The sequence below is a fragment of the Zea mays genome, chromosome 1, assembly GCF_902167145.1.
Source record: "Zea mays cultivar B73 chromosome 1, Zm-B73-REFERENCE-NAM-5.0, whole genome shotgun sequence".
NCBI classification, from domain to species: domain Eukaryota; kingdom Viridiplantae; phylum Streptophyta; class Magnoliopsida; order Poales; family Poaceae; genus Zea; species Zea mays.
The window spans coordinates 250,805,631-250,876,400 of NC_050096.1; the positions used below are offsets into that span (position 1 = coordinate 250,805,631).

Here is a 70,770-nt window from a genome sequence, read left to right on the forward strand (position 1 = left end):
GTGTGAACCTTTTACACCTGTATAACTTATACACTAGAGCAAACTAGTTAGTCCAATTATTTGTGTTGGGCAATTCAACCACCAAAATTATTTAGGAACTAGGTGTAAGCCTAATTCCCTTTCAGATCTCTACTCCCCGACGGGGTCCCTCCCGGGAGCGAGATCCAGGCACCGCCGGCGATCTTCCGCCGCCCCTACGCACGCGCGGACCGTCTGGCCCCAGGGCGCGGACCGTCCAGCCGTCAGGCAGGAAACCTTAGCCCCTGCGCCAGGTCGCGGACCGTCCGGCCCCAGGCCGCGGACCGTCCGCGCCTGACCAGAGAGCACCGCCGCCGGTTCTTCTTGAGTATTTGGCGCTCCGAAAAAGCGTCAACATACTTTTTGGCGACTCCGCTGGGGAAGACAAATACAGAGTCATCAAATCGGCCCTCAATGGCCGGTTCAAGGGATAGCTCTGATATTTCCCCAAGCAACATCATAGAGCCGACTTGGGACACATTGTCGGCTGACGAACAGCTCCAGTTTGAGGAGCACAAGGAGCAGATGATCCAGGAGGCAAAAGCGAGGTTCTTGGCCAACTTCAAAGTGGACAGGAATAACAAAGTCGTATGACATCGGGCGACGGATCCGGCTTCACTGCGACCCACGCCAGACATCCCCAATGTAAGTAATACAAATGAGCTGCAATCTCTTAAGAATTATGTAGATGAACAGCGTGAGCAAATGCAAAATATCATAGGGGATATGCAAAACGACTATAGGAGATTAGCGCGTGCATTTGACAAATCTAGCATTGCAAATTTTCCATCACACGAAGTAGAATTAGGGGGTAATACACGTAATACATCGGCTGTAGGTTGTCACGACCAGTCACAACCCCTTTATGGGATGCCGATGGAAACGTACCCTGAGCAACCGCAAATCGGCAGCAAAACAGCCGATCTGCACATGTCTGGACCGTCCGCGCGTGATCGCGGACCGTCCGGGCCAGTCATGGCCGGGCCCATTTTTAATGAGGTACCCAGACACGCACCCGAGCCACCACATATGACACAGAACCCAAACTACCCAGTCGGACGGTCCGCATACAACGACGGACGGTCCGCATATAATCACGGACGGTCCGGGTACATAGCCGGACAGTCCACGCATGAGTCTTTTGAGGAGGATTATTACCTGAATCCTCGCCCGTCCCAACAACACTTCCCATCACACTATGCAATGCACCAGCCCATTAATTCAGGGTCCAGAGCCAAGGAAAGCTTTCCGGCCCCACCTAGAAGGCCGGAAAGAAACGATCAAACTTATGAGCCATATAGGGCAAATGGAAATGCACCACGTAGCTCAAACCAATGGGGGAGCGACAACATACTAACATGCAACCAAACTCGCCTATGTTTGACCAGAGAGCCGGTGGTCTTGCACCGGCTGCCATTGATATAGTGAGGGAAGAAATAGCCGGGGCGTTCCGAGATAAGCTCGGAGTAAGCATGATCCCTGGGGGACAATCATATCAGAAACCTTATGACAGCCGATTTGATCACCACCCGTACCCACAGGGAACTAGAATACCCGAATTCGCAAAATTTTCGGGTGATCAAGGGAAAAACACACGCGAACATATAGGCCAGTTCTTAGCACAATTGGGAGAATTGGCCGACACAGAGGCATTTCGTGTACGTTTATTTTCATTATCGCTAACAGGAACCGCGTTTGCATGGTATACCACTTTACCTCCTAATTCCATTTCATCATGGGGGGATCTAGAACAAAAATTTCATGATCATTTTTTCTCCGGTGACTATGAGTTGGATTTGGTAGATTTAGTGTCGTTGCGACAGACAAAAGATGAATCGGTTAATGATTACATCCGGAGATTCCGAGATACAAGAAACCGATGCTTTCAAATTCATTTAGCAGAAAAACAGCTAGTAGGATTAGCCTTTAATGGTCTACGATATTATTTAAAAGAAAGATTAGAAGGCATCCAATTTTTTACACTAGCACAGTTACACCAGAGAGCTTTGGCTTGCGAAAGCCGGAGCAAAGAAACTGCTAAAACAATGCGTCACAACGTACACATAGTAGAATGCGACCAAAGTAGCTCAGATGACGAATCAGCAGAAGTGTACGCTGCTGAAATGGTTTGGCCAAAACAGGCCAAATCTTCGGCTTGTTCCTCCTTACAGCCGGTTCAAAAGAAACGGCAAGAGGAGGTTAAGTTTACATTTAATGTTGGTAAGTGTGATAGAATATTTGACGAATTACTCAAAAATGGCAATATTAAAATAAATCACACTGTTCCATCCGCCGACGAGCTAAAACGTCGTGCGTACTGCAAGTGACATAACTCATTTTATCATGCCACTAATGATTGTAATGTATTTCGGCGACAGATTCAATCGGCCATTAATGAAGGACGATTGAAATTTCAGGAAATGCAAGTGGATACAGAGCCCTTTCCGATGAACATGATTGACTTCGAGGACAAGAAAGTCCTGGTTCGGCCAAATACAGCCGATAAAGGCAAATGCAAGGAAACAATCATCGGCAATGCTAAAAAGGCCGATGGGGATTGTAAAGTTCCTTGCAGGAAAGTGGTGGCCGAGAAGACTCCCGATGGAGGGGAGACCTTAAAGGTGACCATCACAGCCTCTAGCACTGGGGGGCAAGCGCAGACAGGGAGACAATTGCGGGAACCCGTGCTACGCATCACGGATAGTCCGCCATCCAGGCGCGGACGGTCCGACACTTCTCCGGACGGTCCGGAGGACTCCAGCGGACGGTCCGGAGGACTCCAGCGGACGGTCCGGCCATGCTCAGGACTCGCAGCGGCCACGTACCTTCAAACCACGACGACCAGAGATAGGTACGTGGAAAACAAATACCTTTAAAGCAGTTGGTCGGCTGATCAAGCCTGGCACGACTTTCGATCAATTATTGTCTAAATACGTGAAAAAGAAGGCCGCCCCAGTGACCGGCCACCAAAGCGACCCCGCTCACCCATTCATGAGCAACGTCAGGTTAGGCCGATTGGACCACCTCATCAATCGGAAGAAATGAAAGGTCCTATTGTACAATTGAGACCTAACATGCCGACATGGGCGCCTCCACCTCCTTATCCATCTATGCCATATCCATACACATACTTACCTCCACCATATGTCCCAAATCAAATGTGGGGCATGCCACCATATCCATTTGGGATGCCACAGTACCCCGCCTGGGGGGCACCCCAAACATCCGTTTTTGATAGGTTGGCGCCGCCAGTGCAAGACCGATTGAGCGCTGCTGAATCCGGTCACCAGGCACAGGCCTGACAAGATTGCCGGACTACTTGGCCTCCTAGGCCGACCAATCCGGCAGGGGGGCATATGCCTATAGCAACTCAAAGGACAACAAAAAAGGACATCATCAAAATAGGCACTGCAGATGTTGTCATACAGGGAGACAATAAAAGGCCGATGATTTTCGGCGAATCGGCCAACACAACCGAAAAGGATACGGCTACCATCAAAACAGCCGATCCAAAATACTCCATGCCTCGATGGTGCCCAGCGGGATTGACACGATCCCAAAAGAGAAAATTACAGCGCCTAAGAGTAAAGGAGAGCCAGGAGAAGGAGGCGGAAAAGACATTTAATGACACACATCCACTATACCCGCCATCGCAAAAGAAATGGAGACCGAAGGCCGTTGAGAAAAAACAAACGGCCACAGAAATAGAAAGTCAACCTGCACCAGGCGCGGACCGTCCGGCCCCCGCGCACGGACCGTCCGGCCCCCGCGCACGGACCGTCCGCCGTTCACCAGGAAGCCTCTGGACAACCTGCACCAGGCGCGGACCGTCCGGCCCCCGCGCGCGGACCATCCGCCGCTCACCAGGAAACCTCCAACGACACGACAACATCAATGGAAGAGGACGACCTGCTGGGAGAAGACCTGGTCGACTACGAGGCTTCTTCAGAACGCCCAGGTATGGATGTAAATATTATTACATTTTCTGTCGATTGTACTATTATCGGCGACGATGAACCTGTTGTTGCCCAGTTTGATTTTGGTCCTAAAGAAGCCGCCTTTACTAAACCAAAAGAATCGGTAAATCATTTAAAGCCGCTCTTCGTGCGCGGCCACATTGATGGGATACCGATTGCTAAGATGTTGGTAGATGGAGGGGCGGCTGTAAATCTAATGCCTTATTCATTATACAGAAAATTAGGTAAACAAGATGACGAACTTGTCAAGACCAACATGATCCTCAGCGGTGTTGGAACTGATAGTTCGATCAAAGCCAGGGGAGTCACGTCCGTTGAATTAACCATCGGGACTAAGACCCTTGCTGCTGCATTCTTCGTCGCTGATGTAGAAGGAAATTACAGTTTAATCCTAGGCAGAGATTGGATTCACGCTAATCAATGTATACCTTCTACATTACATCAAATGCTGATACAATGGGTAGGCGATGACATAGAACAAGTACATGCTGATGTATCGGCCTGCATCGCTGTGGCCGATGCCCCTGTACTCTGGACTTATGAGACTACTACATGTCTCACAGGAGTAGACTTTTCTGATTATCAATTCATAAGTATAGATAAGAAAGGTTTCGTTCCTGTAATGTTAGAGCCGATGGAGAATCGGCTAAACCCTAAATAAAGTTAAATGATGAATACACACAAAGTTCATGAGTCTTTGGTCACGGACAGTTCGGTCGCCAAGGCCGGATGGTCTGGTCTTTCACAAAAGGGTTCGGACTTTAAGACCGAACATCTATCGCAGCAAAAAGACAGTATTACGGATGATCCGGTCCCTGAGACCGAAAAGTCCACCGTCACACAAAGATCATCTAATTCCTCTGTGGGGAGCATGATAGAGGAATTCAGAGATCTTGATAAACTAGGACAGGGGTTTACATCGGCCGATCCTTTGGAGGAGATTGACATAGGAGATGGTAAAACTCCAAGGCCGACTTTTGTAAACAAGACCCTGGAGACTGATCCTAGAGATGAGATGATTGGTCTATTGAAGGAGTATTCAGATTGCTTTGCTTGGAATTACACTGAGATACCTGGATTAAGCCGAGAGATCGTGGAGCATCGGCTGCCTATTAAATCGGGTTTCAGACCTTTCAAGCAGAGAGCTAGAACATTTCGTCTAGATCTTCTCCCACGCATCAAGGACGAAATCCACCGGCTGCTAGAAGCTGATTTTATCAGACCTTGCAGATACGCAGAGTGGGTCTCCAATATTGTGTTAGTGGAGAAGAAGGAGTCAGGTAAGCTTAGAGTATGCATTGATTTTCGCAATTTAAATAGGGCGACTCCTAAAGATGTGTAAGGAAAATGGACCCCGAGCCATTTGGCTAATTGAGTTTTGGTGTTTGATGAACAACACAATCCGTGAACTAATAAGTTTTCTAGTGTTTGTGTTTGTAGTTCATAGGATGCGAAGAGAATTGGACCAAGGCAATGAGGATGCAACACCTCAAAAGAAGACATAAAAAGATACATAGGAGTCCAATACTCAAGAACAAAGAAGCCCGAAGAAATCAGCGAAGAAATCCAAGATGAGGGCTGTCAGCCAGCGCCTGGTGGCGCACCGGACATTGGTGTCCGGTGTGCACCGGACTGTCCGGTGTGGCACCGGACAGTCTGCGCAGAGATGCCGCAGACAGGCGTTCTCTGGCTGTAGCACCGGACTGTCCGGTGTGCCACAGGCAGACGGCAACGGTCGGATCCAACGGTCGACTGCTACAGGCGCCAACGGTCGGCTGACGTGGCGTGCACCGGACATCCACTGTGCAGTGTCCGGTGGTGCACCGGACTGTCCGGTGCACCCGACGACAGAAAGCTGCTGCTTTCTGTCCAACGGCTAGTTTGGGGTGTGGAGGCTATAAATACCACCCCAACCGACCATTCTCATGTGTGGGAGCCCAAGCAACATACCAAGACACATAGTGCATATTTCCAAGAGCTCAAACACCCAAGTGCTTAATAGAATCACTCGGTGATTAGTGTAGGTGCTTTGCGAAGTGCTTAGGCTAGTTAGACCGCTCTAGCGCTTGCTCTAGGTGAACCCTAGATTGTTAAGTGAGTTTAGATAAACCTCACAACCCCTCGGCTCTTGCGTGAGTCGTTGTAATTGTACCGAGTGGGGCGAGAGTCTTGCGAGACCGTGACAACCGCGTTTGTGTCACGGCCGCCACCGTGTACCGGAGGGAACGAGGCCCGCGGCGTTTCGGCCGGAAGCTCGATAGTGGAGACGGCGGGGAGCGTCCGAGAGGAGCCGGAAGCGGAGCACCACTTGCGTGTGGAGAAGGCCCGCGGCTCTCTACGGAGTTACTCGACCGAGGTGCTTGGCCCTCACGTGGGCTTCCCTTTGCGTAGGGGCACCAACGAGGATTAGTCGGAACCTTGCGTGGTTCCGGATACCTCGGTAAAAATACCGGCGTCATCCACGAGAGTTTGCTTCTCTACTTTGCTCTTTAAGTTTCCGCATTTATATTAAGCATTTAAGTTTCAATCTTGTATTCATACATATCTAGTGTAGATTGAAACTTAGCCTTTGCGGTAGAGATAGCAACACTTAGACAAAACCTAGTTTGCACATTCTAGTTTGACTATTTGCATAGGTTTTTCTCTAGGGATTTAATTGTGGCCTAGTTTAGCGAAAGTTTTAGAAGTCCTAATTCACCGCCCCCCCCTCTTAGGCGTCACCCGTTTCCTACAAGTGGTATCAGAGCTTGGTTTGGCTCATTTGAAACGTTTTAGCTTCACCGCTAAAAGAGCCGACGCTTTTTAGAGGAAGGGATGGATACCCATAGGCCACCACACTTTGACGGCACTAACTTCCCATATTATAGTGCTAGAATGGCTTGTTACCTAGAGGCCGTTGATCTAGGTGTTTGGAGAGTCACTCGTGACGGGATGAAACCCCTCAAGAATCCCGAGAAACCCACCACGAGTGAGGAAAAAGAAATCCATTTAAATGCTAGAGCCAAAAATTGCTTGTATGAATCTCTTAGCATGGATATTTTCAATCAAGTATTTACCCTGAAAACTGCTAATGAGATTTGGCTAAAATTGCATGAGCTCCATGACGGCACATCCAATGTCCGTGAGCAAAAACATTGCCTAGTCTTAAATGAATATAATTCTTTTGCTATGAAAGATGATGAGCTTGTTAGAGACATGTATTCTCGATTGAATCTAATTATCAATGAGCTCAATTCCATTGGCATTAATAAGCTAGGTGATGCGGACATTGTGAGGAAGATTATCTCCCTACTACCTCAACAAAGATATGGGAGCATCATCACCATCCTTCACAACATGGAGGACTTGAGCAACATGACCCCGACCATCGTGATTGGGAAAATCGCGGCTTTTGAGATGTCGCGAAAAATGAGTCGGGGAGAGGAGCCAACTTCCTCAAGACCATATGCTTTTGCATGTGATGAAAGGAAGGGCAAAAAGAAGGCTCCCACTTCAAGTTCCTCAAGTGAAGAAGAGGAAGAAGAAGAAAGTGATGATGATGAAGATAATCAACCATGCACATCATCCTCCGAGGACGAAGAAACAATCCGACGCGTCGGAAAGGTAATGAGGATGATCCGCAAGATTAATCTAATGGGTGTGCCCCTGCAGGTCGAGGATCTTCTCTTTAACATTGACAGGAAAAAGCAAAGGAAGAGAGGATGCTTCGCATGTGGGGAGAAGGGCCACTTCAGGGACAACTGTCCAAATATGGCCAAGCCCAAAAAGGAGAGAAGCAAAGGCAAGGCGCTAACAAGTGTTAGAACTTGGGATGATTCTTCAAGTGAAGATGAACCTCCAAGGATGCGCAGCCACCGGTCCTCGTCACGATCATCACGGTCATCACACAAATGCCTTATGGCAAGAGGTAACAAAAGCATTCCATCCTCTAGTGATGAAAGTAGTAGTGATGATGAAGGTGAGGGAAAGCCCTCTCTAGATGAGCTTGCGGAAGCCGTAGAATTTTTCCAGGATGTTTGCACTAAGCAAAAAGCTCAACTTAAAACTTTGAAAAATAAGTTGGTTAGGTCTCAAAATGATTACAAAGGTTTGCTAGAAAAATTTGAAACTTTTGCAAACTTAAATAGTGAGCTATCAACTAAAATTGAGCTATTAGAATCTAGTGCTCCATCCACTGCTACCGATGATAGCCTTATTAAAAAGAATGAAAAACTTAAGGCTAAGTTAGCTAGCTCCCAAGAAGCTATTGAAAATTTGCTAGAGAAAATGGAAATTCTTAGCATACACAACAATGAGCTAACTACTAAGCTAGAAAACATTGGTAGCACCCCAGTAGCATCTTTAGTTGAAATACCTGAAATAATTAAGAAAGATGCTTCTACTTCCTGCTTTGATTTAATTGATGATTCTAACCCCTGCAACCAAGTCGTTGTTGAGAATATTGTTGTAGAGACATGTACGGATGAGGTTGCAAAGGAAAATGAACAATTAAAGCAAGAAGTGGCTCGCCTTGGCAAGGCTTTGTATGACAAGAAAGGCAAAGCCAAACAAATCCAACCTCCACAGGATAACACCACTGCGGGAGTGAACAAGCCTACGGAGGGAGAAACTGTGATTTGTAGGCTATGCCACAAGGAAGGCCACAAGTCTTTCCAATGCAAGGCGATGACCGGGGATAAACAAAGGCAAAAGCTCAAGCAAAAGCCATCAAGCAAAATCTCCAACACCTACATCAAAAAGGTGGACAAAAAGGCTGCTACACCATATTTGATCAAAAAGAAAAAGAATGGAAAGGTGATAGCAATCAAGGCCAACAAGCAAGCCAACAAAGGAAAGGGGGCCAAACGCATCTGGGTGCCAAAGGAAATAATTACAACCATGAAAAGCACCAAGAAGGTTTGGATCCCGAAAGGGAAGTGAGTAGATCAAAGGAGATCCGGGAAATTTGGAGACTTGGCAATATTGGGATGTATATCATGGGATACATCATATTGGATCAAGTTTATTGTCAAGTGGGTTAGTGAAAATTTTGGACCCAAATTTCCCACCCATGACTAAGGTAACTAGTTTTATTGTATTCTTTGTTTTTAGATATGCGTATCTATTTCCTTTTTATCTAGTTTACCTTTCTTGCCTAGTATTACATTTGTCATGTACTTTTGTTTAAAATCATGCATACTAGGTAAATCATATGGTAGGATTGCTTGCTTTTAATTCATATACTTAAGCAAACCTACATGGCTTAAAATGTTTATTTAAGCACGTCACATAGCTTCTATATCATTCCATAATAAATGATGCATCAATTGAAAATTTTGATTTCTACAAGTTGTATCATTTAACTTATATGTGCCAAAGTTAGGATTATGGATAATTTGCCCCTCTTGATATCAAATCAAAGTGCATGTCTCCTACAAGTATTCAAAAACTTGTATGCACACCTTTAGGGGGAGGTTACTCTATAATCTAACACTTTGAGACTAACACCTTTTCAAGTCTATTTCATGTGATAGTCTCATTGTAAGGAAAATGAAGTCCTCGGAGAAAGATAACAATCTTCCACTGCAAAATCTCCAAGAACTCTCATGTCTCTCAAGCTCGCCATTGATCTTCAATTGGTATCTTTTGAGACTACATTTAGTATCATTTACATGTCTTCTCCAATATTTGATTAGACTATATTTCATATCATATGCTTCCATGTTGCTAAAAATGCATAAGTAGTTAACTCATATTCTGTTACCTATGCATAAGGGAAGTTAGTCTTTTCAAATCATGACTTGTACCTCTAATTTTTCACATGCTTTTTCCTAAGTAGAGGATCTCTGTCAGGGGGAGTATTTCTTCATCTCTAAAGGGGGAGAAAAACTCTTTCTAAAGGAGAATACTCATTTAGGGGGAGTAATCTTTTAAGGACTCCGACAACTGGTATCATTCATGGCTTAATTTAATATCCTTCTAGTGATATCATTTGTACAATCCTTGTTGAGGGCAAGCTTTTATTTACTTCCTACATGCTTTTAATGTCTTCCTTTTCGGTGGTTGATGCAAAAGGGGGAGAAGTTTAAGGACCAAAGCAATGAAAACTTTATCAAACACCAAACACCACCAATTTAAAATTTATATCTCCAAATGATTTTTCAAGTGGTTTTGGTTATTTGGTCCAAAAATAGGAAGTAAGTGAATTATGGAGTTAGGGGGAGGCTTAAGTCCATAATATCACATTGTGGGGACAATCATGCATCTTAGCAAGTAAAATGCATATTTTCATTCAAATACTTGTATTATTTGCTTGCTTTGGTTGTGTTGTCATCAATCACCAAAAAGGGGGAGATTGTAAGGAAAATGGACCCCGGGCCATTTGGCTAATTGAGTTTTGGTGTTTGATGAACAACACAATCCGTGAACTAATAAGTTTTCTAGTGTTTGTGTTTGTAGTTCATAGGATGCGAAGAGAATTGGACCAAGGCAATGAGGATGCAACACCTCAAAAGAAGACATAAAAAGATACATAGGAGTCCAATACTCAAGAACAAAGAAGCCCGAAGAAATCAGCGAAGAAATCCAAGATGAGGGCTGTCAGCCAGCGCCTGGTGGCGCACCGGACATTGGTGTCCGGTGTGCACCGGACTGTCCGGTGTGGCACCGGACAGTCTGCGCAGAGAGGCCGCAGACAGGCGTTCTCTGGCTGTAGCACCGGACTGTCCGGTGTGCCACAGGCAGACGGCAACGGTCGGATCCAACGGTCGACTGCTACAGGCGCCAACGGTCGGCTGACGTGGCGTGCACCGGACATCCACTGTGCAGTGTCCGGTGGTGCACCGGACTGTCCGGTGCACCCGACGACAGAAAGCTGCTGCTTTCTGTCCAACGGCTAGTTTGGGGTGTGGAGGCTATAAATACCACCCCAACCGACCATTCTCATGTGTGGGAGCCCAAGCAACATACCAAGACACATAGTGCATATTTCCAAGAGCTCAAACACCCAAGTGCTTAATAGAATCACTCGGTGATTAGTGTAGGTGCTTTGCGAAGTGCTTAGGCTAGTTAGACCGCTCTAGCGCTTGCTCTAGGTGAACCCTAGATTGTTAAGTGAGTTTAGATAAACCTCACAACCCCTCGGCTCTTGCGTGAGTCGTTGTAATTGTACCGAGTGGGGCGAGAGTCTTGCGAGACCGTGACAACCGCGTTTGTGTCACGGCCGCCACCGTGTACCGGAGGGAACGAGGCCCGCGGCGTTTCGGCCGGAAGCTCGATAGTGGAGACGGCGGGGAGCGTCCGAGAGGAGCCGGAAGCGGAGCACCACTTGCGCGTGGAGAAGGCCCGCGGCTCTCTACGGAGTTACTCGACCGAGGTGCTTGGCCCTCACGTGGGCTTCCCTTTGCGTAGGGGCACCAACGAGGATTAATCGGAACCTTGCGTGGTTCCGGATACCTCGGTAAAAATACCGGCGTCATCCACGAGAGTTTGCTTCTCTACTTTGCTCTTTAAGTTTCCGCATTTATATTAAGCATTTAAGTTTCAATCTTGTATTCATACATATCTAGTGTAGATTGAAACTTAGCCTTTGCGGTAGAGATAGCAACACTTAGACAAAACCTAGTTTGCACATTCTAGTTTGACTATTTGCATAGGTTTTTCTCTAGGGATTTAATTGTGGCCTAGTTTAGCGAAAGTTTTAGAAGTCCTAATTCACCCCCCCTCTTAGGCGTCACCCGTTTCCTACAAGATGAATATCCCATGCCCATAGCCGACGCATTAATCAATAATGCATCAGGAAATAGAATTATTAGCTTCCTTGATGGTAATGCCGGATATAATCAGATTTTCATGGCCGAAGAAGATGCGTCTAAAACGACCTTTATATGTCCAGGCTTCATTGGTTTATTTGAGTGGGTTGTCATGACATTTGGTCTGAAAAATGCTGGTGCTACTTATCAGAGGGCTATGAATTTGATCTTCCATGAATTATTAGGAAACACTGTGGAAGTTTACATTGATGATATTGTAGTCAAATCGACTGAGTTTAGTTCTCATATAGCTGATTTGCGCAAAGCCTTTGATAAAATGCGTCGGTATGGTTTGAAAATGAACCCACGTAAATGTGCTTTTGGAGTGTCGGCTGGTAAGTTTTTAGGATTTGTCATACATGAACATGGTATAGAGATAGACCCTGACCGAATCAAGTCTATTCGGAATGTGGGACCTCCGACCTGTAAGGTCGAGGTACAAAAGTTTCTCGGTAAGGTGAATTATTTACGAAGGTTTATTTCTAACCTAGCCGGGAAGATTGATGCGTTCACCCCTATTCTTCGGCTTAAGAATGATGCCGAATTCGCTTGGGGGGCAGAACAACAAGAAGCATTTGATCTCATCAAAAAATACTTATCTTCGGCTCCCGTATTAAAAGCACCACGAGCAGGAGTACCATTCCGATTATACATTGCAGCTGAAGATAAGGTCATTGGAGCTGTTCTAACACAAGAAACTGAAAGGAAGGAGCATGTGGTGACATATCTAAGCCGAAGGTTGGTGGATGCTGAAACAAGGTACACTTTTATTGAGAAGTTATGCTTATGCTTGTTTTATGCATGCACCAAATGTAGATGTTATTTACTGTCTAGTCATTGCACTGTTTCTGGTCAAGCCGATGTGATCAAATACATGTTGCATAACCCAATTATGAGTGGTAGAATTGGTAAGTGGGCTTATGCACTCATAGAATATGACTTGGCCTATGAACCATTGAAATCGATGAAAGGCCAAGTCGTAGCGGATTTCATTGTAGAACATCGGATTAATGATATTCATGAACTAGACATGTCATACCTCACTATTACTCCTTGGACTTTATATTTTGATGGATCGATTTGCAATGAAGGGCAAGGAATTGGCATCGTACTTGTTTCACCAAGTAATGTCTCCTTCGACTTCTCTAGCCGATTGAAAACTTATTGCACTAATAATCAAGCTGAATATGAGGCCCTCCTATTCGGCTTAGAACTTTTAAATAGTATGGGAGTAAAACATGTGAAGGTATTTGGTGATTCTCAGCTGGTTGTCCAACAAGTGTTAGAAGAATATCAATGTTTTGATGGTACTCTAAATAGTTACCTTGAGAAATGTTGGAGCATAATCCATTCTTTTGACGAATTCAGTATTCGGCATATTTCTAGAGTTGAGAACCATAGAGCTAACGATTTGGCACAAGATGCATCAGGTTATCGGATAAAGAGAGGGAAATTTCACAAAACTGAAAATCTGATAACCAGTGCGGAGCCAAATTCCCAGGTCGCGGACTGTCCGCGTGATGACGCCGGACCGTCCGGGGTTACCAGAAATGTTCTCTTAATTGATTCGGCTGACAATGAAGCCGATGCAAGTGATTGGAGGACACCTATACTTAATTATTTACGAAATCCCAATATCAGGACAGATAAGAACATTCGGCGAACAACTTTCAAGTATGTCTTGATGAGTGATGAACTCTACCGCCGAACAGTCAACGATGTCCTGCTTAAGTGCTTGGGCTCAGATGATGCTATATTGGCCATGGCCGAAGTACATGAAGGAATTTGTGGTACCCACCAATCGGCCCCAAAGATGAAATGGTTGTTGCGAAGGTCTGGTTTTTATTGGCCTAACATGATAGCTGATTGTTTCAAGTATTACAAGGGTTGCCAGGTGTGTTAGAAATTCGGCGACCTACAGTTGGTCCCTGCAACCGAATTGCATCCTATCATCAAGCCTTGGCCTTTCAGAGGATGAGGATTAGACTTTATTGGAGAAATTCATCCTTCATCATCAAAAGGGCATCGGTTCGTGTTAGTGGCCACTGACTACTTTACCAAATGGACTGAAGCCGTTGCTTTGAAGAACATGACACACAAGGAGGTAATTGAGTTCATAACTGAGCATATTATTCATAGATTCAGCATTCCTCAGACCTTGACTACAGATCAAGGGACTTCTTTTATGTCAAAGGAGGTACGTGAATTTGCTGAATTATATAGAATTAAGTTGCTTAATTCATCTCCATACTATGCTCAGGCCAATGGACAGGCCGAGTCTAGTAATAGGACATTGATCAACTTGATAAAAAAGAAGATATCTGATAATCCTAAGCATTGGCATAAGATTTTGTCCGAAGCTTTATGGGCTCACAGGATATCTAAACATAGTGCTACTAAAGTGTCTCCTTTTGAGCTTGTCTATGGGCAGGAAGCAGTGTTGCCTGTGGAAATAAGTTTGAATGCTGTCAGGTTCGCCAGACAAAATGATCTAACCATCACTGATTATTACAATTCGATGATGGATAATATTGATGAGGTGACCGACAAGAGGGTGATAGCTTTGGGAGCAATAGAAAAGGACAAGATCATGGTAGCCAGGGCCTACAACAAGAAGGTCAAAGCAAAGTCATTTCAAGTAGGGGACCTGGTGTGGAAGACCATCCTGCCTCTAAGGAATAAAGACCGGAAGTTTGGAAAATGGTCGCCAAGCTGGGAAGGTCCTTATAAAGTAAAACAGGTTATATCTGGTAACGCCTATTTGCTACAAACATTACAAGGCAAGGATTTACCCAAAGCTTTGAATGGGCGTTTCCTCAAGCAGTACCATCCTAGTATGTGGCAAGATGCTTAAAGAAAACCGATGTGATCACATCGAGTTAAGATGCTTTTGGTTTGCCTAGCCCCACCAAAAGGCAGGGGGCATATGTTTGGCACCAAAAAGAGCCAGGCGGACGGTCCGACCCTGGAGCCGGACGGTCCGCGGTCCGGACAGTCCGCGCCTGTGGGCCGGACGGTCCGCGCCTGCGCAGAATAGATTAGGGTTCCGAGTTTTGTGCTATGTTTGTTAGCTATATTCGCGGATTTAGCTCGGAATCCGGTCGTGTAAAGGGTCCAGCCCCCCTCCTCTATAAAAAGAGAGGTCTACGACCGATTTGGAACAATCAATCGAATCAATACAACTTCTATTTCGCATTTTATCCTAGGAGTAGCTCTAGTCTAGTTTAGGTTTAGCCTCTCAATCCCTAAATTCTTCGCCTCTCTTCGACTCTACGCCGATTAGAGGAGTCTAGGTCGGCCGGCCCGAGCCTAGACAACCCCTAGGATCTCTCCTCCCCGACGGGGTCCCTCCCGGGAGCGAGATCCAGGTGCCGCCGGCGATCTTCCGCCGCCCCTGCGCACGCGCGGACCGTCCGGCCGTCAGGCAGGAAACCTTAGCCCCTGCGCCAGGTCGCGGACCGTCCGGCCCCAGGCCGCGGACCGTCCGCGCCTGACCAGAGAGCACCGCCGCCGATTCTTCTTGAGTATTTGGCGCTCCGAAAAGGCGTCAACATATGGTATTCTAGATAACTTGATATTTTTGAAATACTGGAAACTCCACTCTCACCTAAAGTTTTTATAGTATGGCTAGCTTTTTACTGATATCATAGTTTACAACGTCGAATCCGAACAATGTTTTTTAAAACTATGATATTTTTGAATCTAGCCAAAGTTACAGTATTGTCATGACAATAGCAGAGTATAGTAAATTCATGATTTTAACATGCTCGACCAATTCAAATCGAAATTGATGGGGCCATTTAATTCAAAAACACTACTGACCGATTTGATACGATTCGATCGATAGATGGATTCGACCCCTGTTGAGGACATGTTCGTTTACTCCGGAACGGTTTCATTGCAACCGTTTCGGTTGGAATGATAAGTTTATTTGTACTAGTATTGATTAGTTGGAATAATTTCTGATCACACTCCGACCTAACCGAACATAGCCTGAAACTGATGGCGGACAGGACCGAACATAGCCAGCGGCACCCAAGATAAAAGTCGTATAATCGCAGTCGCAGATACCAAAGCATAGCTCCGAACACTGCCTCTGTTCATCTGCCTGGTAGAGGTAGCACGCCAGATCACCAGCGATCCGCACGTCGCAGCAGAGCAAAGATATCGCGGGGAGCAAGAGTAGTCAACGCACGAATGGTGGGCACGGTGTCGCTAGCGGCGGGCTACGGCTCCGATGGCGTGTACCGCTCGCCGCGCCTGGTGGCTGCCATCGCCTCCGACCCGGGCCTCTCCGTCACGGACCTCGTCCTTCGCCGCGCCGCGGCGTGCCCCTCCGCACCCGCGCTCGTGGACGCCGCGACGGGCCGCGCCCTCACCTTCGGGGCCCTCCGATCCGCGGTGCTCGTCGCGGCCGCCGCGCTCTCCTCCCGCGCGGGCGTCCGCCGCGGCGACGCCGTGCTGCTCCTCGCGCCCAACTGCGTGCTCTACCCGGTCTGCTTTCTCGCCGTCACCGCGCTCGGCGCCGTCGCGACCACGGCTAACCCGCTCTACACCCCGCGGGAGATCGCCAAGCAGGCCGCCGACGCCCGCGCCAGGCTCGTCGTCACCGTCTCCGATCTCCTGCCCAAGATCTCCGGTCTCCGCCTCCCTATCGTCCTCCTCGACGGCGACGGCGCCCCCGTGCCTTCGGGCTGCCCCAGCAGTAACGTCACTCTCTACTCGGACCTCGTCGCCGGGGTGCAGGAGGCGGAGTACCGCCACACGCCGATCGGGCAGGGCGACACAGCGGCGCTGTTCTACTCGTCGGGCACGACTGGGGAGAGCAAGGGCGTCGTGCTCACGCACCGCAACTTCATCGCGGCAGCGACGATGGTGACGTCGGACCAGGACGAGCTGGGGGAAGGCCACAACGTGTTCCTCTGCTTCCTGCCCATGTTCCACATCTTCGGCATGTCCGTGATCACCCTCGGCCAGCTGCAGCGCGGCAACGCCGTCGTCGTGATGGCCCGGTTCGACGTCGACGCCGTGCTGGCCGCCATCGAGCGGCACCGCGTCACGTACCTCTTCTGCGCCCCGCCGGCGATGATCGCGCTCGCCAAGCACAGCAGGGGCGGCAGGTACGACCTCAGCTCGCTCAGATGCATCGGCTCTGGCGCCGCGCCGCTCGGCAAGGACGTCATGGTGGCTATGGCTGACAGGTTCCCCGGTGTCGACATTATCCAGGTGGGTTAGGATGTGTGATCCTGCAACATTTAATGCTTAAGGGCTAGTTTGGTTACACATTTCTAAGAGATTCCCATTTTCACTAGATATAAATTCCTTTACAAACTAGCCCTAAACAGATAGGATTACGTATGTATGATTTTTTTCCAAATTCCAATACAGTGCCGGGTGTTTGATTTGTAGTGACTATTTTTTAGTCTCTTCATTTTATTACATTTACCAAATACGAAAACTAAAATAAAGTTTTAATTTACGTATTTGACAAATTAGAGATTAAAATAAAATAAAATGGAGGGACTAAAAATTAGTCCCTAGAATCCAAACACCCATATGTTTTCTTTCTTTTTTTGTGTGTTTTGAACCCGTTCCATTGTTTTTCTCTAAAATAAGTGTGCTTGTAGCATTCATAATTTATCTCGAAATAAATGTACTTAGATATAGTCCACCTAACGCTAGTTGTTTTTTTACTTTCTCTACTTTGACGGTGCAATTTTGATGTGGATAAATATCTAATTTTCATATAGCATTGATGTTCTCAAGAATTCTGATGCACTTATTTTGAGATGAAAGGAGTAGATACTAGAGAGGGTATTACCAGTAATACTTTTTCTTTTGTTAGGCTCAATATGGCATATTTTGACATGCTAATTTGGAACTGATGCTAGGTTTTGGTATGCCAGCAAGAAAATAAAATCTAGGAATTGAATAGTGTGCTCACCTGTGATTGTAAAGAACAATGGTAACATTGATTGTATAGAATAGTGACAGGTTTAGGAGATTACTAAAACAACACAATGATAAACTGTGTTGAACATGTAGTATTTGTTGGGGGTGCATCCTGTTCCTGTTTTATCTTTAGCCCAGACATATACTCCCTATACTGTTGAAAATGCTGGAAAGATGTTTACATTTTTTTGCAACGAACAAAATAATTACTTGTTTTTTTTTGCTGCCTTTCTTATGTATCAAGAGTCATGATGACAATGATGCTACGTATAAACAGGGGTGCTCCTCTTGCAGGGTTATGGTATGACTGAAACCTGCGGGATAATATCCCTGGAGTACGTACAGAAGGGTTGTGCCCGTCAGTTTGGTTCGACTGGAGCACTTGTCACAGGAGTTGAAGCAAAGATCGTTAATGCAAAGACAATGAAGCATCTTCCTCCGAGCCAACTAGGAGAAATCTGTGTTCGAGGACCGAACATAATGGAAGGTAAATTTGAATTGTGGTCTGTGTAAGTTTAAGTCTGTCATTTATGATATGGATTACCATAGCATGTATGATCGGAAGGAGGGCTGTATACACTAAATATAAGACATCAATTTCCTGGTCAACTATTTACAAATTAGAATACCAAGCTCACCAAATGGTATTGCAGTGAAACCCTCAGTAGTTTTTTTTTGGCATAGCGGTAGTTTATCGAAAATTAGGATATGCCAATTGCTAATGACTGACATGATTTGAAAAGAAAAGGCAGCTAGTGTTTTATATCAAGATGCTCCATCTTTTAGATATGTATAGCCATGTGCTATACATATCTAATACTCCCTCTGTTCACAAATTTATGGCATAATTGACCTTTTTCAAAAACTTTAATCACTCTTGTTTAAAAAAAATCGTGAGCTATCATTTATTTATTGTGATTTGTTTGGTCACTCAAGATCGTTTGAGTGTGACTTAAAATTTTTTATTTTAAAATAAATATTTTGCATAAGACGAGTGATTAGAGTTTTTGAAAAAAAGTTAACGGCGTTATATATTTGTGAATGGAGATAGTACCACCTACAAAGTTCCCTGTCATGAGACATGAGTTATGTGCATATCTACAATCACAAAGGCCTGCCAAAACTTCTCTTTACTTATTTAATTGGGGAAATTGTTAATAGGCTATTTCAACAATGTGCAAGCGACTGAGTCTACAATCAAGAATGGATGGTTGCATACCGGTGATCTTGGATACTTCGATGAAAGAGGCCAGCTTCATGTTGTCGATAGACTTAAAGAACTGATTAAGTACAAAGGCTTCCAGGTAAAGAATTTGAAGTTCCTGAAATTTCTTTTTAGTTTTAGCAACCCTTTTCTTATAATCATGTGAGGGTATTTAATACCCCCACCCCCTACACACACACCAGATTAGGGCCCTTTGTTGACCTTATATATTTGTAACTGACAGAAATCTTCAAGTGAAACAGAACGTCCGTAGGCCCATTTTTTCAGTAGGGGTTTCACTTTTTTTTCCTTTTTCTTTTACTGCCAGATTGCTCCTGCTGAGCTTGAAGGACTGCTTTTGTCTCATCCAGAAATCCTTGATGCCGCTGTTATCCCGTAAGCTGAACAACCTAGATTCTAGTTTTCTAGCTTCTTGTCTATAATAATAAAAATAGACTTAGGTCTAGTTTACAACCCTAATTTTCCAAAAGATTTTCATTTTCTCAATGAAAATTAGTTAATTTTCTCTTCGGAAAATAAGAACCCCTTAAAAAAACAGAGTTGTCAAACTAGCCTATAGTTCTTTTTTTTTCTCTCTCTTGCCTCTTATTTTGGAAATCTACTTTCTCCAAGGTATCCTGATGCTGAAGCGGGGGAAGTTCCTATCGCCTACGTTGTACTATCACCGAAGAGTTCACTGGCCGAAGCTGATGTCCAGAAATTTATCGAGAAACAGGTGAAAGTTGGGCAGAAGCGCCAGGCTTAGTTGTGACCACTGACCAGCAACTAGTTTTACTATAATAAAAAAAGATCATAGCATGTCTCTCTCACTAGTAGAGCGATTCCTGAACGAGCGATGCTATCTACTCCTGCGTCAACTGAGAATATGACCCTTCTAACACCGTAATGGCTCTGCAGGTCGCGCACTACAAGAGGCTGAGGAAGGTAACGTTCGTGGGCAGCGTACCGAAATCTGCTGCGGGGAAGATTTTGAGGAGAGAGCTCATCGCCCAAGTCAGACTGTCCAAGCTGTAGCAGATTTAATCTCGATTTCACTGCAGCCCTTGTCGTCTGGGTTCTGCTGGACACAGAAGTGCAGAATCTCTGCTGAGCACTGTACAAGATTTGTCTATCAAGTCACTGTCAGGAACCACACATTTCAGTCTAGACATGCCAGACACTGATTTCTTTTTTTTGTTAAGGAATAAAGCATTCTGGCCTCTAGTATCCACGGATGAATGATGTATCCTATATTGCTTGGATTCTTCAAGAAAGTTAAAGTAATATATAATACTACATCCGTCTCAAAACATAATTCGTTTTAACTAAACAAACATTTATTAATTAAACTATAAATATAGTTTATATATATGTTTTTATTTATTATCATTTATTTGAACGTGGACAGAGAAAAAAAAGAAAGCAAGAAAAAACTGTATTTTGATAAGGAGGGAGTGATTTATATTTTGATGTATCTTCCTAGACACGGCAAAACACTCCTTACTGGAACATCATCTATTCATCTTCAGTCCATTACAACACCGTCGTATGTCACTTTGCTACAAACATCCATAGTGGTACAACACAACAAGAGCAGCAAACGCGCCAGATCAAACCAGTCTCCAGTATACACGCAGGCAAGCAGCACGACGCATTAACTTTTACTAGGTGTTAGATTATCAAGTAGCACGCATTATATACACAGTACATCGCAGGCCCAAGCTATACTGCTAAGCATCAAGGAGACATCAGGATCTTCCTCGACTCACGGTCACGGCTGCCCTCCTGGATGCACCCTGAACCAGCAAGAGAGTTTATCCACACGTCATCGGTTCTCACCGGCTCTTCGTCGTCGTTTCTGTGCCAGGTCCAGTGGGCATGGGTGGAGTTCACGATCTTTAGCTCGCCGTGCCCAAAGCTCGCTTCCCTGAAGACCGACCACGCTGGCTTCGGGTTACGGTACCTGAAGATGCCAAGGAGCAATTAAGCATACCTATAATAGTGATGCTGAAGTTACTAATGGTGGTCGAGTGGTAGTACCTGCGGGCCAAGCCTTCACGGTTCCCACCGTCGCCGATAGTTATGTGGACAGCGCCACAAGGATCAGGTCTGGAATTGTAGACTCGCTCCTGCAGGAAGAGTGGAATAGCCGTATGTAATTTCCATTCAGATCGACTACATGGTTACTGGCTCAAATTTGAACACTTCTGCAGATTGCACATTGCAAATCGGCGGGGGGGGGGGGGGGGGGGGGGGGGGGGGGGGGGGGGGGGGGGGGGGGGGGGGGGGAATATAAGGAGTCATACCGCACGTTCATAAGCATGGACATGACCTGCTATTACCATATCCACATGAGCAGCGTACAGCAAAGGCTCCATTGAAGCCATCATACTGTCGCCTTCACCCTGATGAGCCCAATTGCTATTGTACCATGGTACGTGCAACAACACAATGAGCCAGGGTGTCCTCTTTCTATCAACCTTGGCAAGATCAGCCTGAAAAGAAAAAGTTAATACACACAAAAAAAAGCTATCTACTATGAAGTGGTGAGAGCTGTCTCACTAAGTTACTATGTCTCGGATTCGAAGCAGCCTCTCCACATTTGCAGAGAAATGCTTGCCTCGGTTTATCCCATCCTTAGACCCCACTCATGCGAGAGCCTCTAGTGTTGTGCCTGACCCTTTTTTTTCAATATCAGCAAGAATAACTGAGCGATTTTGAAGTTAAATACATCCTCTTTAAGTTAAGATAGCTAAAATATACATTGACCATAGGTAAATAACTAGTAATTAAAATCCAAGATGGGCGATACAATAGGTATGACTTCGATAACATTAGTCTATTTTTACTCTTCTTGGAGCCCTTTTGGTAGGGCTCCTGCCTGCCTGCTCTGGCACTCACAGTAGCCAGAGCAGTAAGAGTAAAAAAAAATGGCTTCAGTAGCTCTATGCTTCTATGAGAGGGGAGAGGAGAGATAAAAGGAGCTTCTATGGACAGTAGTTGTGTCATTGTGAACAGTGCTGTGTCAGAGGAGCTAGAGCCGGTAGGAACTCTACCAAAGGGAGTCTTAGTAATGTAATGTTAGCAAAACATGTTTCTTTTCAGTATAGACAATCCCTTCACTTCACATTCTAAACAATTGCAATGCGATCTGAAATGGATATTATTATCATTACAAAGTTTCATACCTTTAGCCAAGCATACTGATCTGAGCTATCATCATAATCTGTGTATGAACCTAGCATTATGATGTGTGCACCAGCAACTTCAAAAGAGTAGTACAAATTTGATCTAGATCCGCTCTCTTCATAAGGCATTTTCCATCGTGCATTATAAGATTGAAATCCTGACTCAAAAAATGGAATGTGCTCCTTCTCATGGTTGCCTTCTGTCACCATCCAAGGCCGGTTGCTAGCAAGTGGCTCCACCAATGTGCCGAAGGAATCCCACAAGTGTTGCATATAATCAGCATAAGATAGATCACCAGGGAGTAAAAGCATATCATGCTCACACTGCTTAATGTGATTCAGGGTTGATGTTGTCCAACTAGTCTGACCAAGATCACCAACAACAGCCAATGACAAAGGAAATTGGGAGGGCGGGGTCTTAAATTGGAATTCTGGACCCTGCCCTCCACATCGGTAGTAATAAATAGTGTTATCTTCAAGAGGTCCGATGACAACATGATGAATTTTTCCTGAACTATACAATAAGTAGCTGTAGGATGTGCTTTCTCCTTGAGATTTCATTGTGTATGTACTTTCTTTAGTTCCATAGTCCACCACAGATGGGACAGAGTTATCATTGGTAACCCATGTTATTCTCATGTGCTTTTCTCCAGCTAGAGAAATGTGCACCTGAAAATCGTGCCATTACATGAATGGTTCAAGAGCAAATATTATCAACAATAAAAGGAAGTAAAAACACTAGTAAAGGACTAAACAAGTACCAATGAACTGCACAAAGGATCTGCTGCAAAGAAATTTAGCTTCGGAGAACAGATAAATTAATGCAGTCAATTACTTCCTTATATCTCAAATTACGACCCTCTTGTTTATCATGGAGTGGACATAGAGAAGCTAGGATATCCATGAAGAAAAAAAAAACAAAAAGAAGATATGGCACATTAACAGATTACCCATGAATACTAAAACAGTAAAACTACTAGTTATTTTTGTGTCAATAATTAAATTTTCCATCAACTATCCTCATGAAAATTAAGCATTCCCTCAACTTCATAATACAAGGCCAAATTATACTTCTCCCACAGGTTAAAAATGATGACATTTTAGGTGACTAGTATGCCCTTATCATATGTAGAAGTGTAGAACTAATAAGCTGCCCCTATAAGTAGAGAAACATTAATTAAATGTGCCCTTGAATTTAGCAGGGGTAGCACCAATTGAAGAAAAACTTGTCCAATACGAGATGGTTTGGACATGTCCAATAAAGACATCCAGAGGCAACAGTACATATTGTTTTGGGGGAGATTCACCGGCTGTCAGCAAAGTGCAGCACTGTTTTTTGGATGAGCTCACCTGCTGGATCTTGGCTGGTGCCCGCTATCTTAGCAGCTTAGGGATAACTGAAGCTCTTAGAGTGTTTGGGTCGGGTATTGTTACTGAAATGTACTTTTATCTTTTCTGTTTGGCTTTGGACCTTGCTCAGCAAAGTCCTGTCTTGTAAGACCCTCTTCTCTAATATATAAAGATGTGCAGCTCTCCTGCGCGTTCGAGAAAAAAATTCTAAGACGCGAGAGCAATGGAAAAAGAGGGGAGAGGAAGGGCGAAGTTGACATGGAAAGAGGCACTAAAACGAGATTTGAAGGGATAAAATATAGACAAAGATTTAGTCTTGAATAGGAGTGCATGAAAAATAGCTATCCATGTGGCTGGACCTTTACTTGTGGTTTCTGTTGGCTTTCAACTCTAGCCTACCCCAACTTGCTTGGGACAAAAAAGCTTTGTTGTTGCTAATGAAATGGATGGAGGCGATATTAAATTCATCTGGTCATGTCAAGTTCCAAATATTTTATATTATAAGGGACTAAAAATCTATCTTATGTTTCACACTAAAGATGCTGAAAGATCTACAATAGATGTTAACATATTCAACATTAAGGCATCAAGTCGCATGTAATGTAATTAACATTTGGGTGTAAAGCCATAAAATCCAACAGAAAGTCCTCATCAAGGTTGTGGCTGAGTGGAGTATGGTCATACAAATAAAAAAGAAAGCAGATAAGAAAATTAACTGTCCAGAATTATGATTCGAGTATTTAGGGGTGGGCTAGGCTTCATGAGCTTGTGATCCCGTATTGATTATTTATCAATATTCCTACACTACAAAGTATCAAAAAAGAAGAAAAAAGGTTGCAGGACTAGTAAACCCTATGATCATAACTGTGTGCTGCTAACATGTTACCAAGTGGAACTAATATAGAACACACATGAGTAGCGAAGTGCCAAAGCATGGACTGTATAGAGTTTCTGCATTATCACACTGGAAAGTTCAAACTAAATCTATTATTCTGAATCCACCCCCACAAAGCTCCTAGCCTCCTACATGGGAATTTCTTGTGCATGCTATCCTGCGCAATAGTGAGAGCAGTCTCACTCAGTCACTAGATCCACCAGATCACGGGTTTGCGGGGGAAAGGCTTGCCTCGGTTTATTCCTTTCCCATACCACACTTAAGTGGGAGGCTCCGACCCTGGGTCTGCCCTTTTTTATGCTGTCCTGTCCAGCTAATTAGTGCTTACCCATTTTAGAAGCAACAGTTAGTGATCACTCCCTTGCAGCACTAAAAACATGGTAAAATCAATCAGAAATGAAGTTGATTTTGATTTAATTACTAAATGAGAATCACGGGCTAAGGGGAGTGCAAATTCAGGGATTTGAACGAACAGAGCTAATTCTGGACGCAGATACTGAGGTACTGTAGAACAATTCAATACACAGGAAATCAGCTCAGACCCTTGAATTCACATATTACGTATAGTTAGTAAAGGGAAGATTTGCATGTAAAAACAAGGTTGATAGATAGCCATAAACAGCACCGAATCGAGTACCTCGATCCAGCCGAGCTTCGCCAGATGAAGAAGTACCCGAATAAGGTCGATTACTGCCAAAACAAGAAAAGGGTCCTTTGCTGGACCAATCCCCGGACCGGAACACCCCCCCCCCCCCCCCCCCCCCCCCAATATTCAGTTCAAGGTATCAAATCGAAGGAGATATGGCACGAAAGTTCACCTGCTGCGGATCGGAGGAGGCGGCGGACTCCTCCTTCTTGCTCCAAGGGAAGAGGCTAAGGAGTGCCTTGCGGTGGCACCGCGCCGGCGGCGGACGGACGTAGTCCTCCCCCACCACCGGAGCCCCGGTTGCCGCGGCGGCGGCAAACGCGGAGGAGGTTACGGCGAGCAGGAGTATCAGGAAGCGGGGGAGCGGACTCGGCGCGGCCATGGCAGGAGAGTAGGCTCTCCTCTTCCTCTGCGGGCCTGCGGCTGTATCCTTGTACTTGTACGGCGGACTAGCTCTGAAACAATGTCAGGTCATTTCCCTGTCAATGAAGGCGCCATTTTTTTTAGTTTTTTTCTCTCTTCTCGTCTGCTTGATTGTCAACGAACGCTTCTTTTTTTTCTTAAAAAAATGTGTTTTTGAGCAAACATTTGCTCAAAATCTACACAGCAACTCAAGGCCACTGTTGACATCTTTTTCGGGCATCAAACACTCAACAAGAACCGGCAGCGGTACTCTCTGGTCAGGCGCGGACGGTCCGCGGCACAGGACCGGACGGTCCGCGACCTGGCGCGAGGCTAGAGTTTCCTGACGGCCGGACGGTCCGCGCCCTGGGGCTGGACGGTCCGCGCGTGCGCAGGGACGGCGAAAAGTCACCGGCGGTGCCTGGATCTCGCTCCCAGGAGGGACCCCGTCGGGAGGAGAGATCCTAAGGGTTGTCTAGGCTCGGCAGGCCGACCTAGACTCCTCTAATCGACGTAGAGTCGAAGAGAAACAGAGAATTTGATGATTGGAATACTAAACTAGGGCTAAACTAGAACTACTCCTAATGCATAAGGTACAAACGAGTAATAAACTGGATTTGATCGATTATTGGGAGTTCAATCGGCCGTAGCCCTTCATCTATATAAAGGGGAGGTCTGAATCCGCTTCGATCTGATTTCCGAGTCAATCCCACGGTTTTAGGTAACCAATCCCACGAGAAACTAGAAACCATAACTGTCTCTGCGCACGCGTGGACCGTCCGCGCAGCCACCGCGGACAGTCCGGCCTCCGCGAGGCTCTTTTTAGCCTTGAACAGCCACCACACAGAATGAACAATTAAAAGATACTGCAGGGAAATAAAAAAGGTAAGGGCTAGTTTGGGAACACTAATTTCCCATGGGATTTTCATTTTCCCAAGGGAAAATGAACTAATTTCCCTTGGGAAAATGAAAATCCCATGGGAAATTAGTGTTCCCAAACTAGCCCTAAAAAACACGATAAAATGTGTCCTCTAGAAGTTGCCGGACAGCCTCCACGAAACATGTGCTGGAAGCAACATTTGCTACAAAAGCATCACGCACCAGTGCACCACCAGAGCCCATGGAACGCGCAGTCGCGCACCATCACATGCCAGCAGCCACAGCACACCAACCGGTTGGCCTTTTTCGGCTGCGCACCATTTGCACACCATTTGATGACAGAGGAAGAAAAAGTGACGCATCACCGGCCGAAAGCCGAGTAAACAGATGCGCACTCACAGAGCAAAAAAGCATTTTTTTCCCAACCAACTACTAGGACAGGGTTCCAAGATGGTTAAACTTTGTCAGCGTTCAATCTGTCAATATCCATCACCTTGTAAACTTCACATCCTACCTGACTACCTGTGCAGAGCTACCTACACAAACTACGAAAGAGACTACGAAGGTACAGAAAATGGGGAAACATCTACATCGTGTTTCACCTTGCTCAAGAACTTGTGGGGATGCTTTTCCTAAGGGCTTCACTTCCCACGTATATCTTTAGGTAGTCCTGCAAGGCAGAGTGAGTGTGAATGTTACATTAACGAATTAACAGTGGCAGCATTACACATGGCTGCAGCGCAGAATCTACCGCAACAAGGATTGGTGATCTACCTTAACAAGGGTCCTTATACCTTCAGCTTCATCGGACAAGATTCTTGGGACGTTTATCTCCGTCGAGTGAGCCCAGACGTCTAGCACTTTATCCACGGCCTTCTTCACGACAAATTTGTGGACCTCGCGGGACAGCAGCCCGTCTTCCCACAGAGGTCTTACACAGCCTTTGACGAATTCGTACAAGGCGCTCTTGAGTGCGTTCATTGGGGTGCTACTTTCTTCGGCTGTTCTTAGTTGCGGAGGACCAGTATTTGATTCCGAGATCTGCAACTGAGTTGCTGCTTCAGAGGTACCGTCTTTGCAAACTTCCCTGGCGATTTGGTTGGTTTCCTCAGCTCGATCGCACTGTTTCCCCTCTACTTGCTTGAACAGTTCTCTCTTTGGAGTGTGTCCAGTTAATGAAGCTGAAAGACTCTTAGAAATGCTCTGAGGTTTGAAACTGTCTACACTTACCTGGCAAACCGGTTCCTCAGGTGGTGCCATAAAATCCTCATCGCTGCTCATACTAGGCAAGCAATTTAAGTCTGGTATTGAAGAACATCGGATCCGGTCATCTTGTTTAGCAGAGCCAGAAAGTATTGTATCAGAGGCACAATCCTCTGTTGTTATCCGTTGATTTGATTCGATCTCAACCCTACGGGCTTGGGGTTCACAATCCTCCTTTCTAGCTTTCCCGTTCAACTCATCTTTAGTCTCTGGCAACAGGGAACATTCTTGCTTCTTCCTTAAAACATTGTCATGCGTGGTTTCTTGTTGGCTGTCTCTACAATCATTTCCATCTAAACAATCTTTGAAATCTATGCAGTAACTTTCACTAGACCGGTTGATGGACTTCCTTAGGCACATGTCTACTACAGTTCCTCGAGGCAGCATTGACCCATCGAGTGAAGTACTCTCAATCTCATGATCTGGAACCTTTAGTGCATTTACCTTCGAAGTGCCATGCTTTGAACAACTAACAACAGTCTCTTTGTCCAGTGATATTGGGTCACTATACAGACCAGTAGATTGTTCAGCCAGTTTGGCACCATGGCCTGCTGCTTTCTTTTCACATTTTACACCTGGTTTCTCTTCCCTTCTTGCATCCGAAACAGCACTATTTTTCTCCTGTTGAAAAATATTCTGATGTGCACTATTATGACAGTGTGAAATAGCTGCTTGATCCACCTTACAAGTGTCAGAACAACCATTCAAACTACTATGTGTCTTGGCATCTTGATGTTCGGTTGATACCTGCCTCCTGTCAACAAGTTTTTCCTTTCCTTTAGGTTGTGCAATTTCAAGAGGATCTGCTTCTGACAGAAGCTTGAGACTACACTTCAGTACTTTCTCAGCTGTTGCGTCTTGAGGCCTTTTGTTGCATTTACTGTTACTGGGGAATTTGATGGTCTGCTCTAACTTTTTGTTAGCTCTTCCTTCACCAAACTTTTGTAGTTTATCAGATGATGTTGCACCACTAAATTGGTCAGAACACTCTGGAGCAGAGTCGTCTTTATTATCGCTTTTTGAGCAAGAAGACGCAGCAGATCCTCCACTCCCCACTCTTCTTCCAGTTGACATCTTGCTTCTTTGTGCAGTCTGTTGTTGGTCAGTTTTCACAATGTTATCAGCCTTAGCAGCACTATCCTTTCTTAATTGTCTTTCTCTCCACAGGATTAAACAATCTCGGCGAAACGCCTCAGACTGAGTAAAATTATCTGATATTTTCAGTTGTATATTCCTCTCTGTATGGGTGACTGGAATATGCTGCAGTATACCTCTTTCAGTGCAACCATCAACGTAGTTGTCAGATTTTGGATCCATGTCATCACTTCCTTCGCTCAAATTTGGTGTGTGTGATGAAGCAATAGTTTTGCTGCACTTGGGACTTAATATATTTTTCCCATCACACTTTGTTGAGTCACTAGAAGCAGGAGCTGTAGCATTCTTCTTTTGGTTGAAGTTCCGTTTTGCTCCATCTTGACACACTAACCTGGTCATTTCAACATTTCCCTCCCGACTATCATTTCTCATCTCGTTGCACTCAACCTGTTGCCGTTGGTCCTGCTCAAGGGGGCAGCGAAGCCTTTTAGACCTGTCCTTATTTGCGTCATTCTTCCTGGTTTTCTCTCCACCAAAATGATCTGCATTCCTTTTCCTGCAACTGTTTCTATCATATTTACCAACACAAGCACCATTGTAAGTGTTTCCAAGGAAATCTTGTTTTATAAATTTCCTTTTTACTACCTTGTCATTATAAGCATTTCTGAATTTCTGACTGCTATCAAAGCAATCATGAAAATCTTCATTGGGACAGCGCTCAAGTTGCTTATGGTGGATGGGACGAAATCGATTAACTGGTCTCTTGGGGTGAGCTTTTGCTACTTCATCCCTTTGACATGATTGACCATGTGAGGGGTGAACAGGAATATGCTTACTTGAAGATTGAAAATCGCATAAGTAAGACTGATGTTTTGCAGCATCTATCTCAGGAAAACGGTCATCCAGGAATTTAGTTGGTAGATATCTATCATCATGATACGGTCTGTTCTGACTGCCACTCCCCTGGTTAGCAGAATAATTCTTCCTATAACCTCCTGCTGGGCGTATCTGTCTGTCAGATCCTTTTGCACAATGAGAAACATGATCGGAGGAAGTCCTTTTCGTTATCCTAGATTAAGGAACAAACTATTTAAATGGCCAGGACTAAATAGTATGAAAAGTTGTTGAAAATGCCATAACGACAAACATTTACTGTCAGAACAAGAGATCACCAGTAAGATCTGATAGGACCAGGTTCAGGTGAAATGTTGTGCCTGGCCCATTCCGATGAATGGTTGTGGCAAGCATGATATTTACCACGGTGTCCACCATAAGAACAGCAAGATAGATGGCATCCACCTACTCCATCTCCAGGGCCATAAATCTCAGAGGAATGTCCATGACCAGGTGATGGCCCCAACCTGCATGCCAAAGCATCAAAGTTCCACAAAACTGAAATATTTGGTACAAGTAATAATGAGCATCCAAGCTTGGAAATAGGTGCACACGGCATACATCGTTACACCATATGTAGCAAAGTTACAATATTTTTTTTTCTAAAACGCGCAGGAGAACTGCGCATTAGATATATTAAGATAGAAGAAATACCAATGGTCTAAAGAAGACCAGAGTACAGAGAAACAACAAAAAAATAACAAAAAAATAAAATAAAATAAAAATAAAAATAAACATTCATCTAGAAGACAGCCAAAGCTGCCCCTAAACTAAGGCCAGATGGTGCCCAGATCCTTGGCACCCGCGAGACACCACCTCTGAACGTCGTCTTTGATATTCTGAATAATCTGGTTGCCACTAGGAGCATCCCCCTCAAACACACATTTATTCCGCTGCTTCCAAAGCCACCATGCCACCAACATCACAAGGGAGTTAATCCCTTTGCGCAGCGCATAAGGGACCTTGGCCTCCAAATTAGCCCACCAATCTTGGAAGACCAAATCATCCCTTGCGGGGGAGAACTGCCGCAGATTAACCAGGGAGAAAATCCTAAACCACACTTCCCTAGAGAAGACACAAGAGATTAAAAGATGATGCACCGTTTCATCCTCTTGATCACAAAGGGGCAAATTTACAATATTTATCGCTCACAAAAATCTCGAGTTCTGTGCAAATCATAACAACCTCTAGGCTCAGTCATAGACTATTCTATCCTGTTTCCACATCACAATATCACGTAATTCCATCAATAGAAGATAAATTTGAATCTATAAAACTAACAGCAATATCAGCATAGCATGGAGTCTGAAATTTAATCCATGTATTGATAAAGAGAATAACCTGCGAGGCATATGCAGAGGTAAGTGCCGGGTTGCAACATGATCACATTGATCCCTTGTTGCTTTATCACTTTGATGAAAGATTAAGTTTCTCCACTCATACTTCTCGGAGCATGAATGACTTTGTGATGTTTGTCCCAAAAAATCTCCATGTACTGATGACAACGATAGCCTTTTTGAATCCATTTGTTATCCAGCCGCACTTGAATGAAGAGGACACTGACATGCCAGCTCAAATATCACAGATGAACTGAGAAGGTGGTTTGAATCCTTATTACCTTCTCACATGCTTCCTAGCAACAATACTCATACAGAATAATTGGTTGAATCTTGCAACCTGTCCCTTAATAAGGCCAAGGACCACTTTAGTTCATACTCCCTAAATCATCCTTCAAATATCAGTACATGATAGCATCAGGTCCTATACTTTCGTCATATAAAAATAATAATAAATGGAATTGAATGGTAGAGTCTCCAGTAAAAAACTGAACTGTAATATCTGGTATCTCGCTGAAAGAGAGTCCATACATTTCCTTTATAGGGCATACATCGCTGGTTGCAGAGAATAAGGAGCTTATGGAGCCAAGAAAATGGTAGAGGAATAGATAGTATATATGTGATGCTAATGTCTTGGCAAGAAGGGAAAGAATAGTTATGTTGTGTTAACTCAAATGTCGAAACAGAAGAGATAGATTGGTGATGGAAAATAAGAGGACAATCCAAACTGCATGAAAACCTTATATTTTGAAGGAAAAGAAAATTGGCAAAAACAGAAACTATATAGATTATATTTTAGAACAACTTGAGTATGATGTAAGAAAACAAATAAATGCAAAACTTGACATGTACGCATATGTAACTTTTGTTTCTGGTTGCCTAATACGCATTGACAGTAATAATATATCCATAAGTCCTGCAATCATCCGTGCTTCTTTAGTAATTAAAAGGCATCTGAATCAATATGATGGTAGATACAAAGTCCATATCTACTGCAAGCCTGCGCCAACTACCATGCTTCCCCTTTTGCCCTTTCAGTATGATTTCAAATCAACAAGAAAAGATTTAAAACTGTAAGCAGTGCAATCAAGTCATCATCATCATATGCTAAAAGTTTAGGTCAATACTCAAACTCTGTTACATGCAGTAATGAGATAAATCACAGATAAACCTTATTGAAAGATTTTTTTTCTCTTGAAAGAAAGTCTGGTAGCCCCACATGTAATATATAGTTGTTTCTCATGGTGTATGATGAATTTTGGTGTGAAAATTTGTCTGGTAGCATATAATTTATAGCAATCCTCACATTGCTTAGAGATCCTTTTTTTTGCAAATTTGCGAGTAATATATATTTGCAAAAGACTTGAATTGAATACTACCATCATTTTTGGATGGTAAATAAATAAGCGAAACAACATGATTTTGGAGTTGAAATTCTTGAATTTGGAGTTAGAATTCTATTAAGATCATGTGTTCCACTTGCTAAGTATTTGATAGATGTGAATCTTGTGGTAAAAAAACACATGATCAGAGTACTACTTTCACATCTAGGCGCCCCTCTAATCCTCTCCGGGTTTGTGACTCCCAAACTAGCCCGTAGGGGATTAGAGGGGCAGGTCCTCTAATCCCGTCCGGTTTTGTGACTCTCAAACTAGCCCCTAAGAAAAAAAATGGTATCCACAAATATGTGCACAATAATACTGCAAACAAGGCAAAAGCAACTCCCTCCAGATATAGAACTGTAGAAAAATGTGACACGATCAAATTGAGTCTCTAATCTTTCCTTATACATTTGACAAGGAAAGAAAGTGTTGCATCGTATCAAGGGGGGCCCAAAAAATCAAAATGTTAGTTGAGCAATAAAAAGGACACAACTGGTCTTTGCGACCACCGACCAAACAGAGTACAGCATCCCGCAGAACGCCCAAACTTCCAATCTTTGTAAAACTAACATGAACTTGACAATTGATCCCAAACAGAAAGTGCCCGATTTACGAGTGAAGGCACTGAGGCCGGCAGGTGGAGACGGCCATAGATGGCAACAGACTGAAATAATGCTGGTCTGGAGCAGTCCATGCATGGAACAACGGAGAGAAGAGCAGTACCTTGTCGTCCCCACAGCCGGTGTGGATGTGTGGAGTTCGCCCGGTACTCAGGTCATCGGCGTCACAGATCAATCTGAGATCCATAGAATATCACAATTCACACGATGATCAGATAGGCGATGCTGTTCACGTGACTCGTGACACCAATCAACCTCCGGAAAGAACTCAGAGAGCCAAACAGGAGGGAGGACTAAAACCCAAAGTAATAATCGATCATCGATGGTGCAAATAAATGCACATTAATAGAGAGAAAATGAAGTAGTAGTAGAATGCAAGAACGACGATTTTACGGGGAGTAAAAAGGGAAGCGAAAAAACTCAATTTAAGAGTGCAATAAATAAAAGGTAGAAATAATGCAAGTTTTATTGGGAGTAAAAAGGGAAGCGAAAAAACCTAATTTCAAAGCGCAACAGATAAAAGTTATATATAATGCAAATGATTCGAATCTTCATTAAGTATAAGCATTACCGCTATCAGAATCTTTAAAAGAAGATGCAAACAAAAAAAGTGCAAAGAACTAGAGCGAACGGGATGAAAAGCCAAGATCCCACCTTGGAGGCAATCCGCACTGGAGTGTTACTGTTAAACCCTAAACACAAAACCACCCGCGATTGCACCGGTGGGATAAAGGGACACAATCGTGAACAGGACAATCGTGGCGGAGGACGTCAATGCCGATATGGAGTCCCGACGGCCTCCAAGTCTCCAATGCGTGCGAGGAGTCCCGACTCCCGAGCCCTGCCCGACGCGAGAGCGGCCGAAGGGTGGGAGCGCTGTGCGATGCAGGTGAAGGAAAGGAAACAATGGAGCAACGTAGGGGGCGGCGAGAGCAGAGGCGTGATAAAGAATGCTTGCATTAGTTTTGTATTAGACCTTAACCAAAGTAATCGTTCTGATATTTATGGAGCTTGATTGGTCGAATGATCCATCCTGGCTCATGTCTAGTAAAACATTTTCTCTTGAGATAGGCATGCAATTTAGTACGTTTAGTTGGTTGCGTGTGATTAATCAGACTGAGAATAGATAGTGTTTGGCTGATTTAATTAGGATCGAGATGGAATGAGAATTAAAAAAATAAGGTAAAATTGATTTATGCATTAAATTTTTTATTTAATAGATATAGCAAAAGTCTCAAAAATTACTCAATTTCAATGCAGCTACATTGTTCTAGCCTGCATGTTGCATGCGCGGGGCAAGGCTAGATCGCCTAGACCCAAACTCAGATGCAAACAACCAATTAGAGGATGTTTGGAAAAACTCAGATACAAACAACCAATTAGAGGATGTTGGGAAGGAAAGTATTGTTGGAGTTTTAGATAAAACCATGGTATAAATAATACTATAGTATTTTTGTCCAGAGATGTTTGGCTACATTATAAAAAGACTCTGTTTTGAACACCATGGTTTTATAGATATCATGGTATTTTTAGAGTATTCGAAACTACAATTCAATCCAAAGTTTTTAGCTATGACTAGCCTTGCACATGTATACTAAATATTATGGTTCAAATACTTTATCTCGACTTATGGTTCAAATTAGAGGACTTACACATGTATACTAAATACTATGGTTCAAATACTATGTTTTATAGCATGTATATTGCTAAGAGTGATGTAAAAAATAATACGGTCGTGTCATGATATTTTAAAATTGTAGTATTTCGAAACCATGGTTTTAAAAGATTTTAAAACCTAACATGGGCCAAGTTTCATATAGCCAACCAATTAGTCCCTTAGAGCATTTCTAACTGTTATGTAAAAAGGTTCCTAAATCTTAGTTTAAAGAGTTATTAGAAAAAACACGTATCCAATAGTATCCTAAACGATGTTGCTAAATTTAAGAAGTTGCTATTTTATCCTTTCTTGTCCCCACATTTGGCAACTGATAGTCGCCTAGAGGGGGGTGAATAGGGCGAAACTGAAATTTACAAATATAAACACAACTACAAGCCGGGTTAGCGTTAGAAAGATAATTGAGTCCGCGAGAGAGGGCGCAAAACAAATCGCAAGCAAATGAAGAGTGTGACACGCGGATTTGTTTTACCGAGGTTTGGTTCTCGCAAACCTACTCCCCGTTGAGGAGGCCACAAAGGCCGGGTCTCTTTCAACCCTTCCCTCTCTCAAACGGTCCCTCGGACCGAGTGAGCTTCTCTTCTCAAATCAAAGCCAGGAACAAAACTTTCCCGCAAGGGCCACCACACAATTGGTGCCTCTTGCCTTGATTACAATGGAGTTTTGATCACAAGAACAAGTGAGAACGAAAAGAAGCAATCCAAACGCAAGAGCTCAAAAGAACACGACAAATCTCTCTCGCTAATCACTAAAGCCTTGTGTGGAATTGGAGATGATTTGATCTCTTTGGTGTGTCTAGAATTGAATGCCTAGCTCTTGTAAGTGGTTGAGAAGTGGAAAACTTGGATGCAATGAATGGTGGGGTGGTTGGGGTATTTATAGCCCCAACCACCAAACTTGACCGTTGGTGGAGGCTGTCTGTTCGATGGCGCACCGGACAGTCCGGTGCACACCGGATATGTCCGGTGCTCCAGCCACGTCACCAATGTCGTTGGATTCTGACCGTTGGAGCTTCTGACTTCTGGGCTCGCCTGGATGTCCGGTGCACACCGGACATGTACTGTTGGATGTCCGGTGCGCCAGTATGGGCGTGCCTGACATCTGCGCGCGCTGTGCGCGCATTTAATGCGTCACAGGTAGCCGTTGGCGCCGAAATAGCCGTTGCTCCGCTGTAACACCGGACAGTCCGGTGTACACCGGACAGTCCGGTGAATTATAGCGGAGCAGCTCAAGTGAATTCCCGAGGCTGGCGAGTTGCTGAGGCCATCCTTCCTTGGAGCACCGGACATGTCCGGTGTGCACCGGACAGTCCGGTGAATTATAGTGAAGTCGCCTCTGGAATTTCCCGAAGGTGGCAAGTTTGAGTTGGAGTCCTCTGGTGCACCGGACACTGTCCGGTGGTGCACCGGACACTGTCCGGTGTACACCGGACAGTCCGGTGCCCCCAGACCAGAGGTGCCTTCGGTTGCCTCTTTGCTCCTTTGTTGAATCCAAAACTTGATCTTTTTATTGGCTGAGTGTGAACCTTTTACACCTATATAGTCTATACACTTAGGCAAACTAGTTAGTCCAATTATTTGTGTTGGGTAATTCAACCACCAAAATTATTTAGGAACTAGGTGTAAGCCTAATTCCCTTTCAATCTCCCCCTTTTTGGTGATTGATGTCAACACAAACCAAAGCAAATATAGAAGTGTATAATTGAACTAGTTTGCATAATGTAAGTGCAAAGGTTGCTTGGAATTGAGCCAATATAAATACTTACAAGATATGCATGGATCGTTTCTTTCATTTTTAACATTTTGGACCACGCTTGCACCAAATGTTTTGTTTTTGCAAACTATTTTGTAAATCCTTTTCAAGGTTCTTTTGCAAATAGTCAAAGGTAATGAATAAGATTTTGCAAAACATTTTCTAGATTTGAAATTTTCTCCCCCTGTTTCAAATGCTTTTCCTTTGACTAAACAAAACTCCCCCTAAATGAGATCCTCCTCTTAGTGTTCAAGAGGGTTTTGATATATCATTTTTGAAATACTATTTTCTCCCCCTTTTGAACACAATAGGATACCAATTGAAAATACTCTTTGAAAAACTAAGTTTTTGAAATTGGTGGTGGTGCGGTCGGTGGTGCGGTCCTTTTGCTTTGGGCTCATACTCTCTCCCCCTTTGGCATGAATCGCCAAAAACGGAATCATTAGAGCCCTCGAAGTCCTTTCTTCCCCTTTGGTCATAAATAAATGAGTTAGGATTATACCAAAGACGAAGTCCTTTTGCTCTCTCTCCCCCAAAGATGGAGAGTGACATGGAGCGACGGCGAAGGATGAGTTACGGAGTGGAAGCCTTTGTCTTCGCCGAGGACTCCAATTCCCTTTCAATATACCTATGACTTGGTTTGAAATTTACTTGAAAACACATTAGTCATAGCACATGAAAGAGACATGATCAAAGGTATATAAATGAGCTATGTGAGCAATTTAGCAAAAGAAATTGCGCGAATCAAGAATATTGAGCTCATGCCTAAGTTTGTTAAAAGATTGTTCATCGAGAGGCTTGGTAAAGATATCGGCTAATTGATCTTTAGTGTTAATGTAAGAAATCTCGATATCTCCCTTTTGTTGGTGATCCCTAAGAAAATGATACCGAATGGCTATGTGCTTAGTGCGGCTATGCTCGACGGGATTATCCGCCATCTTGATTGCACTCTCATTATCACATAGCAAAGGGACTTTGGTTAATTTGTAACCGTAGTTCCGCAGGGTTTGCCTCATCCAAAGCAATTGCGCGCAACAATGGCCTGCGGCAATGTACTCGGCTTCGGCGGTGGAAAGAGCGACCGAATTTTGCTTCTTTGAAGCCCAAGACACCAAGGATCTTCCCAAGAACTGGCAAGTCCTCGATGTGCTCTTTCTATTGATTTTACACCCCGCCCAATCGGCATCCAAATATCCAATCAAATCAAATGTGGATCCCCTAGGATACCAAAGCCCAAACTTAGGAGTATAAGCCAAATATCTCAAGATTCGTTTTACGGCCTTAAGGTGAGCTTCCTTAGGGTCGGCTTGGAATCTTGCACACATGCATACGGAAAGCATAATATCCGGTCGAGATGCACATAAATAGAGTAAAGAACCTATCATCGACCGGTATACCTTTTGATCCACGGACTTACCTCCCGTGTCGAGGTCGAGATGCCCATTGGTTCCCATGGGTGTCTTGATGGGCTTGGCATCCTTCATTCCAAACTTGGTTAGAATATCTTGAGTGTACTTTGTTTGGCTAATGAAGGTGCCTTCTTGGAGTTGCTTCACTTGGAATCCTAAGAAATACTTCAACTCCCCCATCATAGACATCTCGAACTTTTGTGTCATGATCCTACTAAACTCTTCACATGTAGACTCGTTAGTAGACCCAAATATGATATCATCAACATAAATTTGGCATACAAACAAGTCATTTTCAAGAGTTTTAGTGAATAGAGTAGGATCAGCTTTTCTGACTTTGAAGCCATTAGCAATAAGGAAATCTCTAAGGCATTCATACCATGCTCTTGGGGCTTGCTTGAGCCCATAAAGCGCCTTAGAGAGCTTATAGACATGGTTAGGGTACTCACTGTCTTCAAAGCTGGGAGGTTGCTCAACATAGACCTCTTCCTTGATTGGTCCATTGAGGAAGGCGCTTTTCACGTCCATTTGATAGAGCTTAAAGCCATGGTAAGTAGCATAGGCTAATAATATGCGAATTGACTCAAGCCTAGCTACGGGTGCATAGGTTTCACCAAAATCCAAACCTTCGACTTGTGAATATCCTTTGGCCACGAGTCGAGCTTTGTTCCTTGTCACCACACCATGCTCGTCTTGTTTGTTGCGGAAGACCCACTTGGTTCCTACAACATTTTGGTTAGGACGTGGAACTAAATGCCATACCTCATTTCTAGTGAAGTTGTTGAGCTCCTCTTGCATTGCCACCACCCAATTCGAATCTTGTAGTGCTTCCTCTACCCTGTGTGGCTCAATAGAGGAAACAAAAGAGTAATGCTCACAAAAATGTGCAACACGAGATCTAGTAGTTACCCCCTTATGAATGTCGCCGAGGATGGTGTCGACGGGGTGATCTCGTTGGATTGCTTGGTGGACTCTTGGGTGTGGCGGCCTTTGCTCTTCATCCTCCTTGTCTTGATCATTTGCATCTCCCCCTTGATCATTGCCGTCATCTTGAGGTGGCTCATTTGCTTGATCTTCTACTTCATCAACTTGAGCTTCATCCTCATTTTGAGTTGGTGGAGATGCTTGCGTGGAGGAGGACGGTTGATCCTGTGCAATTGGAGGCTCTTCGGATTCCTTAGGACACACATCCCCAAGGGACATGTTCCTAAGCGCGATGCACGGAGCCTCTTCATTACCTATTGAAAGGGAAATGTGCCCTTGGGCCATTTCTAAGTATTTTGGTGATTGAGTGTCAACACAAGTGCTTAAACGTGAATCAATGCCCATGGATGAACAAAGTGCAAATCTAGAGCAAAGGTATGTTTCTAAGTCTTAGTACATTGGTTTTGTGTACTAATATACTTGTCTAAGTATTAGAAACAGGAAGAAGAAGAAAAGAAGAGAGTTGGTTGTGTACAGCCAAAAGGCTGTTTCAGTCTGGGGCACCGGACTGTCCGGTGGTGCACCGGACAGTGTCCGGTGCGCCAGGCTGCCTCGGCCGAAGAGGCCGCTCTCGGGAATTTGCTAACGGCGTACGGCTAAAATTCACCGGACTGTCCGGTGAGCCAACGGTCGGCCGGGCCAACGGTCGGCCACGCGATCTGCGGGAGACACGTGGTCTGGCCAACGGTCGGAAGGAGGCACCGGACTGTCCGGTGTGCACCGGACTGTCCGGTGCGCCAGATCTGCAACGGTCGGCAACGGTCGGCTGCGCTGTTTATGGAAATAAATCGGGCACCGGACAGTGTCCGGTGTGCACCGGACTGTCCGGTGCGCCCGACGACAGAAGGCAAGATTGGCCTTCTGGATTTGCTCTCAACGGCTCCTAGCTGCCTTGGGGCTATAAAAGGGACCCCTAGGCGCATGGAGGAGATAACCAAGCAACCTTAGAGCATTCTTGATCATCCACACTCAGTCTTTGCGCATTCGATTGTCATTCTAAGTGATTCGAGCTCCGTTCTTGTGAGAACTTTGAGATAGTCTTTGAGCTCGATTCTTGGCCGTGTGTGTGCGCATTTCGCTGTGGATTTGTGTGTGTTGCTTCCCTCCCTTACTCCGTATTTCTTTGTGAATCTCAAGTGTAAGGGCGAGAGACTCCAAGTTGTGGAGATTCCTCGCAAACGGGATATTGAAAGAAAAGCATAACACTGTGGTATTCAAGTTGATCATTGGATCACTTGAGAGGAGTTGAGTGCAACTCTCGTCCGTTGGGACGCCACAACGTGGAGTAGGCAAGTTTTGTACTTGGCCGAACCACGGGATAAATCATTGTGTCTTCTCTGTGTTGAACTCCTTGTGATTATCATATTGTGCAAGATCTTCTCTCTAGCCACTTGGCATTAACTGTGCTAACACTTAATCAAAGTTTTGTGGCTTAAGTTTTGAAGTTTACAGGATCACCTATTCACCCCCCCTCTAGGTGCTCTCAATTGGTATCGGAGCCGTTCTCTTCAAGAAGGGGACTAACCGCCCGAAGAGATGGATCCTAAGGGGAAGGGAATCGTGATCAACGACAAGGAAAAGGAGTCCTTCGTCAACGAGCCAAAAGATGATAAATCCAACGACTCTGGCTCGGGCCACAGACGTAAAGATGGGAAGAAGAAGAAGACAAGGCGCATCAAGGAGATCGTCTACTACGACAGCGACGAATCCTCTTCTTCCCAAAAGGACGACGACAACGACTACAGGAAGACGGTCAATTCAAACTTTTCATTTGATTATTCTCGTATTCCGCATAGTTCGAATTCGCATTTGCTTTCCATTCCTCTTGGCAAACCTCCACACTTTGATGGGGAGGACTACGGATTTTGGAGTCACAAAATGCGTAGTCATTTATTCTCTCTCCATCCAAGCATATGGGAGATCGTAGAGAATGGAATGAAATTTGATAGCTCGGATAGCCCTATGTTTATTAATGAACAAATTCACAAAAACGCACAAGCTACTACTGTGTTGCTAGCCTCTTTGTGCAGGGACGAGTACAATAAGGTGAGCGGCTTGGACAATGCCAAGCAGATATGGGACACCCTCAAGATTTCTCACGAGGGGAACGACATCACCATGCTCACTAAAATGGAGTTGGTGGAGGGCGAGCTTGGAAGGTTTGCAATGATAAGGGGCGAGGAGCCAACCCAAACATACAACCGGCTCAAGACCCTTATCAACAAAATAAGGAGCTACGGAAGCATGCGATGGACGGATCACGACGTCGTCCGCCTAATGCTAAGGTCATTTACCATTCTTGATCCTCATCTCGTGAACAATATTCGTGAGAATCCCAGGTACACGAAGATGACGCCCGAGGAGGTACTCGGAAAATTCGTAAGCGGGCGGATGATGATCAAGGAGGCAAGATACGTGGACGACGCCTTGAATGGACCAATCAACGAGCATCAACCCCTTGCTCTCAAGGCAACAAGAAGCAAGGAGGCGCTACCTAGCAAGGTGGCACAAATTGAGGCGGCCGGACTTAATGATGAAGAGATGGCCCTCATCATCAAACGTTTCAAGACGGTGCTAAAAGGTCACAAGGGGCAGCCAAGCAAGACCAAGACAAAGGGGAAGCGCTCATGCTTCAAGTGCGGTAAGATTGGTCATTTTATCGCTAACTGCCCCGATAACGACAGTGACCAGGAACAGGGGAACAAGAGGGAAAAGAAGAAGAATTACAAGAAGGCCAAGGGCGAGGCACACATCGGAAAGGAGTGGGATTCGGATTGCTCCTCCGACTCCGACAATGAAGGACTCGCCGCCACCGCCTTCAACAAGTCATCCCTCTTCCCCAACGAGCGTCACACATGCCTTATGGCAAGGGAGAAGAAGGTGAGTACTCGAGACTCCACTTATGCTTCTTCTAGTGATAATGAGTCTAGTGATGATGATGACATAGACTATTCATGCTTATTCAAGGGCTTAGATAGATCTAAGATAGACAAAATCAATGAATTGATTGATGCCTTGAATGATAAGAATGTGCTTTTAGAAAAGCAAGAGGATTTGTTGTATGAAGAACATGACAAGTTTGTAGAAGCACAAAAATCACTTGCATTAGAGATTAAGAGAAATGAAATGCTTTCTTGTGAGTTGTCTACATGTCATGATTCAATTGCTAGTTTAAAGAGCATAAATGATGATTTAAATGCTAAACTGGAAAAATCTAGTAAATCAACATCTTGTGTAGAACATGTTAAGATTTGCACTAGGTGTAAAGATTTCAATGTTGATGCCTGTAGTGATCATTTAGTTTCAATTTCCAAACTAACTGAGGAATTGGCTAGTCTTAATGCCCAACTTAAGACTAGCAAGAATGATTTTGATAAACTAAAATTTGCAAGGGATGCCTACACGATTGGTAGACACCCCTCAATTAAGGATGGACTTGGCTTTAAAAGGGAAGCCAAGAACTTAACAAGCCATAAGGCTCCCATTCCCGCTAAGGAGAAAGGGAAGGCCCCTATGGCTACTAGTGCTAAAAAGAACCATGCCTTTTTGTATCATGATAGGAAAAATTCTAGAAATGCTTTTAGAAGTTATGATGCTTTTGATTCACATGCTTATGATTCTTATGCCATGACTGCTTCTAGTTCTTCCTATATGCATGGTAGAAGTATGACTAGGAGAAATGCTATTCATCCCGTGCCTAGAAAGAATACTATTCATGCTCCTAGGAAAGTAGTAAATGAATCTTCTACAATTTATTGTGCTTTAAATGCTTCCTTTGCTATTTGTAGAAAGGATAGGAAGATAGTCGCTAGGAAGTTAGGGGCAAAATGCAAGGGAGACAAAACTTGCATTTGGGTCCCTAAGGATATTTGCACTAACCTTGTAGGACCCAACAAGAGTTGGGTACCTAAGTCCCAAGCCTAAATTTGCCTTGCAGGTTTATGCATCCGGGGGTTCAAGCTGGATTATCGACAGCAGATGCACAAACCATATGACGGGGGAGAAGAAAATGTTCACCTCCTACGTCAAGAATAAGGATTCCCAAGATTCAATTATATTCGGTGATGGGAATCAAGGCAAGGTAAAAGGATTAGGTAAAATTGCAATCTCAAATGAGCACTCAATTTCTAATGTGTTTTTAGTTGAGTCCTTGGGATATAATTTGCTATCTGTTAGTCAATTATGCAACATGGGGTATAACTGTCTATTTACAAATGTAGATGTGTCTGTCTTTAGAAGAAGTGATGGTTCACTAGCTTTTAAGGGTGTATTAGACGGCAAACTTTATTTAGTTGATTTTGCAAAAGAAGAGGCCGATCTAGATGCATGCTTAATAGCTAAGACTAGCATGGGCTGGCTGTGGCATCGCCGCTTAGCACATGTGGGGATGAAGAACCTTCACAAGCTTCTAAAGGGAGAACACGTGATAGGTTTGACTAACGTGCAATTCGAAAAAGATAGACCTTGTGCAGCTTGTCAAGCAGGTAAACAAGTGGGAGGAGCACATCACAGCAAGAATGTGATGACCACTTCAAGACCCCTGGAGCTGCTGCATATGGACCTCTTCGGACCCGTCGCCTATCTGAGCATAGGAGGGAGTAAGTATGGTCTAGTTATTGTTGATGACTTTTCCCGCTTCACTTGGGTGTTCTTTTTGCAGGATAAGTCTGAAACCCAAGGGACCCTCAAGCGCTTCCTCAGGAGAGCTCAAAATGAGTTTGAGCTCAAGGTGAAGAAGATAAGGAGCGACAACGGGTCCGAGTTCAAGAACCTTCAAGTGGAGGAGTTCCTTGAGGAGGAAGGGATCAAGCATGAGTTCTCCGCTCCCTACACACCACAGCAAAATGGTGTGGTAGAGAGGAAGAACAGGACGCTAATCGACATGGCGAGGACTATGCTTGGAGAGTTCAAGACCCCCGAGCGTTTTTGGTCGGAAGCCGTGAACACGGCTTGCCACGCCATCAACAGGGTCTACCTTCACCACCTCCTCAAGAAGACGTCATATGAGCTTCTAACCGGTAACAAACCCAATGTATCGTACTTTCGTGTATTTGGGAGCAAGTGCTACATTCTAGTGAAGAAGGGTAGAAATTCTAAGTTTGCTCCCAAAGCAGTAGAAGGGTTTTTGTTAGGTTATGACTCAAATACAAAGGCGTATAGAGTCTTCAACAAATCATCGGGTTTGGTTGAAGTCTCTAGCGACGTTGTATTTGATGAGACTAATGGCTCTCCAAGAGAGCAAGTTGTTGATTGTGATGATGTAGATGAAGAAGATGTTCCGACGGCCGCTATACGAACCATGGCGATTGGGGAAGTACGGCCACAGGAACAAGATGAACGAGATCAACCATCTTCCTCAACTACGGTGCTACCCCCAACTCAAGACGATGAACAGGTTCATCAACAGGAGGCGGATGATCAAGGGGGAGCACAAGATGATCATGTGATGGAGGAAGATGCGCAACCGGCACCTCCAACCCAAGTTCGAGCGATGATTCAAAGGGATCATCCCGTCGACCAAATTCTGGGTGACATTAGCAAGGGAGTAACTACTCGTTCTCGATTAGTTAATTTTTGTGAGCATTACTCCTTTGTCTCTTCTATTGAGCCTTTCAGGGTAGAGGAGGCCTTGCTAGATCCGGACTGGGTGTTGGCCATGCAGGAGGAGCTCAACAACTTCAAGCGCAATGAAGTTTGGACACTGGTGCCTCGTCCGAAGCAAAATGTTGTGGGAACCAAGTGGGTGTTCCGCAACAAACAGGACGAGCACGGGGTGGTGACGAGGAACAAGACTCGACTTGTGGCAAAAGGTTATGCCCAAGTCGCAGGTTTGGACTTTGAGGAGACGTTTGCTCCTGTGGCTAGGCTAGAGTCCATTCGTATCTTGCTAGCATATGCCGCTCACCATTCTTTCAGGTTGTTCCAAATGGATGTGAAGAGCGCTTTCCTCAACGGACCGATCAAGGAGGAGGTGTACGTGGAGCAACCCCCTGGCTTCGAGGATGAACGGTACCCCAACCACGTATGTAAGCTCTCTAAGGCGCTCTATGGACTTAAGCAAGCCCCAAGAGCATGGTATGAATGCCTTAGAGATTTCTTAATTGCTAATGCTTTCAAGGTTGGGAAAGCCGATCCAACTCTCTTTACTAAGACATGTGATGGTGATTTGTTTGTGTGCCAAATTTATGTCGATGACATAATATTTGGTTCTACTAACCAAAAGTCTTGTGAAGAGTTTAGCAGGGTGATGACGCAGAAATTCGAGATGTCAATGATGGGCGAGTTGAACTACTTCCTTGGGTTCCAAGTGAAGCAACTCAAGGATGGCACCTTCATCTCCCAAACGAAGTACACGCAAGATCTGCTAAAGCGGTTTGGGATGAAGGACGCCAAGCCCGCAAAGACTCCGATGGGGACTGACGGACACACCGACCTCAACAAAGGAGGTAAGTCCGTTGATCAAAAAGCATACCGGTCAATGATAGGGTCTTTAATTTATTTATGTGCTAGTAGACCGGATATTATGCTTAGCGTATGCATGTGTGCTAGATTTCAATCCGATCCTAAGGAGTGTCACTTAGTGGCGGTGAAGCGAATTCTTAGATATTTGGTTGCTACGCCTTGCTTCGGGCTCTGGTATCCAAAGGGGTCTACCTTTGACTTAGTTGGATACTCAGACTCCGACTATGCTGGATGTAAGGTCGATAGGAAGAGTACATCAGGGACGTGCCAATTCTTAGGAAGGTCCCTGGTGTCATGGAACTCTAAGAAACAAACCTCCGTTGCCCTATCCAGCGCTGAGGCCGAGTACGTTGCCGCAGGTCAGTGTTGCGCGCAACTGCTTTGGATGAGGCAAACCCTCCGGGACTTTGGCTACAATCTGAGCAAAGTCCCACTCCTATGTGACAATGAGAGTGCTATCCGCATGGCGGAGAATCCTGTTGAGCACAGCCGCACAAAGCACATAGACATCCGGCATCACTTTTTGAGAGACCACCAGCAAAAGGGAGATATCGAAGTGTTTCATGTTAGCACCGAGAACTAGCTAGCCGATATCTTCACTAAGCCTCTAGATGAGAAGACCTTTTGCAGGTTGCGTAGTGAGCTAAATGTCTTAGATTCGCGGAACCTGGATTGAATTGTAGCATACATGTATTTATGCTTTTGATCATGTTCCTTTTTGCATTTTGTTGCTTATTGTGGTGCTCAAGTTGTACAAACACTCCCTGGACCTCACAAGTCCGTTGCAAAGTGATGCACATGTTTAGGGGGAGATGTGTTACAACTTGACCCTTTGAGACTAACCATGTGCTTGAGTTTGATGATTTAGTCTCGAAGGAGGATTGAAAGGGATAAGGTGGACTTGGACCATGAAAGACTTCCACTGCACTCCGATGAGAGGGTAACTTATTCCAAGTTCATCTTGAGCCTCTTATTGCCTTTGTGTTCTCATTTGAAGATTTTGGTAAGGCAATGGGGTTAAAAGGGCCAAGATTGATCCCGTTTTGGTGCTTGATGCCAAAGGGGGAGAAAATAAAGGCCAAAGCGATAAACAAATGGATCAGCTACCACTTGAGAGATTTTGAAAATAGTAAAATAGAGTTTTTGTTTTGTTAAACTCTTTTATTGTCTCTTATTGTCTCTCTTGTCAAAGTTGGCTTCTTGTGGGGAGAAGTGTTAATTATGGGAAATAGGGGGAGTTTTTGAAATCTTTGATCAATCTCTTTTGGAATGACTCTCTTTATGCTTCAACATGTGTGTTTGACTTAGAGTTAGAGATTTGAGTTTGATTTGCAAAAACAAACCAAGTGGTGGCAAAGGATGATCCATATATGCCAAAATTGGATCAAAATCAATTTGAGTTTTTATTTGAAGTGATTTTGCACTTGTTCTAGCTGCTTTATGTTGTGTTGGCATAAATCACCAAAAAGGGGGAGATTGAAAGGGAAATGTGCCCTTGGGCCATTTCTAAGTATTTTGGTGATTGAGTGTCAACACAAGTGCTTAAACGTGAATCAATGCCCATGGATGAACAAAGTGCAAATCTAGAGCAAAGGTATGTTTCTAAGTCTTAGTACATTGGTTTTGTATACTAATATACTTGTCTAAGTATTAGAAACAGGAAGAAGAAGAAAAGAAGAGAGTTGGCTGTGTACAGCCAAAAGGCTGTTTCAGTCTGGGGCACCGGACTGTCCGGTGGTGCACCGGACAGTGTCCGGTGCGCCAGGCTGCCTCGGCCGAAGAGGCCGCTCTCGGGAATTTGCTAACGGCGTACGGCTAAAATTCACCGGACTGTCCGGTGTGCACCGGACTGTCCGGTGAGCCAACGGTCGGCCGGGCCAACGGTCGGCCACGCGATCTGCGCGAGACACGTGGTCTGGCCAACGGTCGGAAGGAGGCACCGGACTGTCCGGTGTGCACCGGACTGTCCGGTGCGCCAGATCTGCAACGGTCGGCAACGGTCGGCTGCGCTGTTTATGGAAATAAATCGGGCACCGGACAGTGTCCGGTGTGCACCGGACTGTCCGGTGCGCCCGACGACAGAAGGCAAGATTGGCCTTCTGGATTTGCTCTCAACGGCTCCTAGCTGCCTTGGGGCTATAAAAGGGACCCCTAGGTGCATGGAGGAGATAACCAAGCAACCTTAGAGCATTCTTGATCATCCACACTCAGTCTTTGCGCATTCGATTATCATTCTAAGTGATTCGAGCTCCGTTCTTGTGAGAACTTTGAGATAGTCTTTGAGCTCGATTCTTGGCCGTGTGTGTGCGCATTTCGCTGTGGATTTGTGTGTGTTGCTTCCCTCCCTTACTCCGTATTTCTTTGTGAATCTCAAGTGTAAGGGCGAGAGACTCCAAGTTGTGGAGATTCCTCGCAAACGGGATATTGAAAGAAAAGCATAACACTGTGGTATTCAAGTTGATCATTGGATCACTTGAGAGGAGTTGAGTGCAACTCTCGTCCGTTGGGACGCCACAACGTGGAGTAGGCAAGTTTTGTACTTGGCCGAACCACGGGATAAATCATTGTGTCTTCTCTGTGTTGAACTCCTTGTGATTATCATATTGTGCAAGATCTTCTCTCTAGCCACTTGGCATTAACTGTGCTAACACTTAATCAAAGTTTTGTGGCTTAAGTTTTGAAGTTTACAGGATCACCTATTCACCCCCCCCCTCTAGGTGCTCTCACCTATCTCATCAAGATCAACTTGCTCTACTTGAGAGCCGTTAGTCTCATCAAACACAACGTCACAAGAAACTTCAACTTGTCCGGAGGACTTGTTAAAGACTCTATATGCCCTTGTGTTTGAATCATATCCTAGTAAAAAGCCTTCTACAGTCTTAGGAGCAAATTTAGATTTTCTACCTCTTTTAACAAGAATAAAGCATTTGCTACCAAAGACTCTAAAATATGAAATGTTGGGCTTTTTACCGGTTAGGAGCTCATAAGATGTCTTCTTGAGGATTCGGTGTAGATATAACCGGTTGATGGCGTAGCAAGCGGTGTTGACCGCCTCGGCCCAAAACCGATCCGAAGTCTTGTACTCATCAAGCATGGTCCTTGCCATGTCCAATAGAGTTCGATTCTTCCTCTCCACTACACCATTTTGTTGTGGCGTGTAGGGAGAAGAGAACTCATGCTTGATGCCCTCCTCCTCAAGGAAGCCTTCAATTTGTGAGTTCTTGAACTCCGTCCCGTTGTCGGTTCTAATTTTCTTGATCCTTAAGCCGAACTCATTTTGAGCCCGTCTCAAGAATCCCTTTAAGGTCTCTTGGGTTTGAGATTTTTCCTGCAAAAAGAATACCCAAGTGAAGCGAGAATAATCATCCACTATTACAAGACAATACTTACTCCCGCCGATGCTTATATAAGCAATCGGGCCGAATAGATCCATGTGGAGTAGCTCAAGCGGCCTGTCGGTCGTCATGATGTTCTTGTGTGGATGATGGGCTCCAACTTGCTTTCCTGCTTGGCATGCGCTACAAATCCTGTCTTTCTCAAAATGAACATTTGTTAGTCCTAAAATGTGTTCTCCCTTTAGAAGCTTATGAAGATTCTTCATCCCAACATGTGCTAGTCGGCGATGCCAGAGCCAACCCATGTTAGTCTTAGCAATTAAGCAAGTGTCGAGTTCAGCTCTATCAAAATCTACCAAGTATAGCTGACCCTCTAACACTCCCTTAAATGCTATTGAATCATCACTTCTTCTAAAGACAGTGACACCTACATTAGTGAAAAGACAGTTGTAGCCCATTTTGCATAATTGAGATACAGAAAGCAAATTGTAATCTAAAGAATCTACAAGAAAAACATTGGAAATAGAATGGTCAGGAGATATAGCAATTTTACCCAATCCTTTGACCAAACCTTGGTTTCCATCCCCGAATGTGATTGCTCGTTGGGGATCTTGGTTTTTCTCGTAGGAGGAGAACATCTTCTTCTCCCCTGTCATGTGGTTTGTGCACCCGCTGTCGAGTATCCAACTTGAGCCCCCGGATGCATAAACCTACAAAACAAGTTTAGTTCTTGACTTTAGGTACCCAAATGGTTTTGGGTCCTTTGGCATTAGACACAAGAACTTTGGGTACCCAAACACAAGTCTTTGACCCCTTGTGCTTGCCCCCAACATATTTGGCAACTACTTTGCCGGATTTGTTAGTCAACACATAAGATGCATCAAAAGTTTTAAATGAAAGACTATGTTCATTTGATGCATTAGGAATTTTCTTCTTAGGCAACTTAGCACTGGTTGGTTGCCTAGAGCTAGATGTCTCACTCTTATACATAAAAGCATGGTTAGGACCAGAGTGAGACTTCCTAGAATGAATTTTCCTAATCTTGCTCTCGGGATAACCGGCAGGGTACAAAATGTAACCCTCGTTATCCTGAGGCATGGGAGCCTTGCCCTTTACGAAATTAGACAATCTCTTAGGAGGGGCATTAAGTTTGACATTGTCTCCCCTTTGGAAGCCAATGCCATCCTTGATGCCAGGGCGTCTCCCACTATAGAGCATACTTCTAGCAAATTTAAATTTCTCATTTTCTAAGTTATGCTCGGCAATTTTAGCATCTAATTTTGCTATATGATCATTTTGTTGTTTAATTAAAGCCATGTGATCATGTATAGCATCAATGTTAATATCTCTACATCTAGTACAAATAGAAGTGTGCTCAACGGTAGATGTAGAGGGTTTGCAAGATTTTAGTTCTACAACCTTAGCATGTAATATTTCATTTTTACTTCTAAGGTCGGAAATAGTAGCATTGCAAACATCGAAATCTTTAGCCTTAGCAAGCAATTTTTATTTTCATTTCTAAGGCTAGCAAGAGATAAGTTTAATTCTTCAATCTTAGCAAGTAAATCATCATTATCATTTCTAAGATTGGGAATTGAAACATTACAGGCAATAGAATCAACCTTAGCTAATAAGTTAGAATTTTCATTTCTAAGGTTGTCTATAGTCTCATGGCAAGTGCTTAGCTCACTAGATAATTTTTCACATTTCTCAATTTCTAGAGCATAAGCATTTTTAACCTTAACATGCTTCTTATTTTCTTTAATAAGGAAGTCCTCTTGGGTGTCCAAGAGATCATCCTTTTCATGGATGGCACTAATTAATTCATTAAGTTTCTCTTTTTGTTGCATGTTGAGGTTGGCAAAAAGAGTGCGCAAATTATCTTCCTCATCACTAGCATTATCATCACTAGAGGATTCATATCTAGTGGAGGATTTAGATTTAACCTTCTTTTTGCCGTCCTTTGCCATGAGGCACTTGTGGCCGACGTTGGGGAAGAGAAGTCCCTTGGTGACGGCGATGTTGGCGGCGTCCTCGTCGTCGGAGGAGTCGCTAGAGCTTTCGTCGGAGTCCCACTCCCGACAAACATGGGCATCGCCGCCCTTCTTGTAGTACCTCTTCTTCTCCTTTCTTCTCCCCTTCTTGTCGTCGCCCCTGTCACTATCACTTGATAATGGACATTTAGCTATAAAGTGACCGGGCTTACCACACTTGTAGCAAACTTTCTTGGAGCGGGACTTGTAGTCTTTCCCTCTCCTTTGTTTGAGGATTTGGCGGAAGCTCTTGATGACGAGCGCCATTTCCTCATTGTCGAGCTTGGAGGCGTCGATTGGTTGTCTACTTGGTGTAGACTCCTCCTTCTTTTCCTCCGTCGCCTTGAATGCGACGGGTTGAGCTTCGGATGTGGAGGGATCATCAAGCTCGTTGATCTTCCTTGAGCCTTCGATCATGCACTCAAAACTTACAAAATTCCCAATTACTTCCTCGGGGGTCATTAGTGTATACCTTGGGTTGCCACGGATTAATTGAACTTGAGTAGGGTTAAGGAAAATAAGAGATCTTAGAATAACCTTAACCACCTCGTGGTCATCCCACTTTTTGCTCCCGAGGTTGCGCACTTGATTCACCAAGGTCTTGAGCCGGTTGTACATGTTTTGTGGCTCCTCCCCTTTGCGAAGCCGGAACCGACCGAGCTCCCCCTCAATCGTTTCCCGCTTGGTGATCTTTGTGAGCTCATCTCCCTCGTGCGCGGTTTTGAGCACATCCCAAACCTCCTTGGCGCTTTTCAACCCTTGAACTTTGTTATACTCCTCTCTACTTAAAGAGGCGAGGAGTATTGTCGTTGCTTGAGAGTTGAAGTGCTCGATTTGGGCCACCTCATCCTCATCATAGTCTTCATCCCCTACGGATGATACCTGTGCACCAAACTCAACAACATCCCATATACTTTTGTGGAGTGAGGTTAGATGAAATCGCATTAAATCACTCCACCTAGCATAATCTTCACCATCAAAAGTTGGTGGTTTGCCTAATGGGACGGAAAGTAAAGGTGTATGTTTAGAAATGCGAGGGTAGCGTAGGGGGATCTTACTATACTTCTTGCGCTCTTGGCGCTTAGAAGTGACGGACGCCGCGTCGGAGCCGGAGGTGGATGGCGATGAAGAATCGGTCTCGTAGTAGACCACTTTCCTCATCCTCTTTTTCTTGTCACCACTCCGACGCGTCTTGTGAGAAGAGGATTTCTCCTTCTTCTCCTTTTGGTGTGAAGAAGACTTCTTCTCCTTCCCTTTGGAGGAGCGCTTCTTCTCCTTTCTCTTGGTGTGGGACTCTTCCGATGAAGTGCTCCCATGGCTTGTAGTGGGCTTTTCGCCGGTCTTCATCTCCTTCTTGGCGTGATCTCCCGACATCACTTCGAGCGGTTAGGCTCTAATGAAGCACCGGGCTCTGATACCAATTGATAGTCGCCTAGAGGGGGGGGGGGGTGAATAGGGCGAAACTGAAATTTACAAATATAAACACAACTACAAGCCGGGTTAGCGTTAGAAAGATAATTGAGTCCGTGAGAGAGGGCGCAAAACAAATCGCAAGCAAATGAAGAGTGTGACACGCGGATTTGTTTTACCGAGGTTCGGTTCTCGCAAACCTACTCCCCGTTGAGGAGGCCACAAAGGCCAGGTCTCTTTCAACCCTTCCCTCTCTCAAACGGTCCCTCGGACCGAGTGAGCTTCTCTTCTCAAATCAAAGCCGGGAACAAAACTTCCCCGTAAGGGCCACCACACAATTGGTGCCTCTTGCCTTGATTACAATGGAGTTTTGATCACAAGAACAAGTGAGAACGAAAAGAAGCAATCCAAGCGCAAGAGCTCAAAAGAACACGACAAATCTCTCTCGCTAATCACTAAAGCCTTGTGTGGAATTGGAGAGGATTTGATCTCTTTGGTGTGTCTAGAATTGAATGCCTAGCTCTTGTAAGTGGTTGAGAAGTGGAAAACTTGGATGCAATGAATGGTGGCGTGGTTGGGGTATTTATAGCCCCAACCACCAAACTTGACCGTTGGTGGAGGCTGTCTGTTCGATGGCGCACCGGACAGTCCGGTGCACACCGGACATGTCCGGTGCTCCAGCCACGTCACCAATGCCGTTGGATTCTGACCGTTGGAGCTTCTGACTTCTGGGCTCGCCTGGATGTCCGGTGCACACCGGACATGTACTGTTGGATGTCCGGTGCGCCAGTATGGGCGTGCCTGACATCTGCGCGCGTTGTGCGCGCATTTAATGCGTCGCAGGTAGCCGTTGGCGCCGAAATAGCCGTTGCTCCGCTGTAACACCGGACAATCCGGTGAATTATAGCGGAGCAGCTCAAGTGAATTCCCGAGGCTGGCGAGTTGCTGAGGCCATCCTTCCTTGGAGCACCGGACATGTCCGGTGTGCACCGGACAGTCCGGTGAATTATAGTGGAGTCGCCTCTGGAATTTCCCAAAGGTGGCAAGTTTGAGTTGGAGTCCTCTGGTGCACCGGACACTGTCCGGTGTACACCGGACAGTCCGGTGCCCCCAGACCAGAGGTGCCTTCGGTTGCCTCTTTGCTCCTTTGTTGAATCCAAAAATTGATCTTTTTATTGGCTGAGTGTGAACCTTTTACACCTGTATAGTCTATACACTTGGGCAAACTAGTTAGTCCAATTATTTGTGTTGGGCAATTCAACCACCAAAATTATTTAGGAACTAGGTGTAAGCCTAATTCCCTTTCAGCAACCCGGGAGTGGCTCCTCAAAGCATTTTTTTTCGTGTGAAAGTTTTTATTCTTTTTATTTTTTTATTAATAAACTACAGGCTACTATGTGGAAAAGAATTTTGTTGCATGTTAGACTTTTTTATTTCTGCATTTTGCAATTTATATTATATTGGGAATCGATTAATCATAGAGATTTATGTATGTTTTGTACGTACGTAGATTTTAGAACCATTACAAGAACAATATCATGTTTGAGGGAAGAACATAAAACTTTCTAGATGTGTATGGCTTCTTGTCATGTTAGGCTTGGTGGCTTCTCATGGTTTATATATGATGTAACAACCTTGATGACTTATAACTCAAGACATTGACTCCATATAAACACACGGTATGACTATCAGTTTTAAAGACCCACAACATCTTCCACTGAACATATGCCCTTTTATTTTCTCTTAGACACACGCATTAAACATACAATTCATGGACAAATAGAACCATAAAGATATCTTTGGCTATTGCACAATAATATGATAGAGAAGAAAACATGCCTCAACAATTATCAAACAGAGGCCATGCAGGGATTCATGATGCAACATGCATGAGCCATGCATGAGTTGAGCGGTGTTGAAAGGGAAATGTGCCCTTGGGCCATTTCTAAGTATTTTGGTGATTGAGTGCCAACTCAAGTGCTTAAATATGAATTTATGCCATGGATGAATAAAGTGCAAATCAAGAGCAAAGGTATGTTTCTAAGTCTTAGTACATTGGTTTTGTGTACTAATATACTTGTCTAAGTATTGGAAACAGGAAGAAAAAGAAAAGAAAAGAGTTGGCTATGTACAGCCAGAAGGCTGCTTCGGTCTGGAGCACCGGACTGTCCGGTGGTGCACCGGACAGTGTCCGGTGCGCCAGGCTGCCTCGGCCGAAGAGGCCGCTCTCGGGAATTTGCTGACGGCGTACGGCTAAAATTCACCGGATTGTCCGGTGTGCATCGGACTGTCCGGTGAGCCAACGGTCGGCCGCGGATTCTGCGCGCGACACGTGGCCAAGCCAACGGTCGGAAGGGGGCACCGGACTGTCCGGTGTGCACCGGACATGTCCGGTGCGCCAACGGCTCCCAGATCTGCAACGGTCGGCTTCGCCATTTAAGGAAAGGAATCGGGCACCGGACACTGTCCGGTGTGCACCGGACTGTCCGGTGCGCCCGATGACAGAAGGCAAGGATGGCCTTCCAGATTTGTTCTCAACGGCTCCTAGCTGCCTTGGGGCTATAAAAGGGACCCCTAGGCGCATGGAGGAGAACACCAAGCATTCCTACAACATTCCTAAGCACCAAGACATCGATCTCACGCATTCGTTTCATTGTGATAGCATCTAGAGCTCTTGTTGAGTTGCGAGCTCTTTGAGTTGTGTTGCGAGCTCTTGTTGCGACTTGTGTGCGTGTTGTTGCTCTGATCTTTTGAAGTCTTGTGTGCGTTGCTCATTCCCCCTTTGCTCTGTGTTCTTTGTGAACTTCAATTGTAAGGGCGAGAGGCTCCAAGTTGTGGAGATTCCTCGCAAACGGGATTGAGAAAAAGCAAGCAAAACACCGTGGTATTCAAGTGGGTCTTTGGACCGCTTGAGAGGGGTTGATTGCAACCCTCGTCCGTTGGGACGCCACAACGTGGAGTAGGCAAGCGTTGGTCTTGGCCGAACCACGGGATAAACCACTGTGTCATCTCTGTGATTGATCTCTTGTGGTATTGTGTTTTGTTGAGACTCCTTTCTAGCCACTTGGCATTTATTGTGCTAACACTTAACAAGTTTTTGTGGCTATAAGCTTAAGTTTTACAGGATCACCTATTCACCCCCCCTCTAGGTGCTCTCAATTGGTATCAGAGCCGTTCTCTTCAAGAAAGGGACTAACCGCCCGAAGAGATGGATCCTAAGGGGAAGGGAATCGTGATCAACGACAAGGAAAAGGAGTCCTTCGTCAACGAGCCAAAAGATGACAAATCCAACGACTCTGGCTCGGGCCACAGACGTAAAGATGGGAAGAAGAAGAAGACAAGACGTATCAAGGAGATCGTCTACTACGACAGCGACGAGTCTACTTCTTCCCACAAGGACGACGACTACGACAAACAAAAGACGGTTAACTCAAACTTTTCTTTTGATTATTCGCGCATTCCGCACAGCTCAAATGCTCATTTGCTCCCCATTCCACTTGGCAAGCCTCCTCACTTTGATGGAGAGGACTACGGATTTTGGAGTCACAAAATGCGTACACACCTATTTTCTCTCCATCCAAGCATTTGGGAGATTGTGGAAAGTGGAATGAAATTTGATAGCTCGGATAGTCCTTCGTTTATTAATGAACAGATCCATAAAAATGCACAAGCTACTACTGTGTTGCTAGCCTCTTTGTGCAGGGACGAGTATCACAAGGTGAGCGGCTTGGACAATGCCAAGCAGATTTGGGACACCCTCAAGATCTCTCATGAAGGGAATGATGTCACCTTACTCACCAAGATGGAGTTGGTGGAGGGCGAGCTCGGACGATTCGCGATGATAAGGGGCGAGGAGCCGACACAAACATACAACCGGCTCAAGATCCTTATCAACAAAATAAGGAGCTACGGAAGCACGCGATGGACGGATCACGACGTCGTCCGCCTAATGCTAAGGTCATTTACCGTTCTTGATCCTCATCTCGTGAACAATATTCGTGAGAATCCCAGGTACACGAAGATGACGCCCGAGGAGGTACTCGAAAAATTCGTAAGCGGGCGGATGATGATCAAGGAGGCAAGATACGTGGACGACGCCTTGAATGGACCAATCAACGAGCCTCAACCCCTTGCTCTCAAGGCAACAAGAAGCAAGGAGGCGCTACCTAGCAGGGTGGCACAAATTGAGGCGGCCGGTCTTAATGATGAAGAGATGGCCCTCATCATCAAAAGATTCAAGACGGCGCTTAAAGGTCGCAAGGGACAGCCAAGCAAGACCAAAGCCAAGGGGAAGCGTTCGTGCTTCAAATGCGGTAAGCTTGGTCATTTTATTGCTAACTGTCCCGACAATGATAGTGATCAGGACCAAGGGAACAAGAGGGAGAAGAAGAAGAATTATAAGAAGGCAAAGGGCGAGGCTCATCTTGGCAAGGAGTGGGATTCGGACTGCTCCTCGTCTGACTCCGACAATGAGGGACTCGCCGCCACTGCATTCAACAAGTCATCCCTCTTCCCCAACGAGCGTCACACTTGCCTCATGGCAAGAGAGAAGAAGGTAATCACTCGTAATGATGTCACTTATGATTCTTCTAGTGACGATGAGTCTAGTGATGATGAAATAGATTACTCTAGTTTGTTCAAGGGATTGGATAGAAATAAAATTGATAAAATCAATGAATTGATTGATGCCTTGAATGAAAAGGATAGGCTTTTAGAAAAGCAAGAGGATTTGTTGTATGATGAACATGATAAGTTTGTAGAGGCACAAAAATCCTATGCTTTAGAAGTTAAAAGAAATGAAGTGCTTTCTAGTGAATTATCTTCTTGTCATGAAAACATTGCTACTTTAAAGAGTGTTAATGATGACTTAAATGCTAAACTAGAAGTAGCTAGTAAATCAACATCTTGTGTAGAAATTGTTGAAACGTGCACTAGGTGTAAAGATCTTAATGTTGATGCTTGTAGTAAACATCTAGTTTCAATTTCTAAATTGAATGATGAAGTGGCTAGTCTTAATGCTCAACTTAAGGCTAGCAAAAGCGAATTTGATAAGCTAAAATTTGCAAGGGATGCCTACACGATTGGTAGACACCCCTCAATTAAGGATGGACTTGGCTTCAAAAGGGAAGCCAAGAACTTAACAAGCCATAAGGCTCCCATTCCCGTTAAGGAGAAAGGGAAGGCCCCTATGGCTACTAGTGCTAAAAAGAACCATGCCTTTTTGTATCATGATAGGAAAAATTCTAGAAATGCTTTTAGAAGTTATGATGCTTTTGATTCACATGCTTATGATTCTTATGCTATGACTGCTTCTAGTTCTCATGTTATGCATGATAGAAAGGTTGGTAGAAGAAATGTTATTCACAATATGCCTAGGAGAAATGTTGTTAATGCTCATAGGAAAGTTCATGGACCTTCTACAATTTATCATGCCCTAAATGCTTCCTTTGCTATTTGTAGAAAGGATAGGAAGATAGTTGCTAGGAAGTTAGGGGCAAAATGCAAGGGAGACAAAACTTGCATTTGGGTCCCTAAGGATATTTGCACTAACCTTGTAGGACCCAACAAGAGTTGGGTACCTAAGTCTCAAGCCTAAATTTGCCTTGCAGGTTTATGCATCCGGGGGTTCAAGCTGGATTATTGATAGCGGATGCACAAACCATATGACGGGGGAGAAGAAGATGTTCACCTCCTACGTCAAGAATAAAGATTCCCAAGATTCAATTATATTCGGTGATGGGAATCAAGGCAAGGTAAAAGGGTTAGGTAAAATTGCAATTTCTAATGAGCACTCTATCTCTAATGTGTTTTTAGTAGAGTCTCTTGGATATAATTTGCTATCTGTTAGTCAATTATGCAACATGGGGTATAACTGTCTATTTACAAATGTAGATGTGTCTGTCTTTAGAAGAAGTGATGGTTCACTAGCATTTAAGGGTGTATTAGACGGCAAACTTTATTTAGTTGATTTTGCAAAAGAGGAGGCCGGTCTAGATGCATGCTTAATAGCTAAGACTAGCATGGGCTGGCTGTGGCATCGCCGCTTAGCACATGTGGGGATGAAGAACCTTCACAAGCTTCTAAAGGGAGAACACGTGATAGGTTTGACTAACGTACAATTCGAAAAAGATAGACCTTGTGCAGCTTGTCAAGCAGGTAAACAAGTGGGAGGAGCACATCACAGCAAGAATGTGATGACCACATCAAGACCCCTGGAGTTGCTACACATGGACCTCTTCGGACCCGTCGCCTATCTGAGCATAGGAGGAAGTAAGTATGGTCTAGTTATTGTTGATGACTTTTCCCGCTTCACTTGGGTGTTCTTTTTGCAGGATAAGTCTGAAACCCAAGGGACCCTCAAGCGCTTCCTCAGGAGAGCTCAAAATGAGTTTGAGCTCAAGGTGAAGAAGATAAGGAGCGACAACGGGTCGGAGTTCAAGAACTTTCAAGTGGAGGAGTTCCTTGAGGAGGAAGGGATCAAGCACGAGTTCTCCGCTCCCTACACACCACAACAAAATGGTGTGGTAGAGAGGAAGAACAGGACGCTAATCGACATGGCGAGGACTATGCTTGGAGAATTCAAGACCCCCGAGCGTTTTTGGTTGGAAGCCGTGAACACAGCTTGCCACGCCATCAACAGGGTCTACCTTCACCGCCTCCTCAAGAAGACGTCATATGAGCTTCTAACCGGTAACAAACCCAATGTATCGTACTTTCGTGTATTTGGGAGCAAGTGCTACATTCTAGTGAAGAAGGGTAGAAATTCTAAATTTGCTCCCAAAGCAGTAGAAGGGTTTTTGTTAGGTTATGACTCAAATACAAAGGCGTATAGAGTCTTCAACAAATCATCGGGTTTGGTTGAAGTCTCTAGCGACGTTGTATTTGATGAGACTAATGGCTCTCCAGGAGAGCAAGTTGTTGATCTTGATGATGTAGATGAAGAAGACGTTCCAACGGCCGCTATGCGCACCATGGCGATTGGTGATGTGCGACCACAGGAACAATTGGAGCAAGATCAACCTTCTTCCTCAACTATGGTGCAACCCCCAACTCAAGACGATGAACAGGTTCATCAACAGGAGGCGTGTGATCAAGGGGGAGCACAAGATGATCATGTGATGGAGGAAGATGCGCAACCGGCACCTCCAACCCAAGTCCGAGCGGTGATTCAAAGGGATCATCCTGTCGACCAAATTTTGGGTGACATTAGTAAGGGAGTAACTACTCGATCTAGATTAGTTAATTTTTGTGAGCATTACTCCTTTGTCTCTTCTATTGAGCCTTTCAGGGTAGAGGAGGCCTTGCTAGATCCGGACTGGGTGTTGGCCATGCAGGAGGAGCTCAACAACTTCAAGCGCAATGAAGTTTGGACACTGGTGCCTCGTCCCAAGCAAAATGTTGTGGGAACCAAGTGGGTGTTCCGCAACAAACAGGACGAGCACGGGGTGGTGACGAGGAACAAGGCTCGACTTGTGGCAAAAGGTTATGCCCAAGTCGCAGGTTTGGACTTTGAGGAGACGTTTGCTCCTGTGGCTAGGCTAGAATCAATTCGTATCTTGCTAGCATATGCCGCTCACCATTCTTTCAGGTTGTTCCAAATGGATGTGAAGAGCGCTTTCCTCAACGGGCCAATCAAGGAGGAGGTGTACGTGGAGCAACCCCCTGGCTTCGAGGATGAACGGTACCCCGACCACGTGTGTAAGCTCTCTAAGGCGCTCTATGGACTTAAGCAAGCCCCAAGAGCATGGTATGAATGCCTTAGAGACTTTTTACTTGCTAATGCTTTCAAGGTTGGGAAAGCCGATCCAACTCTATTCACTAAGACATGTGATGGTGATTTGTTTGTGTGCCAAATTTATGTCGATGACATAATATTTGGTTCTACTAATCAAAAGTCTTGTGAAGAGTTTAGCAGGGTGATGACACAAAAATTCGAGATGTCAATGATGGGCGAGTTGAACTACTTCCTTGGGTTCCAAGTGAAGCAACCCAAGGACGGCACCTTCATCTCCCAAACGAAGTACACGCAAGACTTGCTGAAGCGGTTTGGGATGAAGGACGCCAAGCCCGCAAAGACTCCGATGGGGACCGACGGACACACCGACCTCAACAAAGGAGGTAAGTCCGTTGATCAAAAAGCATACCGGTCAATGATAAGGTCTTTACTTTATTTATGTGCTAGTAGACCGGATATTATGCTTAGCGTATGCATGTGTGCTAGATTTCAATCCGATCCTAAGGAGTGTCACTTAGTGGCGGTGAAGCGAATTCTGAGATATTTAGTCGCTACGCCTTGCTTCGGGCTCTGGTATCCAAAGGGGTCTACCTTTGACTTGGTTGGATACTCAGATTCCGACTATGCTGGATGTAAGGTCGATAGGAAGAGTACATCGGGGATGTGCCAATTCTTAGGAAGGTCCCTGGTGTCATGGAACTCTAAGAAACAAACCTCCGTTGCCCTATCCACCGCTGAGGCCGAGTACGTTGCCGCAGGACAGTGTTGCGCGCAACTACTTTGGATGAGGCAAACCCTCAGGGACTTTGGCTACAATCTGAGCAAAGTCCCACTCCTATGTGATAATGAGAGTGCTATCCGCATGGCGGAGAATCCTGTTGAGCACAGCCGCACAAAGCACATAGACATCCGGCATCACTTTTTGAGAGACCACCAGCAAAAGGGGGATATCGAAGTGTTTCATGTTAGCACCGAGAACCAGCTAGCCGATATCTTTACCAAGCCTCTAGATGAGAAGACCTTTTGCAGGCTGCGTAGTGAGCTAAATGTCTTAGATTCGCGGAACTTGGATTAAATTGTAGCATACATGTGTTTATGCCTTTGATCATGTTCATTCTGCATTTTGTTGCTAATTGTGGTGCTCAAGTTGTACAAACACTCCCTGGACCTCATAAGTCCTTTTTGCAAGTGATGCACACATTTAGGGGGAGATGTGCTACAACTTGACCCTTTGAGACTAACCATTTGCTTGAGTTTGCTTGATTTAGTCTCGAAGGTGGATTGAAAGGGAAAGGTGAACTTGGACCATGCAAGACTTCCACTGCACTCCGATGAGAGGGTAACTTATTCCAAGTTCATCTCTATGATCTTATTGCCTTTGTACTCTTAATTGAAGATTTTGGTGAGGCAATGGGGTTAAGAGGGCCAAGATTGATCCCGTTTTGGTGCTTGATGCCAAAGGGGGAGAAAATAAAGGCCAAAGCAATAGATGGATCAGCTACCACTTGAGAAACTTTGAAAATAGTAGAATAGAGCTTTTGGTTTGTCAAAACTCTTGTATTGTCTCTTTTGTCAAAAGTTGGCCTCTTGTGGGGAGAAGTGTTGATTATGGAAAAAGGGGAAGTTTTTGAAATCTTTGATCAATCTCTTTTTGGAATGACTCTCTTTATGCTTCAACATGTGTGTTTGACTTAGAGATAGAGATTTGAGTTTGATTTGCAAAAACAAACCAAGTGGTGGCAAAGGATGATCCATATATGCCAAAATTGAATCAAAATCAATTTGAGTTTTATTTGAAGTGATTTTGCACTTGTTCTAGTTGCTTTATGTTGTGTTGGCATAAATCACCAAAAAGGGGGAGATTGAAAGGGAAATGTGCCCTTGGGCCATTTCTAAGTATTTTGGTGATTGAGTGCCAACTCAAGTGCTTAAATATGAATTTATGCCATGGATGAATAAAGTGCAAATCAAGAGCAAAGGTATGTTTCTAAGTCTTAGTACATTGGTTTTGTGTACTAATATACTTGTCTAAGTATTGGAAACAGGAAGAAAAAGAAAAGAAAAGAGTTGGCTATGTACAGCCAGAAGGCTGCTTCGGTCTGGAGCACCGGACTGTCCGGTGGTGCACCGGACAGTGTCCGGTGCGCCAGGCTGCCTCGGCCGAAGAGGCCGCTCTCGGGAATTTGCTGACGGCGTACGGCTAAAATTCACCGGACTGTCCGGTGTGCACCGGACTGTCCGGTGAGCCAACGGTCGGCCGGGCCAACGGTCGGCCGCGGATTCTGCGCGCGACACGTGGCCAAGCCAACGGTCGGAAGGGGGCACCGTACTGTCCGGTGCGCCAACGGCTCCCAGATCTGCAACGGTCGGCTTCGCCATTTAAGGAAAGGAATCGGGCACCGGACACTGTCCGGTGTGCACCGGACTGTCCGGTGCGCCCGATGACAGAAGGCAAGGATGGCCTTCCAGATTTGTTCTCAACGGCTCCTAGCTGCCTTGGGGCTATAAAAGGGACCCCTAGGCGCATGGAGGAGAACACCAAGCATTCCTACAACATTCCTAAGCACCAAGACATCGATCTCACGCATTCGTTTCATTGTGATAGCATCTAGAGCTCTTGTTGAGTTGCGAGCTCTTTGAGTTGTGTTGCGAGCTCTTGTTGCGACTTGTGTGCGTGTTGTTGCTCTGATCTTTTGAAGTCTTGTGTGCGTTGCTCATTCCCCCTTTGCTCTGTGTTCTTTGTGAACTTCAATTGTAAGGGCGAGAGGCTCCAAGTTGTGGAGATTCCTCGCAAACGGGATTGAGAAAAAGCAAGCAAAACACCGTGGTATTCAAGTGGGTCTTTGGACCGCTTGAGAGGGGTTGATTGCAACCCTCGTCCGTTGGGACGCCACAACGTGGAGTAGGCAAGCGTTGGTCTTGGCCGAACCACGGGATAAACCACTGTGTCGTCTCTGTGATTGATCTCTTGTGGTATTGTGTTTTGTTGAGACTCCTTTCTAGCCACTTGGCATTTATTGTGCTAACACTTAACAAGTTTTTGTGGCTATAAGCTTAAGTTTTACAGGATCACCTATTCACCCCCCCTCTAGGTGCTCTCAGGTGTCAAGTATCGTCTTGCGTCATGCACGAGGGGTGGTTAATTCCGATCCAGCTACAAGAAATAGATGAGCTAATGAACCAAATGCCTCGAACAACAGTCATCCACTACATATATGTCATCCATACTTTGCATTGGAAGGCCACCAACCATCTCTATCTCATTTCCAACTGGCCTAGCTCTAGCGAAATAGTACACGCTCAACTTCGAATGGAGCTATAATAAAATGCTCGCTAAGGACCTATGGGAAGCGCGCGATGGCCTTGTAGCTCCTCACTCCTGAGGAAGCACTTCTCCTAGCCGTTAGCAATGACTTGTGACACTTCGTCTCTCTTCTCCGCCACGATGCTCGTGACGATGGCGCTCATCTTGCTCGTCGGCGACGGGAGCACTACGTGCCACGTCATGCGGCATCTTGCTCATGCCCCCCCTCGTCGCTCCCGTTGCTATCCCGAGCCTTCATGTCATGTCTAAGCCATCGATCGTGCTCGTGGCCACCCTTCCACTGATGCTCGCCATACCGACAGTTCCCACGGTGGGCGTCGTGCCACAGATCCATGTGGTGCCAAACACCGCCGCGCTGCCTTATGTCGGCTGCAGTACCCCCCGTCATGCCAAAAGTGACGATGTCGCCAATGCTCATCGTCGTGCCGAAGGTTGGCGCCTTGCCGCCAATGCCCGTTGTCATGCCTAAGGTTGGTGACTTGCCGTCGATGCCCTTCGTGTGGCTCGTGCCTAACCGCCAATGCCCTCTGTCGGAGAGGAAATCTCCCCGGCCGGGTGGCGGATTGCACCCGCCCTAAATCCTGAAGAGAGGAGGGGCCTAAGCGTTCTGCTTGCTACGAGGCTGGTGGATCAACGCATGAAAGCACACGAGGGTTTAGAGTGGTTCGGACCGTCGGAGCGTAATACCCTACTCCACTGTTGAGTTGTATTGCTCAAGAGCTTGTATGAGCTTAGCGAGTCTAAGGTTGCGTCCGTGTGTAACGTCGCATGCTTCCCCTTTTATAGCTGAAGGGGCATGCACAAAGAGACTGGGCCCCGACATGTGGGCCCAGGGACATAAAGAATATAGTGCTTGGATCCTCTAATATCTGTTGTCGAGACAATCTTCTTGTGCCCTAACGCCCGAGATCTGCGTATCCTTGGCGTACAGGGAAAGCTTCTTGCGGAAGAGAAGATGGGTATAGCGCGCCGCCCGACACGGGCGCACCGTTTGCCAGTAGACCCAGCAGGCGCGCCGCCTGCTGGATGACCTTGACACCGCCTGCCAGCGGATGGGACGGGATGCATTAAATGCTGAGAGGGCACGTCGTTCGTCAGCACAGTGGCAGGTGGCGCATCTTTTCCTCAATAAATGCAGGGTCTGCACGACTTCTCGTCAGGTTCGGCCCGGTAGCTTATGTCATGGTACACAAACAGCGGGTTTTCGCCTGAGAGGGAAGCGAAGGGCAAGGCCCGCACACATGTCAGCGCCGGACCACTGCACACACTAGAGTCCCCCTCGTTCCGGGACCCTGCTGGAGTTCAGACTTACCCGGAGGCTCCGGACTTGTACGTATATAGGGGTCTGGTGTCCATCCGTGGGGGTCCGGCCTTACTGGGTTGTGCTGTCTTTCCCTACCACGTGGTGCCCTTTGGCCTGCCCATCCAGTGGGGTTAGGCGCGGTCATCCGTGCGGCTAAGGGACATCGCATGGGTGCAGTGTCTTCATGCTATAGGAGAAGGTACCCCTGATTCTGGGTACCGTCAGTGGCCCCCGGTCCCGCCTCAGGGGAGGATGCGAGCTTGCAGGTGGGACCAGAGTCTGATTGGCGGTTGGACCGCTGCTTCCACGCGCCTGTTGCTGCAATTACTGCCGGCCCACCTATGACCACGCCAACTGTCGTGCCTATTCCCACAGCTGACTGACCCGTGACCGTCGTACTTAACGGTGCTGTTGGGCCATGCGCGGGGCTGCCTCGAGTCGCTGCACTGGTTCTGAAAAATTTACCTTTTCAGAATCTGTGACAGTCCCAAGAAGATGTGGCATTGGCGCAGGCGGCGGTGTGATTTCTTTGCACACGGTAACCGGCGCGCCGGTTACATGACGTGTGGGCCTGGGCCCTTGAGTTGGACCGCCGGTTGTGGCAGAGCTGAGGGGGCGCACAGTCGTGGGACGGTTGCATGCCTCTTGCGCGGCGGGTCGCCTCTTTGACCGCTGGATACAACGAAGATGAAGGGGTGCTCGATCGTGGGGAGGCTGCATGCCCCTTGCGCGGCGGTTCGCCTTCCTGACCGCTGGTTGCCCCGGGAATGGAGGGGCGCGTAACAGCAGGGTAGTCGCATGCTCCTTCATTGGGTTAGTTTGCATGACATGCGGGGACTGGCCCCGTGTCATAAGGTGAGATCCTTGGTGCACGCCGGGGGAGACTTCACCCGTGACGCTTCAGAGGCGCGAGTGGGGGGGGTCTGCCTTTAAAAAGGGGTCGATCCCCTGGGCAGTAGACATGCCTTGCTCCTCTTGCGACCATCGCGCCCTTTCGCCTTCCGGGCCTCCAGATGGAGTGCGCCGGTGTTCTCTGGAGGGATCCGCGTCAAGGTCGTCTCTTCCGTCGACTTCACCGTCGGAGAGCATGCGCTCGAGGTGGTGTCGTCGATCTTGTCTTCTTCTTGCTGTCGTTGGAGGGGTGCAACCCCATGGGGGCTGGTGAAAGGGAATTAGGCTTACACCTATTTCCTAAATGATTTTGGTGGTTGAATTGCCCAACACAAATATTTGGACTAACTAGTTTGCTCTAGTGTATAAGTTATACAGGTGCCAAAGGTTCACACTTAGCCAATAAAAAGACCAAGTATTGGGTTCAACAAAAGAGAAAAGGGACAACCGAAGGCACCTCTGGTCCGGCGCACCGGACTGTCCGGTGCACCGGACTGTCCGGTGCACCAGAGGACTCCAAGTCAAACTCGTCACCTTCGGGAAAATCCAGAGGCGCTCCGCTATAATTCACCGGACTGTCCGGTGTACACCGGACATTGTCCGGTGCTCCAAGGAAGAGCGGCTCTGGAACTCGCCAGCTTCGGGAATTCGCAACGGCTAGTCCGCTATAATTCATCGGACATGTCCAGTGTACACCGGACTGTCCGGTGTGACATCGAAGCAACGGATACTTCGGCGCCAACGGCTACCTGCAGCGCATTGAATGCGCGCCAGCGCGCGCAAAAGTCAGGCACGCCCATGCTGGCGCACCGGACACTCTGCAGTACATGTCCGGTGCGCCACCGGACATCCAGGCGGGCCCTGAAGACAAAGCTCCAACGGTCGGAACCCAACGGCTTTGGTGACGTGGCTGGCGCACCGGACATGTCCGGTGTGCACCGGACTGTCTGGTGCACCATGCGACAGACAACCCCACCAAACGGCTAGTTTGGTGGTTGGGGCTATAAATACCCCCAACCACCCCCACATTCAAGTCATCCAAGTTTTCACACTTCCAACCACTTACAAGAGCTAGGCATTCAATTCTAGACACACTCAAGAGATCAAATCCTCTCCCAAATTCCACACAAAGCTTTAGTGACTAGTGAGAGATTTGCTTGTGTTCTTTCAAGCTCTTGCGCTTGGATTGCTTTCTTCTTTCTTTGACTCTTCATTGCGATCAAACTCACTTGTAATTGAGGCAAGAGACACCAATCTTGTGGTGGTCCTTGTGGGAACTTTGTGTTCCAAGTGATTGAGAAGAAAAGCTCACTCGGTCCGAGGGACCGTTTGAGAGAGGGAAAGGGTTGAAAGAGACCCGGTCTTGGTGACCACCTCAACGGGGAGTAGGTTTGCAAGAACCGAACCTCGGTAAAACAAATCCACGTGTCTCACTCCTTATTCGCTTGCGATTTGTCTTGCACCCTCTCTCGCGGACTCGATTATATTTCTAACGCTAACCCGACTTGTAGTTGTGATTATTTTTGAGAATTTCAGTTTAGCCCTATTCACCCCCCCTCTAGGTGACTTTCAGCTGGCATCCTTCCACCACCATTTGGCTTCAAGGATTTTCATCACGCAGCCCGGCTGCAGTCCCCCGCCGGTGGCCATCCAGAAGGATGACTACCAGCCTTGTGGTGGGGAGAAGCAAATCGGGCTGCAGCCTCCCTCCTGCCCTCAGCTTCAAGGATGTTCATCATCCATGCTGGGAGTAGGGTGCGCCGAGTTGGGACCCGCCTCCGTGTGGGCAGCGGCCCGCTTCTTCCCTCAGTGTTCGGGGGAGGAGGGCGTTCGTCGTCTGTGGCGCTGTCAGCTGCCGCGTGTTTGGCTCCCCGGTCTGGGCAGCTCTGGTGCCGCCACCGGCGCCGCCTCCTACCGCTGGGGTGGAGCGTGGCTGCCCATCCACCGCACGGGCGATGGTCACGCCGTGCACGGGTTGGCCACACCCACGGCTTCTCCTGCGGCACCAGCCGTACTGGGAGGTCGTACAAGACGTCGTATGCCGTGCGGGTGGGGGCGGCATTCTTGGATGGTCTTGCCCTCACTCCCGTAGTGAGGACGGGAGCGAAGACCTCTTCGTACGCGCTGGTGCGGCCGCCGTTCGCTGGTACAGTACTAGTGCGTAGGTGGCCACTGTCGTCGGTGCTGAGGTGGTCGCCTCCGCTGGTGAGGCTCTCCACTGCAGAGGTGGTTGCCTCCGCCGACGAGACCGTCAGTGCCACCTGCTGCTGGACCTCCGGCCCTTTGGCTTTAATGGCTTGTTGTCACCCCCCATAGGGAGACGGGGGCAAGGTCCTTCCTGCAGTGGCGCACATGTTGGGATGATTGCCGCTGCTGGCGAGTCGTCGATGCAGAGGCGGCCGTCGTCGTCGGTGCTGATGCGGTTGCCTCTGCTGGTGAGCCGCTCAGAGTTGGATATCCCGCAGCCCTTCTGGTGTGGAGGTAGTTCATTCCTACGGAAATGGAGCTAGGGTCCCGCTTGTAAGGGAATGTAATGGTATTTGCTTTGAGAGCAAAATGTAATAACATATGTACGCAAGATTTTAGCCTGGGAAGCCCAGTTGCGTGTCCGAACCCCCTAGATGGTGGCTTCAAGTACTAAGACACCTGCCGTAGGGCGGTGGAGTATGCAGGCCCACGGCACAGGACCTGGCTGAGCGGCTACATGGCTTCCGGACCCCCCAGGAGACAAGTGTCTGTTCTTCAAAGCTGGACCTCTAGGTTGTTGGACGCACAGGACTATAGTTTTAAATACTAGGACACTCAACATGGTGTGGTGGAGTGTGCAGGATTTTGGGTACGGGACCAGGCTAACCGACCACATAGGCTCCAGACCACCCTATGGAACGAGCATCCATTCTTTAGAACCGGCCCCCAGGACTTTCCCTGTTTTTGTAAAGAAATAAATATTGTTTTCTAAGCAGCATTTAACACTTATCTGTGTAACGCCTATTCTTGTTGTGTGTGATGTTGTTGACTCTTCCCTGGCCCCCCGCCTGGGATGCAGGCTTGATGTGTTGAGGTTGGATACCAGCATTTCTGAAAAGGTTGTCAACAATCCTCGGGAGGCAACTCGCCGGGATCTAGATCTGTATACAACTTTTAGCTAGAAAGCATTAGTAGCACACTTCATAGGGTGCTCTGTCTGACATTAGTCGCCCTTTGATACATGCTCGGGACCTGCAGGTTTTAGTCCGGGTTGCCAAGTTGCGTTTCCGGACCCCCTTGGTCGCGGTTCTAGATACTAGGACACCTGTCGCAGGGTGGTGGAGTGTGCAGGCTCACGGTACGGGACCAGGCTGAGCGGCTGCGCGGGCTCCGGACCACCCTTGGAGACTAATGTCCCTTCTCTAGCTCCGGTCCCGAGTTTGTCGGACCCGCACAACTTATAACTCTAGATACTAAGTCCCCATCACGGGGTGGTGGAGCATGCAGGCCCACGGTACAGGACCTGGCTGAGCGGCTACACGGGCTCCGGACTACCCTATGGAACGGGGTCCCGTTTTCTAGAGCCGGCCCCCAAGCTATTGGACCTCCCCAGTTTCGTGTCAGGGGCCCTAAACTGCAAGCCTGGCTGTTCAATTCGGATATCGCAATGTGAGACAGATGGAACTCGTATGGGTGGGTTAGCTGAAAGTTATTATCTGAAAGACTGCAAGGTGGGACCATGGAGCAGCAAGATGGAACTATCACAAGAGCATGACTGAGGGGGTAGTTTTCTCTTCATAACTTGTCGTGCATGTGTGCAGACCAATAGTACGGGTTTATGGGGGCAGACCCCACCGGGTTATCATACACGTATGTGCCATTTAGTTATAAAAAAGGAAATAGACTCGAACCCTTTGTCTTGCTCTATGGATAGAACTTACAGAGATATTTGGCATCGGGTTAAGGTACTCCTCTAGTCGTAGCTAGATGGTTGCCCCTGGGTCGGTGCACCCCCGTTACCTTGGAGGGTCCTTCCCAGCTGGGGGAGAGTTGCGGAACACCTCTTGGTGTGGCACTTGCCGCGGGGCTAAGCGCCAACCCAGGGTTCCTATTCGCATTCGACACGGGAACCCTTGTCTCTGGCTGTGATCACTTCTGCATGTACTTGTCTGCAGCTTGGACCCGTGGGAGGTCCAGAAGGGCCTCCGGAGGAAGGCGTGCTTCAGCTTCGTAGACCGGTGGACATGGAGTTCCCCCGAGGTCCGTCTAGTTGTCTTCATCGGAGTAGGAGCCTCCGGTAAAGATATCCTTCAGATCCCCCTCGGGCGACTGATACCCAAGGTCTCGTTCAGCCGCGGCCACCTCACCGTCGTCCACCTTTTCCTTGCCGGGCCGGCGGCGAGGCGGGGAGCCATCTTTGGAGGACTGCTCGCGCCGCTTGCTGACGCGTTTTGCGAGGTCGATGATCTCGCGACACTTCGCGGCGCTGTGGCGACCATGCGGGTGCACAGGGCATGAACTGCTGTTACCCTTCTGCGGTCGCGGGCGTTTGTTGCGGTCGCCCTAGCCTCTGGTCGCTGCCGCGACCACCAGAGCAGTGGACCGTGACTTCTGGTAGTCGCGGTCCTTCTTCTTTTTCTTCTTTCCGTCCCAGAGGACGGGCCCTGTACCACCCGACTGGGTAGCTCCAGCTTGTGGGGCCGAGTGCCATGCAAGGCCCTCGGTGGCTCTGGCGCATTTGTCGGCCAGAGCGAAGAGTGTGGGGACAGTTTCCGCGTCATGTGTGGCCAACTTCTCCAACATTTTTTCAACACGTACTCCCTGTCGGAAAGCTGTGATGATTGAAGCATCAGAAATACGAGGTATCGCACCTCGTACCTTGGTGAAGCGGGAGATGAACTTCCGGAGGGTTTCCCCGGGCTCTTGCCTTACTGCATGGAGGTGGGCCTCCACACCGTGCTGTTGGTAAGCATTGGCAAAGTTCGCCACGAACCGCGCACAGAGTTCTTCCGAGGAGTAGACTGATCCCAGGGTGAGGTTCATGAGCCAGGTCCGGGCAGGTCCAGACAAGGCCACATGAAAGTATGTTGCCATCACAGTGGTGTTTCCACCTGCTGCCGTGATGGCGGTAACGTACACCTGCAGGAACTCTGACGGGTTTGATGTTCTGTCGTATTTCTCCGGTAGGTGCGGCCGGAACTTGGGCGGCCATGACGCCACGCGAAGATGGTCTACAAGGGCGGCGCAGCCCACGCTGGCCAAGGGGACACCCGTTTGGGACCGAGCGCCCACTGGTGTCTGTTGTGCCGCCGCGGCGAAATCTCAGTCGAGATTGCGACCCTCAATGTTCTGACGGCACTCACGCGCCCTTTCCAAAGAGACCCGGGTGTCTTCTCTCGTACGCCTACGGTTGAGCTCCGCCCGGAGGTCGTCGGTCTGTGCACCCCTTACGGAGGGCGAGCGCACAGACGCTGTCGCCTCGTGTTGGCGCCGGGATGATCGAGGCCTCGACCTAGATGAAGTAGAATGCGCCATCCCGAGCAGCTGGTCGACGTCGTCGCGCCACTGCTTCATGGCCCCCGACGATGTCGTGGGGC

General features: G+C 46.2%; 3 protein-coding genes across 7 annotated transcripts; 1 reads left to right on the forward strand and 2 right to left on the reverse strand.

The window, feature by feature from the left end:
- Nucleotides 1–15,798: 15,798 nt before the first annotated feature.
- Nucleotides 15,799–20,239, forward strand: LOC100280100 (uncharacterized). Of its 3 annotated transcripts, NM_001153038.2 has the most exons (6): nt 15,868–17,011; nt 18,032–18,224; nt 18,899–19,041; nt 19,270–19,337; nt 19,575–19,677; nt 19,860–20,168. In NM_001153038.2, exons 1-6 carry the CDS (start codon nt 15,983–15,985, stop codon nt 19,974–19,976), a joined length of 1,653 nt encoding a protein of 550 aa, NP_001146510.2. In that variant the 5' UTR covers nt 15,868–15,982; the 3' UTR covers nt 19,977–20,168. The 3 variants fall into 3 exon arrangements, 2 of the variants coding, with proteins under 2 accessions (XP_008673103.1, NP_001146510.2); XR_004857202.1 differs by lacking the exon at nt 19,270–19,337 and having other exon boundaries at nt 15,799–17,011; nt 19,860–20,239; XM_008674881.4 differs by lacking the exons at nt 19,270–19,337; nt 19,575–19,677 and having other exon boundaries at nt 15,801–17,011; nt 19,860–20,234.
- A 190-nt stretch (nt 20,240–20,429) lies between these two features.
- LOC100283685 (uncharacterized) lies at nt 20,430–25,463 on the reverse strand. Of its 2 annotated transcripts, none has more exons than XM_035967550.1 (5): nt 23,480–23,659; nt 22,130–22,798; nt 21,248–21,436; nt 20,982–21,070; nt 20,430–20,904 (listed from the first exon to the last, which is right to left on the reverse strand). In XM_035967550.1, the coding sequence occupies exons 2-5, from the start codon at nt 22,766–22,768 to the stop codon at nt 20,679–20,681; spliced, it is 1,143 nt and encodes a 380-aa protein (XP_035823443.1). In that variant the 5' UTR covers nt 22,769–22,798; nt 23,480–23,659; the 3' UTR covers nt 20,430–20,678. The 2 variants fall into 2 exon arrangements, with proteins under 2 accessions (XP_035823443.1, NP_001150058.1); NM_001156586.1 differs by lacking the exon at nt 23,480–23,659 and adding an exon at nt 25,193–25,463 and having other exon boundaries at nt 20,442–20,904.
- Nucleotides 25,464–26,655: 1,192 nt separating this feature from the next.
- LOC103643607 (uncharacterized) lies at nt 26,656–34,159 on the reverse strand. Of its 2 annotated transcripts, XM_035964293.1 has the most exons (6): nt 33,547–34,159; nt 32,996–33,068; nt 30,895–31,282; nt 29,832–30,020; nt 27,076–29,728; nt 26,656–26,971 (listed from the first exon to the last, which is right to left on the reverse strand). In XM_035964293.1, exons 3-6 carry the CDS (start codon nt 31,077–31,079, stop codon nt 26,909–26,911), a joined length of 3,090 nt encoding a protein of 1,029 aa, XP_035820186.1. In that variant the 5' UTR covers nt 31,080–31,282; nt 32,996–33,068; nt 33,547–34,159; the 3' UTR covers nt 26,656–26,908. The 2 variants fall into 2 exon arrangements, with proteins under 2 accessions (XP_035820186.1, XP_008664991.2); XM_008666769.3 differs by having other exon boundaries at nt 30,895–34,159.
- Between the last annotated feature and the right edge of the window lie 36,611 nt (nt 34,160–70,770).

Coding starts and splice junctions, on each gene's coding strand:
- LOC100280100 (NM_001153038.2), top strand. CDS start 15,983: ATGGTGGGCACGGTGTCGCTAGCGGCGGGCTACGGCTCCGATGGCGTG. Junction 19,042..19,269: donor TTAAGTACAAAGGCTTCCAG/GTAAAGAATTTG, acceptor TTTTACTGCCAG/ATTGCTCCTGCTGAGCTTGA. Junction 19,678..19,859: donor AGAAATTTATCGAGAAACAG/GTGAAAGTTGGG, acceptor ATGGCTCTGCAG/GTCGCGCACTACAAGAGGCT.
- LOC100283685 (NM_001156586.1), bottom strand. CDS start 25,402: ATGGCCGCGCCGAGTCCGCTCCCCCGCTTCCTGATACTCCTGCTCGCC. Junction 21,071..21,247: donor TCCATGCTTATGAACGTGCG/GTATGACTCCTT, acceptor CTCTTCCTGCAG/GAGCGAGTCTACAATTCCAG. Junction 20,905..20,981: donor CGTGAAGGCTTGGCCCGCAG/GTACTACCACTC, acceptor TGGCATCTTCAG/GTACCGTAACCCGAAGCCAG.
- LOC103643607 (XM_035964293.1), bottom strand. CDS start 31,079: ATGGATTCAAAAAGGCTATCGTTGTCATCAGTACATGGAGATTTTTTG. Junction 29,729..29,831: donor GGTCCTATCAGATCTTACTG/GTGATCTCTTGT, acceptor TCCTTAATCTAG/GATAACGAAAAGGACTTCCT. Junction 26,972..27,075: donor GTATAAGGACCCTTGTTAAG/GTAGATCACCAA, acceptor TCTGCCTTGCAG/GACTACCTAAAGATATACGT.